The 72,089-nt window shown below is 39.0% G+C and overlaps 1 protein-coding gene across 11 annotated transcripts; it reads left to right on the top strand.

Annotated features, from left to right (window-relative positions):
- The first annotated feature begins 12,421 nt into the window (after window positions 1-12,421).
- On the top strand, window positions 12,422-71,324 carry ATP2B1 (ATPase plasma membrane Ca2+ transporting 1). 11 transcript variants are annotated; one of them, XM_041409722.1, is made up of 22 exons: window positions 12,422-12,650; window positions 38,579-38,990; window positions 43,729-43,926; window positions 44,741-44,995; window positions 45,076-45,201; window positions 45,578-45,721; window positions 48,061-48,099; window positions 48,443-48,604; window positions 49,949-50,163; window positions 51,366-51,608; window positions 53,962-54,203; window positions 56,908-57,145; window positions 58,015-58,194; window positions 58,281-58,368; window positions 58,767-58,873; window positions 60,409-60,600; window positions 60,801-61,014; window positions 61,145-61,356; window positions 63,200-63,307; window positions 65,100-65,282; window positions 65,515-65,700; window positions 69,874-71,324. In XM_041409722.1, exons 2-22 carry the CDS (start codon window positions 38,786-38,788, stop codon window positions 70,183-70,185), a joined length of 3,849 nt encoding a protein of 1,282 aa, XP_041265656.1. In that variant the 5' UTR covers window positions 12,422-12,650; window positions 38,579-38,785; the 3' UTR covers window positions 70,186-71,324. The 11 variants fall into 11 exon arrangements, with proteins under 11 accessions (XP_041265656.1, XP_041265655.1, XP_041265657.1 ...); XM_041409721.1 differs by lacking the exon at window positions 12,422-12,650 and adding an exon at window positions 12,673-12,893; XM_041409723.1 differs by lacking the exon at window positions 12,422-12,650 and adding an exon at window positions 12,702-12,798.
- Window positions 71,325-72,089: the final 765 nt, after the last annotated feature.

Raw genomic sequence — 72,089 nt, 5'->3', positions numbered from 1 at the left:
GGGGACAGTGTTGGAGAGACAGCCTTGGTGCTGTGCCATCACTGCTCAGCAGCAGCCAAAACACCTGTGTGTTATCAACACCCTTCCAGCACCAACACTCACCACAGCACCAGGAGACGGCCATGGAGAAAAGTAACATCCCATTCCATGCCATGCCATGCCATCCCATCCCATCCCAGCCTGACCCCATGCAACATTAAATCCTGTCCCCTCACACCCACTGATCAGCCAGACTGAGCGCAACTGAAACACTGTAGGCAAGGGTGGGAACACTTTTAATGCCTTAAAACACAGGAATGTTGCATAAAGAAAACAAACATATCAGGCCAAGAATACATAAGTACAGGTTAAAATTGCTGCATTTCACTAGTTGCAAGTTCTTAACATTTCCTGTGTTAAAGTGTTTCAGTAGTTCAGATATGCTTTCTGTATTTCTTTTTTCTCCTGAGTCCACCCATCAGACAAGATATTTAATTTGAAAACTCTAAAAGGATCCCCAGCAAGACCTATTAGAACTTTGGCAATTCAGACAAATTACTGAGTGAGTATGGATTTTGTTTTCCAAATTAGGAAGAAAATTATACAAGTTAAATGAACCAAAGACAATATATCACAAGACAAATAACTTGTGATGCACTATTTAAATCAAAAGTAGTATTTCACAGGTAAATAGTAACTATCCTAAACTGCATGGAATAAAAGCACAAAAATCTCATCAGTGACACTTCTTTTTTCCCCCCTTCTGTTTTAAATATATGATGAAAAGTGACAGAGCCATTGTTTGTGTAGTAATTATGATATGTGCTGGTTAGCTAAGCATGTAATAAAGAGGTTATGGTTTCCCAGCAAGCTGACAGAAATTTAGGTGTCTGAAAAATACATTGCAGATTTGTGGCTATGAGTTTTCATTTTATAGCTTCTTACTTTTTTTTTTACCCATGATAACTGAACATATGGAGATTAATTTAAGTGTGGGAGTGACATTGTAGATGCCTAATTAATTGCCCTAGAAAATAAAAAATGTTTCTGCCTTACCCATAGAGGCAATTTGCCTAAAGTAGTGCCTTACATTATCAAAATTTGGATGTAAAATGTAGTATTTGATACAAAAACTGGGCAAAATGGAGAAAAACTAAGTTAAGAGCCCATCCTAGCTATTAGCAAACATTTCAAGTTGGAGTAGGCAGACTGTGCTGACATGTATGTGTTCTGGTTATTGCTTGTTGGCTACTGAAGAACTACAAATATGAACAGGTACAAGTAAAATAGCAATGAATTTTTAAATAACCAAATGTTATGGTCAGATAGACATACAGGCAAGTTTTCCTTCTCAACTTTAGCAGAGGATGCTTTCAGGAGAGGTAAGGGTGAAACAGAGCTAAGGGTGGTTTGTTACCTTCATACAGCTCTGGTAGACATGGGATTTACACTTTCAAGATTTAGGTGTTCATGCTTTGCCAGTTCTTGCCTTATTCTTTCCCTAGCATTTCTTCCCCCATAGCATAAACATCCTGGCAGATAATTTTTAGTAAACAATTCCCTGAAAACTCTTTTCAGTGCAATGTTACCTACACTATATGTTTGTTGGTTTTTATTTTTCTGAAGAGGAGCTGATGGATGTTGTCATCACACTGTACAAGCCCCCTCTCCTAAGGGGAATACTGGAAAGATTTTCAAGCTGCTAGGGTAGAAATAGTTTTTTCATGGATAAAGCAGCTCTGACAACATACAAGGTGACAGTGTCTCTGAAAAACCTCAGAAATATGCAGTGGTCTCTGTCAGACAGGCTGTGATGCTGATGTGACACAGCACTCCAAACCCTTATACAAGTGGTGCTGATTACAGATTTGATGAGCAGACATGTCACTAGAGACAGGACACTTGGATGACTATGTAAGTCAGTAGAGAGAGATTACAACACTGAGTAGTAAACGACCACATAACTTATTTTATAAGAGAGGTACAATTAAAGGAAGACCACCATCCATAATTCAAAAACAGAAGCTTGAATTGTTGTCCTATAAATCAGCTCATCATTATCCTGCAGAGGCATAGCCCTCATATGTTTATATTGGCTATGAGAGACAACTTATATTTGATTCAAATCTTCAGAGACGTTATTTTTCCTTGTATGTTTTTCATTTCCAAAGGGCAAGGCCCAACAAATCAAATGTTTTGAACCTTGCAAACCTGTCATCAAACATCCAAATTCAGGAGAACACTTAAGTGGGCAATAAATAAAAGGATAAGAGAGTGCGATGGAAAAAGCAAATAGTTTCACAAAGAAATTGGCAGCAATTCAGTGGACTCAAAAAAAAAAAAAAAAAAGACTGTATCACAGAAACCTTCTGTGGGTAAAACAAATTGTTTAATTGCAAAGTTACACTATCATTAAATAGGGCATAGCAATTGTATCAAACTATATTAATAAAAATACAGCACGATTATTAACTTGTAAAATTAAATTTAATGATTTAACAATATACGAAACAAAGTGTAACAAAAAATAACAAATATCTCTTTGTAGATTAGATTTTATTGTTAAAAATAATGATTGTAAACTTTATTAAGGACATTTGAATTTTGTGAATTAGAGATAGATCTGAGATGAATGGTTTCCTTTCATTATATCTTCTCTTTGTCAAAGCAATATTAATACCATTGTTAGGATAAACATTAACTATGAAGAACAGCAAATATCAGAGGAGAAAATAATAAAATGTGGATATTTTTCCCCCAGCATTTATTTGGACTGTAAGAAGTTGACTCTGCCATGCTCATTCTGGTGAATATTGCTTTATTTATTTACCACCTAAACTGGTACTATCTGGCATTTAGAGAATTTGCTTTTCTAAAAGCTCTTTCACTGAGAATCCATTAGAAGACTCTTGCTTTTTTACCCACACTAAAAAGTAAACATATTTTCTTACCACTTTACACAAACAATATTTAGGCTCATCTCAATTCTCATGAAACTTTGGTATGTCTTCCAGAATTTTCACAAATATCACCTTTTACTCCTTCGTGCATTTGATTTTGACAACATAAAGCTCCTCCTTCATCAGGGATACCTGATTATATTTTAAATTTTTTTTTCCTTTGTAATTTGATTTATGCATAACAGATATCCTAGTATAAGAACACTGTAGAATAATAAAATGAAAGTACCAAATACTAAAAATTATTTCTCCTAAGACATTTAATATATGGCAAATATGATAACTATTCTTTAATTATTGGATTAATTAAACAAATTCTCCACTCATCGGCTAAATGTACACAATTTAGAAATAACAATAGAAAAGCAAGCCAAAAGTAGAAAACAGATAGTCATTATCACAAAGGAAGAAGCATTATATAACCTGCATGCAGAAGAAACCTCATGAGTCATGTTTAAAAACAAATCGTCATCATCATCCCCCAAAATTGTGTCACTACAGCCAAGTGAAAACATACCCTACCATACAGATTATGGTATACAAATGAAATATTTGTCTTAAACACTAATAAATTATAATTTAGATCTATTTGGACGTATCACGCCTCTTATTTAATTGATGGTTCAAAATACAAACTAAAGTAATTGGAACACAGGTGAATGCATTTTATATGATTAATTATTTGTTCTTTTTGTTCAGTTAGTTTTTAATTCCTGTAGACTGATAAAGTTCCTCTAAAGGCAGCCCTGAAAAATAGGAGATGGCTGGATTGTACCAGTCCACTGATGACTATCTAAGATACAATGACTCAGGAGCTGCTTGAGATCCATTACCTCTCTAATTTACCCTTACTCTTAAAAATTAATAAATGTCTTTCTAAATCTTTATACTCCAATAGATCAACATATTCAAAGTGCTAGCTGAGTAAGGGAGTGTGGAACCAGGACTTCATTATTTAATTTTCTTCCTTCCTCCCTCCTTCCTACCATTTCATTAAAGAGGTCAGCACTCAGAAAAGTTGTTCATCCTTTCCACCCAATGGGCCACAGGCAAAAAGTGGGAAAGATGGACAAAAAAATAAGTCAGACTTGCCTGGTGATTTCAATTTTTAAAGACACTTGCTGATCCTTGTAACCCTGATGAAAATGACATACACTATGAGGCTTCACGTCACCGTGCTTCTTTGATGTATTTCAGGCCTGCAATCATGTTGAAATATATTAAGAGAAAAACCCCAACAAACATTTCTTTTTCTTCTAAGGGTGGTATATAAGTGCACTTCTTTAAATTTTCAAAGGACAGGTTGCAGTTTTGGAAATTACTTTTAAATATTGCATATGGAAGATAATGTCTATACTGAGAGATACAGAACTCCCTGACACAACACAAGTAATATAATTTCTTGAGTTGCTTTAGGCAGTTTATGTCCTAAACCTGCAAAGGCACGCACAAGTTCAAGTAGTCTACATACCTGTTCTGTTTGGGGCTCGCAACAGAATGCCAAAAAAAAAAAAAAAAAAAAAAAAAAAAAAAAAAGCCCCATCTAATACAAGTATGACATATAAATTATTTCATTGGTTTTCTCACATACCTGTATTTACTTTTGTCAACCATAAACCCAAAAATATTATAATAATACATCCCAATGTGTAGAACACATTGCAGGGGAAAATAGAAATGTTGTAGCAAACTATTAAAAAACTCTACTCCTCAACCTCAAAACAAAAATTTTTGTGGGGAGGCAAAAAATGATGTGATTTTTATCTATCTCAGTCAACAATGAGAAACTCCACACTTTAAAAGTACTACAGCATGGGCTAAGAGTATTGTTATAGCTGAATTTCCTGGCATTATGGGTTTAAGAGAGGTGCTTTATCTTAGCTTTACTTGCCTGCCAATTTAATGTTTCATGGAGTTTTTTTATCTAATTTAGAAAAGAGGAATAGATCAGAGGAAAAGGGAAAAAAGCCAAACAATCCTTATCTATACAACACTATCTTTTTTCTGGCTACAGATGTCTGTAATTCTTGCTGATTTCATTTCTTAAGGTTAAATTCTATGGTTTACCATAAGAGTCCTGGTTCCTTTTTAAAAACAAACAAATAAACCAATAAAACAAAAATAAACAAACAAAAAACCCCAACAACATTTTGTATGGTTCCCATTTTAAAACTATCAGATCTCCTAACTTTTTTTCTAAAATGGTTATTTTTGCTTGTTGTCACAGCAAAACTCAAATAGATAGGGATATATGCATAGGGAAAGAAACAGTAATAAGGAAAGGAAAACTTTTGGCTTAGGTAGCAAGGTGGATTTTCTAATATTGATGGAATTTCTGGTGATTTTACTGTTTTCTTAAAATTTTTAAATTTTTGTTTTGCTAATTATAATACTGTTCTCGAGTTGTAGCTGCACATCTTTTTAAATTAGAGTTTCCTTCTAAAGCAAGATCTCTATATGTATATTTATGTTTTCATACTTATTTATACCTACCACATCTTTGAGAGGGATTCTTGAGCCTTTTCCAAGCACTTACATTTCCCTGTAATTTGACAGAGCATCACGAACTTCATCAGAACCACATAAAGGTGGGAGGCAGATAAACATATAGTGTTTACAAAGATCAAAGTTTTTGACATTTTCAAAACAGGTTGTGATAGTTCTGGCACTTTAACCCTGCAACTCCAACTTTATTCTTAAGAAAGTCCATGAACCACATCTGTGAATGGACCCACGTTAATTTTCTTCCTAGGACCAGCTGGTCTTGCAACACTATTAAAGGCCAGATGTCAAGGACATCTCATACAATTACTCCTAACTAGTTTCACAGAGCAGCTGTGGGCCCTTTCTGCTGTCCCGTTGGACCATTCTGAGTGCATGGCTTCATAAAAAAGGCACTGCCAGGGCTTGGGGGCTTGAACATGAAAGGCACTGAGAAGTGGTTGAACAGTGAATTAACAACAAGCTGAGTGAAGCAAAATAAAGAAACAAATTTAGGTATTACTCTAAAAATAGATCTAAAAGCCTTTCACATGTTTTAAAATACCTTTTAATAATCCGAGATATTTTTACAAAAATAGACATCAGCTTTAGTAATTACTAAGCATGTGCAGCTCTCACTGAATCCAGTCAGAACTGAAGGTAACAAAATTGTCAATGTTTGGACTGCTGTCACAAACAAAATATTTTTCTATCTTTTAATCCACTTCTCTTATAAAACAAACTGCCTTTACTTCTGTCTAACATGCTGTAGCCTGAAGATAACCCACAGCAGTACTGTTACTAGCAGTACCCATAACATGGTATATTCAAGCTCTGCTAGCGCAAGACAAGGCTGCCATGTTATCCTATTGACAAAAGGGAACTTAGAGGAAAACCCTATTGATCTTTTCTACTGCTACATAATAGAAATATAGTTTGTGTTATAAGAACTTAGTTAATTTTCCTCATTTTTATGAGTTGACAACCAACATTTTGAATTATTTTTAAAAGTTTGTTTCTAATTACCTTAATATACATGATTCTATTATTACCTGACAGTAGAAACAACACTCAAGTCAAGGCTTTCTTCTTTTGACTGCCCATAGTCTACATTTAAACACTGTAAACATTCTTGATTTCATATACACACAAATATAAACATTTTTGAAATACTTTTGCTATAATTTATTCTACTGTGGAGAGTGATTTGTTTTGAAGCTTTCATACTAGATATTTTATAGCCACATCTTTTCATAGATATCCAAATTTTGACCTTGATAATCTTCAGATCTGTATTTATAATCTGCAAAATATTATTCTTGAATAAGTCTTGCAAGGCTGAGCCCAGAGGTTTAAACTATTAAAAAATGCATGTGAAGTAGTCCATTAGTAATATTCTTCAAAAGCAATTTTAGGTAGGTGGGATAATTTCCTTAGTATCTTGAAAGCAGGCAAGATGATTTAGAGCTGTATGTGATCAACAAAGTAAACAAATAATTTATTTCTCTGTGTTCTGGTAGTCACTTATTATTTGAATGATTAATTCTTGACTAAAGTAGTACAAATAAGGTAGTGCATCTCTACTGAAAGAAACGCAGAATGGGAACTGTTTCCTCTAATGACTCTAAAATGCTTCGAACCATCTTGAAAAATTGCCAAGGGGCAGAAATGCTAATGTTTGCTGAAGGAACCTAAAACTTAACTGAACTATTTTCTTACCCAAAGGACTTAGAACTAGCATTGCTAAGAGAGCTTTTTTTTTTTTTTTCCTGAAGAAAATTTCCCAGCACTGATGAGATCAGGGAGGGTCTACATTTATTCTTTGTAAGACAAATTTTTGTGAGTCAGGAGTGTGACTCAGACTGGTCAGTGATGTTGATCATAGAGAGATAGTTTGGTTACTCCTTTTGCTTCTTATCTTGGGGAGAGGAAGGAAAAAAATAAGTTCTTTGTCACTTGATCACAGAGGAGAGGAACACAACATTACAATTTACAAGCAAGATATTCAGTCAGTCAGCATGAACTGGAATAGGTCACAAAAAGGAGTGAAATCAATGAAGCCTCACAAGCTATCATCAGCTGAAAAGAGGCTCTCAAAGATAAGGCCACAGCTTCATCAGACCAGTTAGAAGGCTTAAAAAGCATCATATCTACAAACACCCACAGTATCATCAACCTAATGAACGAATGGTTTTATTTCAGTCCAGAAGTGTACATACCACAAACCCCCAAAAGGACTTTTGTGGTTTGGTAGTATAATGGGCACTCCTATCATTTTGAGTCTTGGGGTGGTAGGTGAGCTGCAAGAGCTATGTGTGTCCACACCAAGGACAGGTACTGTGAGTTGATGCCTAAAAGCAATTCCTGGGAAATGAAAACAGTAGCTTATTTTTAACAAACCCTTTTAGTCAACTGGACAAAACTGCTTCCAGTTTCTGCAAGGACAGCCTTGCCTGAAACTTTGGCCATCCTTTAGGAATTAAAGAATGAATTTGCCATGGGGAAGAAAGTATCAACTCCAAATTGGAGAAGTACTACATAGGAAAAGACACTTCTGTGGAGGTAACTAGATGCTCACTGGATGCATTTTTAGGGAGACTCAGTTATTTAATGAATGCTAGCATACACCCATTCACCAATCATTTCTCACTTTCTCTTGGAGGCAGCCATGGTCATACTATGTCACCACCGTCCATACTTGGATCTAATGATTTATGTCTTATCATGAAAGTCTTCACAAATATTTGGGGTTTTCTTTCTTTTTCTGCTCTTTATAGATGTGTCAGTTATTGCTATCCCACCCAGCTCTATTTACCCTTTCTCTCTCATGCCTGCTAGAATTCCTTTATCTGATCGAATTCTCCATCAGTTCCAGGATTTATGCTTGGTTGTTTTGTTCTGTTCGTTTTGTGGTTTTGGGATTTTTGTTGGTTTTTGGTTGGTTTTGGTGGTTTTTTTGTTTTGTTTTGTTTGGTTTTTTGTTGTTGTTGTTGTTGTTTTTTTGTTTGTTTGTGGGGTTTTTTTGTTGGTTTGGTTGGTTTTTTTTGGTTTTTTTTGTTTTTTTGTGGGGTTTTTTTTTTGTTTTGGGTTGTTTTTTTTTGTTTTTTTTTTTTTTTTTTTTTTTTTTTTTTTTTAATTTACATGCAGGCATCCTGCCCTTGCTCAGGAAATACCTTTCCACTCTTTCACCTGCTTTGGGACTGTAATGTTGCTGAGCTGCAGAGGCACTTGAAAAGAACAGGTAAAGAAGAAACAGTTAACATATTAAGTCCAGTATATTTTTTGTGAGACACATATAACATATAAAATAACAATATTGTATATTGTTAATATACAATATACATGAAAACGGATTTGTGTAATAACTGTTACTCTTCACATTTCTTTGTTTATTCTTTTAATCTTTCACCCTCCTGATCCTGCAGTATCACAGTAAAACATAAAACTGAATGAAAAAAAAAAAAAACGCAAAAAACCCCAAAAACCAGATGATCCAAAATTGTTGAGAGGGAAATGGAATAGAGAAAATAAAATCAACTATTTGAAATTATCATATGTATTCTCGAAGGGAAGCACATAATGCACAAATCCTGAGTTCCCGAACAGCCAAGAGGAAGAATTTTGAGCTGATAAAAATGCAAATGTTTACAGATAGGCCTCTTTCCTAAGGGTGGGGTGGAGGATTTCAAGATGAAATGGAAATACTGTTTTGTTATGCAAGGTCATTGTTAGGCTGCATGGGTGAATGACAGAGCAATTTGGTCATCGTGCCACCTAAAGATGAGTGAGTGGTCTATTGTTTGCCTATCTAGGTGGCTGTTTAGGGTTTTAGGCAACAGATTGATCTTTTAGGGTGGAGGATACTGGAACAATCACAAGATATAACCTCCAGGGCCTGTCAGGAACAAGCTCAGCCCATCAGCCAGGAGCATGGAAAACAGGGATCTTCTCCATGGTGGACTGCAGAGACTGGTTAAACAGTAGCACTGAACAAAGAATATCAACTGGGAAACGTGTGCCTGGTACAGAAACTTTTGGTTCTGCAAAACCCCTGGAAGCTTAAGACACTCATATGTCCTTGCTCACACAAATATTCCCCTAATTTCTCATGCTTCGTCTGCACTCTCCACTTCCATCCAATCTAATAAACTGACTGAGTTTGAACAGTGGTAGAAAAACAGTCAAGAAAGCAGTTTCAATAAAGTTAAGATCTATACACAAACTACGAAAATATTGTTTTTTCTCTTCTCAGATGAAGCCCATAATGAGATTTTGCCAAAAGTCCCCTAGTTAATACAGGATGGTGATGTGGGAATTTAGATCTTGGTCACCTTAATAATTTCTGACCGAATATTGTAATGATCCAAATACTCTAATTCTTACTCTTATGTTAAAAGTCTCATACAAGTAGATTAGATACAGGCAATCTACTTATATTTGCTGTGACACATTTTCTGTGTCTATTAAAATGTTTGATGCTTGTGTTGTTAGCATGTTGGTCATGGAATGGGCTGAAGTACTGGCACTGATTCATCAAATCTGGTCTTTCCAAATGGCCTGCAAACCGCTTCTGAATTTTCCTGAAATGATACTGTTTCTCCAAAAGTTAAATGAAAGGTCTCCAGAAATATTCCTTTCTGCTTCTTGGTTTTGCTTGCTTTATACTGTTGGTGACCTATATTATTGGGAATGTTTTCTGTTAGTCAATTATATGTCCTAATCTTCAGAAACAGCAGGAGAACCTCTTTTTCACAAAAAGAAAATAAAATTTAAAAAATCATGGAGCATGTTGGATACTGAGGATTAATTTGGAAAATTTTTAAATCCTCAGGGAAAAGATTATGTGGAGATATGAGAAATTTCTCCTTATTTTCAGTCAATGTGTTGCATGTTTTTATGCTATCCCTGTGTATCAATGAAAAGGAACATTAAGTGACTATTGTGTGCCTTGAAAAATGTATCCACTTGAGAATTCTGTCATAAAAGATAATGATTATATGTACCCCTCCCACCTTTGTTTCCTTCCTGTGAATAAAATAGGACATTATTCCCATTTCATAGAAAAAGTACTGAAGCACAACCTACCTACCTTCCCTCAAGACAAATGGAAGAGGTACAGACATGCACCCAAACTGCAGTGCTTTAAACACATCATCTCCTTCTTAGCTGTACCAAAGCTAATTTTATCTGCCTGAGAGCCAGGAGATATGACAGAACTGTGCAGAACACATCTGCCAGTCTTATAAAGCTGTATTGAGAAATGTAATTTCCAAGTGCCTGGGGAAGGAAGCCTCACTGAGCTACAGCCATAAGTGCAGAGGAGGGTGCTGAACTGCAAACAGAATGCAAGAGAATTTGTTTTATGTATGTTCAGATAGTTTTATATTCTCCTTCTGGGATAAAATGCAAGAAATCTCCTCAACAGAACAGTCTGAAGGATTGCTTACCTCATTATTTTGATTTTTCAATTGACCTCTAGATATGGAGAGGTAAGGTAGTATTTTTAGCAACATTCAAAATGGGCAGGAGCCATTTACTGCTCACAATCCCTTTTGATTGCTTCTCTTGTGCAAGGAGAAAAATGTAACAGACATTCAGGTAAAAAAGAAAGAGACAATGAACCTCAGGCAAGCCATAATAATAGCGTAGTTAGGATGATTTATTTATTTGCCAGTCCTTGTGGGCTGCTTTGTGCTGACTTCATCCTGTTGCTTTAACCCTCTAGGTTCTGCATCATCTCGGGTCTGCGACTGTAGAGCTGCATAAGCTTCTCCATTCATTTCCTTTGCAGCACTAGGATTTGAACGATAATGAAGGTGAAGCAGGGTATTTATGGCAGGCTCAAAGAACCTGACAGCCTGGGATGCAGCTGGCCAGTCACTCGACCGAGATGTCCAACAGATGAGAGTGGAGGATGTCAAAACACATCTCAGACCCCCACACAAATGGGCTATAGAATGACATAGTTTATGGATGGGTATTTTTCGTTGGGGGGGAGGGGGCAGTGGGAGGTCTACTGCATTGGAAGAGAACTGAAATCAGGGTTTTCATTTCCAGTGTAATTCCCAGTCCTGTAATTCCCAGTCACCTCCAGCGTCTCTCCGGACAGCTCACTCGGGCTCAAACCTTGATAACCCCATTTATTTTCCTTTCTCCAATCAAAGAGCCTTCGGCTGGAGACTGGGAAGAGCGGAACACCTGCGGCCCCTGCACGTTCCCCGTTCTCCTGAGGGAGCTGCCAGGGTTCCCCGAGAGGCAGACACGCCTGACGGGAGGCTGGTTCCGGAGCTCCCTAATCCCCACGGGCGGCAGCGAGCGACACGCTGGTTCCTGCCTCTCCGGACCCGCCAGCGGCCCCACGCAACAGGGACCTCCTGCTGCAGCGCAGCCCGGCAGACAGAACGGAGCCTCGCCCAGGCTCCGCCGTTGCTCCCCGCGCCCGCTGCTCAGGAGCCGCCAACGCGGCTCCCACCGGCTGCTCTCGGGAGGGGGAGGCCGTGGGGCGACACCACCCCTGCCCCGGCGGGCACGGCACGGCACGGCACGGCACGGCACGGCACGGCACGGCGCCCCCGCGCCTCCTGGGGCAGGGGAGGACCGCGCCCCGAGCGCCCGGCGGTCCCTTAGGGCGCCTCCCCCGACGGCACCGCCCCCGCCCCCGGGACGGCTCCGGCACCGGGCACGGCCCCCACCCACCGGGGCAACAGACGCGCCCCGGTCCGGACGGTGGCCGCCCCTCCCTCGTGGGACCGCGGCCTCTCCCGCCGCCGGGGGATCCCCGCCCCTTCGAGGCGGCCCGCGTCCCCGCTGGCGGCGGCTCGCGACCCACGGGCGGAGGGACGCGACACCACGGCCCGCCTCGCCCCGCCCCCGCCCCGCCCCGCGGGAACCGCTCGTGGCAAAGTCACCGACCCCCGAAGCCCGCCGGGCTCCATCAAACGCCGCGGCCCCGCCCGCCGACGTCATGGAAACAAGCGCGTCAGCCTCCCGCCCGCCAGTGGCGGCGGCGGCGGCCGGCGGGCAGCGGCGCGGGGCTCCGCCTCCGCGGGCGCCGTGCCTACCGGGGCCCCGCCTCCACCTCCCCCATTGAAGACTCCGCACGTCGAGACCCCCCTTCCTCGGCCGACAGAGGGGCCCCGTCACGTGGCCCGCGCTCCGCAGGCGGCGAGGGAGGCGGCGGGGACCGGCGGCCGCGGCGCCGGGAGAGGAGGGGGCGGCGGGCGCGGGCAAGTGAGTGACCGCGGCGGGCGGGCGGAGGCGGGAGGCGGGCGGATCGCTGCGCTCCGCTCCGCCCCGCCCCGCCCCGCCCGGTGGCGCCCGGCTCCTGTAGCGGTTGCTCTGCGGCGCAGGGGCTCGGCGGCGCGCTCGGCGCTGCCCGGTGCGTGCGGGGGAAAGGAGGCGGGCGGGCCCCGGGGAGCGGCGGCGGCGACGGTGGGAGCGCCCGCGAGGAGGGCGAATCGCTGATTCCTGCCGGTGAGGCGACGGGGGCGGGGCGGGCGGTCCGCGCCCCCCCTCCCTCCCTCCCTCCTTCTCCTCCCCCGGCTCTCCCCGCGCCGGTGCCCCCTCCCTCCCTCCTTCCCTCCCCAATTCCGTCGCCGCTTCACCCCCCCGCCCCCTCTCCCGCCCTCCTCGCGCGGCCGCAGGGCGGGGGCGGCGCGGCGGGGCCGGCCGGCCGTGGGCAGGGCGGGGAGCGCGGGGACCTTGTGCGCTCGGCGAGCGAACGAGCGGGCGGCGTCAGGTTTACGGGCGCCTCGTCCTGGCCCCCGACCGGCAGCTGTGTCGGCCCCACGGCGCGGAGGTAAGCGCGGCGGCGGCTCGGGGCGGCTCTCCTCCCGGCTGGCCGACAGACCGGGCAACAGCGCGGCGGCAGGTGCAGCGTTGCTCCGCTCGCGCCGCGGGGCTGCGAGCCGTGGCCGGGCTCGCTCGGGGGGGCGGCGCGGCCGGAGGGGCTGCGCGCCGCTCTTCTGGGCTTTCGCCGGTTCTCCGCAGGTAACCGGAGCGTGCACCTGGCCGCCTCCGTGCAGCCGGGGCACGGCGTGACCTTGAGGGCAGCGGATGCGGGGCTGAGCCGCCGCGGGAGCGCACAGCCACATCGGCGGGGACCCCGACGTGGCGGCTGGACTCGGCCGGCACGCCACGGCCCTGCAAACTCCTGGCGGGCGGGCGCGCTCACGTCGTGGATTAAGGTGGTGCTCAGCCCCCGCCGCCCGCCGGGTTAAGTAGCCGGGATTAGCCCGCTGCGGCAGCACGACACCGACATCCCGGGCACTTCGCCGCCCCGCGGGGGCTGGGAGCCCGGCACCCGCGCAGCCTCGCCCGCCGGCCGTGCCCCCAGGGCGGTGTTTTTGACCGCGGCTGAGTCGTACGCAGCTTTCCGTCGGAGCGGACGGGCTGGTTTGATTTATCGATGCCTAGCCGGCCTGCTCATCGACCGGCGCGGACGAGGAAGGGATGCGGCGCTACTTCGGGGGCCGGGAGAGCGAAGCCCTGGCGGGCGTTTCGCCGCGGGTGAGCCCGTCCCCGCGCGGGGCCGCTCCGCGGTGGGAAGCGCCTCTAACGGCGGTGTCATCCTCGTCCCGGCGGTGCGTGTAACCTTTGGCTGTTGCACCACGTGAGTTTGGGAGCGGGCTGGAACCTCCGCCGGGGATGGCTGGCCGGTGCCGAGCGCGGGAGGCAGCGCTCGCAGTGGGGAGGAGTGGGGTGGGCGTCCGCGCCGCCGTCTGCCCTGGCTTCCTGCCGAGCCCCTCGGTCAGTCGGTAAAGGCTGAAGTCGGAAGGACTTACGATTTCGAGAGGAAGATCTCATGAAAAGCGGTCTGTTGTCCCCGGGAGCGTTTCCTTTAGAGCGGCCGTGCGAGTGTTGTTCGCCAGGGGCAGGAAGGGTCTCAGCCTGAGCCCGGGGAAGCGTTTAGCCGCGGAGAGCTGTGGCTGAGTCAGTCCCAGGGTTCGCAGCCTGAGGGCCAGTGTATTAGTTCAGCTGTAATAGGCGGTTATGTGGTGCTGTGCGTGATCCACACTCCACAAAAATCTTTTTTACGTTTGACTTTATAAACTGTAGAGGCTGGTGATGAGAACAGGAACAAAATTTCGGGGGCTTTTTTTTTTCCTTGTCATTTCAAGATCCACATTACAGAAATCGTTAAATACTTGTTATGTGTGGCGTTTGTACATTTATAACTTTAGTTGCTGAGGCTTTCTTCTCAAGGTCTGTTCAGAAGGAGCTGGTGACACTAGTTATGCTGTGCCTGAAGCCCTCATTCTGAGAATGTTTGCTTGAGAGGTGACTGGCTAGGTGATTATTCAAATCATGTCCCTTCTTAGAAGTCAAGTTCCAAGCCCACTGTACTTGTGAAATATCTTCATCATTAGTGGCTGGCGATCTTGACTTTCTGGGGAATGAAGTGAGCGTGCCTTTGGAAAACTACCTCCTATAGGAAAGCTACTGCATCTCTAAAACATTCCTCGGTCCCAATGAATTTGGGTTAAAATAATGTGTTTTGGTACTTGGAAAGGTGTTGGTTAGATAGCTTTCCAATTCCTTGGTTCATGATACTGTGTGTTCAGAAGGTGGTAGTGTAGCTATAGCCAGGGCCATTTTTTTTTCAGCTGTTTGTTGGCACTTTTCAAGGATTTCTTCCAAACACCACAAATTGTGAATTCCAATAGAAGTAAACTTGTGTATCTTTAAACTGTTGGCTCTTCTGGCAGGAATAGCTTCCAATGTACTAGGGCTTTAATACTTATGGCATAATGAATGGAAACTCTTGGTGTCAGTGGAAAAAGTGGTCACTGAATTCAGCGAGGAAAAAAAACTCACACACTTCAATGTGAAATTTTCGGTCTGGAAGAGCATCACTGTGTGGTTCGGTTTATTGCTGCTCCTACTGATGATTATGGTAACCGACCCAGGCTGAGTTAGCTGAAGGAAGCGTGAGTGCTGTGCTGTGTACAGATACTTGCAGGTTTTCCCAATCAATGTTCCTATGTCAGTGCTAAATTGCAACATTATTACTTCTCTCCACCCAAAGAAAAACGCATGGAAAACTATGTGGATCATTCAAATGATACAAGTCAAAACTAATTTTAAAGATAATTGTAAGCACACATACTGTTACTTTTGCGTATGAAGCAAATGATTTTGGAAATTTAAAGCAGAAAACAAGACTTCTGTCACATTAGCATTGAGTAAACTGTATCGGTTTCTTACACAAAGTTGCATTACAGGCAGTGGTACAAGGAAAGGATCCCCATTCGTAATATGTAATACATATTCTGCTAATAATCCAGGGGTAATCCTGCAAATTGAAATCCACTGTAGTCTAAAGGAAGAGTCTCATTTAGAAAGTCACTATTTTGTGGACCACAAAATATGGAGAACTTCTGTCAGCTGTTAAAATTGCAAACATCTAAACTGTTTTGTAGAAAGCTTCCAAGGAAATTCAGAGGCTTGAACGTGTTCTGTAGCAAAGGCACAAAGGTCTAGTAATTACTTTTGTTATCTTTATTTTTAGCTGTTTGAATTTCTTAGGAAAGAAGAATGTGATAAATGGGAGGTAATCATGAGATGATACTAAGAAGGAAGAGACATAGGCTGGATCTGCTAAAGCCACCTCAAAAACAGATGCTTTGGAAGAATTAACTTCACCAACATTTAAGATTTTAAAACTGGGAACTTACTATTAACTGGCAAGTTCAAAATGAATGTGGCAAAACAATCAATAATGTGCCATAGCAAGAAAGTCTCCCTTGACATGAGGGTGGACAAGATAACCTAAAGTATCTTCTAACTCGAATTTCTTCCATTAAGGTAGACTAAATATTAATGGCATTCTTTACCACTGAAATGTGACCTCACTAATGTCTTTCAGTGTTTGAACTCTTTATTTTTATTTATGTTTTCTTGTGTTTTTAAAGAGAAAATAATACTAGTACAAAAAGGGATTCACATTTTATTTAAAGGTGAAGTCAGATTTCAGTTAGCCAAATTTAATGCAGAATAGCAAACAGCTGTGATGAGTCCTGGGCATTTAAAAGTAAATATCTTTTGAAAAATAAAGAAGACTGCTTGAATCTATAAAAGATCTCTATTATAGAAATGCATGCTTACTTTATTACAAAAGGATCAATAACATTGCAGTAATAGTCTTTAATTTGTATTCTCTAGTATTCTCTACTCATCTTAAGTAGTAATAATGACAATAATAATAAGACTTGTTAAAAGTTGCAAGTCAGCAGATAAGGATCTTTCTCTATAGAGTATTTTAATTAAAAACCAGATAAAATCTAGGAGTTGCAGAATTGTCTAAAAAGCTAGGATTAGCTCTGCCTACTGGTTTTCTAGAGTGTGTGCAACGGTCTCAAGCAGGTTTTTCGGCTTTTTTATACAAACCTGTTAAATTTCCTCTGAAGACATTTTTATTTCTTGCAAAGTTTAACAGATCGAAGAACAAGGAAGGCAGGAAAGATGAGGTGATACTGTTGCTGGTTTGAGAAAGGAAAGTGACCCTATCATACTTTATGTAGAGGATGGGTATTTCTCACAAGCATTAAGATTTGCTAATTTGTTCAAAATAGCTTGCCTTTATAATGATTAGATTCCTCTACTTCTCAATACCTAATGTTAGGTACTGTATCTAAGTTCTCCTAACTTAGGCTTCAGCTAGCTGAAAAAACTGTGTTCATTAATTGAACAGCACAGTGATAAAAAAATTAAGATTTTTTTTTTGTTCATGAAACATCTCTTAATGCATGTGAAAAATAAAAATGCGTTCAGCAGCTTCACACAGAAGGTGTAAGCAATGATAATGAGCAGTACAGAAGGAGGATTTCCAGGAGGTGACATGTACAATGAAATCAACAGGCAAAATATGAAACTAACACATCTTGGAACAGTTGCACCTACTCAGACAGAATGTAATTTCTACACAGACACATGGTATTGTCCAGTTTGTCTTTTATTTTTAAATTATGTGGCTTTCAAATACAGTTAATTAAAGTGAATTTCTAGTTTTTGTGACAGATTTCACTTGATATGAGCAGTATCTCTGAAGGAGCTGTCTGTTCAAGGTATTGGTATTCCAGTAAACGTTATGAAAATTATTTCTGCTGCCATTTATAAATCTTACTCTAACTGACAGATGACAGCAGGAGGTGTTATTAGATTAATTTTGGTGAATTGCAAAGTAGGTATGAGGCTTTCTCCATTGGTATTTCAGAGGTCTTGTGGGAGAAGAAATCTAAGGAAAATGTAGGAGGCATTTAAAAAAGAAATCAGAAATAGCTTTGAAAATAAATATAACTTATTTTTTTGTCCAGTAAGAGATAATATGTAATTGCTGTTACACAGCAGACAAATAACATCTGCCTTGCCTTTGAAGGGGAATTGACTGAGAAAGAGAATATATTTCTCCTTTCTGGTGTTTGCAACTGCACTGTGCAGCTGAAGACTGTATAGATCCGTTTTGCGGATGACATTTGATAAACTGGTGCTGGCCATTAAGTCTGGCTGGTTCTGCTACTTACAGCATGAGTCTCAGCACTAGGGGTAGGTAGCCTGGCTTCTTGCTGGCTATAATGTGATGCTGCTTTGTAGATGAGAGTTAGGTAATTTTCTGCATGGCTTTCCTATTTATTTTATGAAGTGGACTTCAGTGGTTTTCATGTCTCATTTTTCATCATATTGTGTATGAGCTGGATGTTGCCTTAATTCTCAGTGAGCACAAGAAACACCATGTTCTTAAAACACACTTCTGGGAGCCTATCACTTGTAATCTGCTACCCTTACTTGTGCCCTTATATTCACAGAAAGATAAGGTAGCAGCTGGGAAAACAACACTATTGGTTTCTCACCACTTGGTGTACAGTGTCTGGTCCTGTACAGAGGAGGGCCAGGATGCACCATGCTCTGCACAGTTGATAGCAACAAACCCCAGCTCAAGGCAGGAAAGATGATTCAGCTCACTCTGCTTTAAGCAACTATCTAACTTCTGGGACATGCCCCAAGGGTTATAGTGGTGTGCTCTTTTCCTGCTTACATCGTCATTAAGACTTAAACTTTCATATGAATTTCAAGATTTTGGATCAAAGAAGAACTTAGTCACTTTTGCATTACATACACCAGTGAAAGAAACACAAGTGCTCTTCAGTGGAGGGTTACAGATGTGCCCTTATGTAGAAATCACATAACTTTTTCTGCACTTGTTATTTGATCAGTGACTGGTGGCTTGTCTGCATGGCTCTTCCAGGATTGCCCGTGTCTCTGCAAATACAAGGATGTGTTGCTTGTGGTGTGTATTTTGGCTTCTGTCTAGATTTTAAATAAAACAACTGGTGACTCCATATGGGGATAGAAGGAAGAGTCACTAGCTGTGTTTGGTGGAGTTTTTTCACTGTAGAAAGAAATAACCATAGTGCTATGGTCTTCATTGAAATAAGGAACTTAGGCCACTAGCAATAAAGAAGTCTTCTAGCTACAGCACACTTTTTAAAAAGAAAGTTGTAGAATGCTCTAAAAAGTTGAAGGTGGTCACTGTGACTCTCCAAAAGCTTGGAAAACATTTGGTTTTGTATGGTAGGTGTTTCAAGAGATAGGAGTCTTTCAAGTCGCCATCAAAAGATGTGTTAGTCACTTCTATTAATATGTTTGATGCTTTTTTTAATATTCCAACATTTTGTCAGACTTTTGTGATGGCCTTCTGAACCTGTTGGTTTATCAGCATAATCCAAGAGGCTAGGAACAGAGAGAGCACAATTTGTAATTGCCTATTTGGCTTGTCACTGTGAGTGCAAAGTTTCACTGGCTGACTGAGGTGACCTCATGGCTACTTTCATTTCCATCTTGGCCTAACTGCAATAATTCCCCCCTCTTTTGTGCCATCTCTGCCACTTTGAGTCTACTCAGTGCACCACTAGATGGTTTGTTACACAATCTTTGTGCACAAATTCGTCTCTCCAAAGTGAGAAGTAAAGCTCACGTGAGGAAAGCAACACGAATCTTTGGATTGATGGTTGGGAATGTTCCTCCTTATGCAGTAGTCATGTGAAACCATTCCCTGGGGAGTATGAACCTGTTCACATGGGAGAACTTGAACTTGTTGCTTTGATGGGAGAGAGGTTTGAGTGCCAGTTTTCAACTAATGGCATTCCATAAATGTATATTTGGGTTTAAACACAGGAACTATATGCCTAGGTGGTTTCTGATACTACAGTGGAGTAAAAGAAATTTTGCTTGTGTTGAGCATGCAGACTTGCTTTCTGATGTTTTTACATAGAGACGACTGAGTAGATAATAATGATAAATAGGTAGAAAAGGTGGCAGGTATGGTTAGCCCTTAAACTGTTTAAGAAACAGTGGTATTCTGTAATCTCTTCTGATTGTTTAGATCTAGTAGATAGATCAGGATCTCAGTATGCATATTGAACAGGAGTTTTCACTTCCATCCAGTTGCTACTGCTATCAGTATTGATATTGCACTTCAAATTGCTTTGTATTGTTTGGATCTGCCAATTTTTCTTCATTTGGGAATGAAGCTGGTGCAGAACTTCATGAAGCCTATGGAATGTAGTACAAATCAATACTTAAATTAGAGCAGTGTCTACCAGCCTCACTCAGTTGAGGTTGTATGAAACATGAAATGATTTAAACCGGCTGTCAGGGGTCTGTTCCAGATGGCTTTCAAATATGCATAGTTGAGACTGACAGCTGGAGAGGGTAAGGAAGGTGCTTTACCACTGCTAGCACAACTGCTTTACTTCTGCTTTATTAATAACACAAATCATTACAGTTTGTGTTCACCTACTTCTGCTCTACAATCCAAGTAGTTAACATTGACAGTGATTTTTCTTCTTCTGCAATGAGCTTGCTTTGCATAGTGGAACATCTTGACATCTTCACAAAGTCTGCTTTCAGATGCGTTTTGCTAATAGGTAGATCTTGTTGTGGTGACTGCAGTTCTAAGGATTCATTCCTGAACTAGAGTTATATTTCTCAAGTGAGTTAAAAGAGATTTGGGAATAAAGGACTAAATTTTCTGGGATTTGAGAAAGGCATGGTCTCTTTCTCTGGATTTGTGTATGTGTGCTGTTTACTGGTAATGGCGGCACTTACAGTGGAGTTATCCTTCATGCAGAGTTACTCACTCTGCAATGCATACCAGGTTATGGGAACCTTTTGAAAGAACTTTGGTACAAACACACATCCAAAATTAGGTGCCAGCATATAACACGCTAAGTCTTGCTTGTGAGTGAGTGATTTGTGTATGGCTCTCTTTTTTTCTTGTTGATCCTGGTGTTGTCGGGCACTGGACAGCAGATCCCCAAACCATATTAGCAAAATGGTTTAGAAAAAGTTGTCTTGGTTGTGAGAAGTCTGACACCCTAAAGCTGTGTTGTGTTACCTTCTAACACTGAAAATTGGTTTACCAGATGAAAAAATACAAGGGATATATGCTTGAAGGGAGCATTTAATATTTTTTGGGAAGATAGTTGACCATTCTTGACAGATGAACCTCTCATTCCAAAACTGCAACGCTGAATTTGCATACGCTCAAAGCTTTATATTTACCTTCTATTGATAGTCAAATCTAAGGCTACAGAAATTGTTATGGAGAATAAGGTTGTATGTATAACCCTGGGCAAAATCCTTTGAACTGGACAAAGTTAATACATGTTACTTTGAGGCAGCCATTGTAAAACAGTTCAATTTCAAGCTCCTGATAGGGAGCTGCCCAAGGCCCCTCCTGAGCATTACTGAGCTGACAAAGTGAAAACATTTCTGATGGGCTTTCCCCTTCACTGTCGCAGTTGGCAGTAGCTGAAAATGGTGACATGGTTGTAGGGCTACTGCATGGCCTACATTCCTGGAGTGAGGGTGAACAGGAGAGCTGAGGCTGGCTGGCACCTGTACCCTACCATGGGGACGAGGATGCCTGTAGGAAAGGTCTTGGCCACCCTGCAGGACAGGGAGCCTGAGCCAGCTGCAGGGCTCTCCTGTGCTGGCAAGGACTGGCCCACACTGGGCAGCACGAGCAAGAGTGTGACCAGTGGGCTTTGCCTTCAGCTGTTCTTGTGAGGCCACATCCAAAAATGGTACCTTCCTTTGCACCTCTCCTGACAGTCGATGAGGGGCTGTCCTGTGGTGTGTGGAGAGAATCAGAGTGAGGTGGCTTTGCTTGACCTGGAAGAGGGAAGGCTAAAGAGGGACCCTGGTGATGGTCTGTAGTGGGGCCTTGCAGGAAAGGTACATCTAGGCTCATCTTCTTCCCAGGATGAGCTTGGGGGTGTGGAGAAGAGCTTCCATGATTGACTTGAGCTGGTGAGGCCTGTGCTGGCTGGAAGGGCAGTCCCTGTCACTGTGTGACCTTCAGGAGGGGCCGCAGGTGTTGCTGCTGTCTTGCTTGTCACCGGTTCCCATCGAGGGCTGTCCCCTGACCTTGAGGTCAGGTGAGCGGCGGTGCTGGCGCAGGGCTGTACCTTCTGGCAGTAGCACAGGCTTGGGTATTCCTAAAGTAACTGTGAAGCCACATCCTTCCTCTTGCTCTGACATGGTAGTGCAGCTGCTTGATATGCGAGTTCAGCCCAGCCAACTGTGCTTAACTTTGGCAGAGCAATCCTGGCCACTTACATAAGCGTCTTAAAAAACTGAAAGTAGTCACTCTGGGCCGCTTCTGTTGTGAAGCGACGCAAGCGCATCTAAGATGAGATGCATGTGACTATTTTAGATCATGTCCTAGGTGGCTAAATATAATATTTTGGTGTATATATTTTAATTTATCCATTGCCTGTTTACAAAAAGCACCCGAAGTGCCTACCTTAGAGGTAGGTGTTCCTGTCTGGTCAGGTGAATCTTGCATATGATGGAAGGAATGTAAAGTTTTAACCCATGAAATGCACACAGGCTTCAGAACTTGAGAAAGACCCTTCAGGTGGTGAAAACAGGTGGTGGGGAAGAGCACAATTTCAACACTGTCTTCTAGAAAAGCTCTTGCATGTACTGCATGCTATTACCAATTATTGAAGTACTAAATCATGGGGAGTGATTAATGCTAGAATCAGTAGTTGTTCAGCTGTGTCCTAAATGGAAGGGTTTCAGGTTAAAAACTGAGATAACAAGTCTCTGTAGATCCTTAAAGGCAGCTGTAGTAATTCTAAAGTATAAAATTCTGTGGAATTTGCTGTAGAAACTTCACCAAGGGGAACAATGCTCACGTTTCTAGGGGTTTTCAGCCCTTTCCCCCACACCCTACTTACTTTATATAAACAGATCAAGTGTCTTAACTTGCTCATTAGAACCCTAATGTCAGCCTCTCAAATGTGAAGTGTGTTACAAACATAGTTAGTTGGGAGCTTAGCAAGGCTCTAGTTGCCGGATGAATTAGAATTTGTTGATATTTCCTGTGAGTGTGGTTTCATATTTGCTTCACTCAAACAGGTTCAGTGTAGTTCTCTGCCGTGTTTTGAGTTGGCACTGGCATTGGATTATCTGTGTGGCAAGTCTGGTTAGATAACCATTCTGCCTGAAAAGAAAAATAATTTTTACTATCTGTATAAGACTCCTTGTACCTGCAGGAACTTCACTGTTGTCACAAGAGACTGCAATAACTTCCCCTTACTTGGGGAAGTAAGGGATGGTCAGAGTGGTTGGTATGCATCCTGACACTTGGTCATCAGCATGTTTGTGATGGAAGAAGCGTGGCTTTCCTTGCTGTGGTTGCTCTGCATATTGAGCAGAGCAACGTATTGAGCAGCCTAGCTGGAGTCCTGGGAACCACCCAGGCACAGCACACAAATAGAGAACACTGCAGGAGCTCTGAGTTTCAACAGCAAAGCTGTGAGGTGGCTTTGTTGCATGATAGGGGTAAAACTTTTTAGTCAGCTATAAAATATCATGCAAGCTCTGTAAGATGGGAACCAGATCAGCCCACTCTGACTTACTAATTTAGTGAATCTGCCATGTGAAAATGAAGCTGAGAAGTGAATACCACTTTCTTGTAGATGGGGAGAAGAAACAGCCATCTGATTTGCTGAAGGGTGGTTCTTCTATTTTTAAAACCTGAAACAAGTGAAGGCTAAATTATGTAGCTGCAGGCACATTCTTCTTCAGTAGGTAGTAATCAAAATCTAATGATTAAAGCTGTCAAAGCTTTTTAAAGTTCATGTGAAGTTTAAGATGATGGAAATTTATCTTTTCTTTGGGAGGAGGAGTGTTTTGCTGCTTTTCTAGAGGAAACTTTAAGACAAAGGCATTCATTTATTGCACTTGTATGACTTTCTCATATACAGACTTCTAAATAGTGAAACTTAGAAATAGCCACCCCAAAAATTATTTGATGAATGATTAAGATTGGAAAGAATTTTATATGAGCTTAGCCTTGTACCAACAAGTTAAGAAATGCAAACTTTATTTACAAAAAAAAAAAAAACAAAAAAAAAACCCCAGTCAATTTTGTAGACTAAAAAACGTGGGTGTCTGTGGAGTTTTTGGCAGGAAGGTATGTTGTCTCATGTTGGCCTGTAGTTTTGGGTTCACCTCCATGAGAGGATGGCAACAAGCTATCAGTCAGTCTGCTCAAAGCCTATTTCTCTTTCCAAAACTGTTTCCACACCCGCTGCTGTGTCAACACTGTTCAGTCATAATTGTCAACTCCAAAGCAGGCTGATCAATGGAAATGCTAAAAAAAGCAGCAGGGCTCTTGCCTCACAGGCTGTGTAAAACCAGATTTGCCAGGAGGTGTGTGCCTCTGTGAATATCAGCAGAAAGACTCGCTGTTTGTTACCTTCTAGTCCAACACTGCTATGTGCCTTCAGGGCTCCTTTGCTTGAGGTTGTCTTGAACTCTGAGTTTTTCACCTTGTCTTCCAAGTGAAGTTGTTTTCTAAGAAATGGACAACCAAACGGGTTTAGTTTTTCAGAAACTGAGAAACAGTGGAATCCATAGGAATAAAAACTTGAATTGTATCTATATTATGGTTTTGGTTGTTGAGTTTTTTGGTTGGTTTTTAAAAATTGTTTTAAATGCATTTGAAGCATCAGACCTTATGGTACTCACTAGTACTGTTAGAATTGCTCCTGCCATTCATCAGGTATGAGACTTCTAAGATGTGACAGCTGGTTGAGGATCAGAAGTGAAATACCAACTCTGCTCCCCATTGACATACATGTCTATGAAAGACTGAGGAAGTTCTTGGCATGCTTTAAACTAAGTGCATTAGATTTGCAGGCACAGCTCTTTTAGTGCTTTCTTACAAGGTATCTTTTTCACAGCTGATAAGTAAAATGATGTCTGTACTCCCTCTGCTGGCTCTGCAAAAGTAGCTTTCATGAGCTTAAATAGCTGAGTAGCACCTCTTACAAATATGCCTGTGTGTAATTCTGAGTTAAGAACAGTTTAATGGCTAGAAGAGGGATTTTCCTGAAAAATGGGTCAACAAATAGTTGCTGAAAGCCAATCAGGTGTCTCAGATGCTATCTCCTGCTATAATGGTAAACACTGGTGTTGTATATACCTTTGTAATTGTAGTCTGATCTGTTTTTGTGTATCAACAATTGGATGGGGCTATCCATTAAAATACTTATATATCTAGTTATTCATCTAAGCTCCTCTTTTATAGGTATTGTGTTCTATATGTACATGAAGAGCTATGATTAACAGCCTCACATGAGGAAAGGAAATTTATCTACTTCCATAAATTCGAGTGCCATATACCTTTATTTGTTTATTCTGTGACTGCTTGTTTCTTTCTATGTGAAGAGATATTCAATATAAAAATGCTCAGCCAGAATGGAAGAAGTTTGAGCTTGAACGAAGTCTTGGTGTATATAGATGTTACGAACATAATCAAAACAATAGCACTTGGTAGTCAATAGACATCTTTACATGCCAATGTAGTTAATTCTGTTATCTTGTTTTCTGATACTATTCTTTTATAGCACTGCTCTGGTTATCTTTAGTTTGTTGAAATCAGTGACAGTTTAACAGTTTCAGAGAACCAAAAGGGTAATCCACCCTAATATACTCGTCAGTAACCAGATAAGTGGAATAATAACCCAAACTGCCTTTTTACCATTTGCCAGTTTAAAAAATCTCTGAACAAGAACCTTTGAGCCTTGTGACATGGAGTCTGGCTTCTGGTTGTGAAGTCTGAGGAGATTTTCTGGACTTTTGACCCTGCAAGATGCATTTCCAGTCTTTTGTCCAGTCACTTTACTTGTATAATTCATAACTGTCAAATATTCCGGGACAGTAAAAAAATTGAGCAAACTCAATTAAGAATTCAGTGCAGCCACTGTAGTTCCTCCTGTTGAATTTCTCTTTGGGTGTACGCATGGCTGTCTGCAGATGTCTTCAGGCATTGCTGTACTGAGAAGGGGCTTTTTGGCTGCAAAAATCCAGACAGTTGTCCAGTCCTTCACACTGAGGTTAGAACAAGTCATCTTCTCACAGCAGGTGTGTTCCTCCTACCAAATATGCTCTTCTTCCCCCTGCTATGGTGGATTAACTTCTTGAATTTTATCCCCATGACTTGGCTTATGATTCAGAGTTTTACTGCCAAAGTTCCATTTTAATAATCATGTAAATGGACAAGTAAACCAAAAATTGTGGACCTCCATAATATAGGCCATTAAATTTAGCTTGGCAATGTCTGCCTTCAACCCTGGTCTTGTCAAACAAGAACAATGGAGGATTCTCCATGCACAGGAAAGTGCATCAATTTTTTTAGGAACATCTAATAGTACATTTCAGACTCTCCAAATTAAGGAGTCAGAGAATCCTGATCTTAAAATATCTTAAAATAATAAAACAGCTTGGTTTAGGCTTCCTATGGGCAATTTTGCCATTATGTTTAAATACTTGAAAATATTTGCTCTGTGAAAAATACTTTGTGACAGCTGATGGCTTATTTTAATAATAATTGCTCAACAACAAGGTAAAGTTTTAGTAACTACCTACTTTTTCAATTTTAAGGAAGAAAGCTGTCTTGAAAGCTGTTTAGCTTAATTATGTGCCTGAAGCATCACACGTCAAACTAGATTGTGACTTTGACAGACAGCCGTGTAACTGCCTAAAATTGTTTGTTCTTTTACACTTAGTTTGATTCTGGATTCTGACTGTATACTCTTTGATCACATTGCTGACTTCCTTTATTAGATAACTGTTCAAACATCAATAAAATTAGTTATTCCACCACCCTCCCAAACAAAACCCCAAACAAACCAACCTTTACCCTAATTTCATGCTGTAGTGGTTAGAGCAGAAGATTTCAAAGGCAATGGATACATATACAAAAATCTGACTCCTGTAGCAGGGGTATGACACTCGAAGTAGCAACTTGCTGATAGTAACCTAGAGCAAGCTACTGGATACTGGTAACAAGTCTGAGTGCAACATGCAAAACTACATATAAAGGTTCAGCATAATGCATGGCTTTTGTCTGAAGGTGAGCTGGGAACATTTTTTATGAGCTGTGCTGCTATGTCTGAATAAACATGAAGGAGATTTAGGAGTCCATTGGTATAAATTTGGAAAACAAATGTTGTAAAATCAAACAAAAAAATTAATAGGTTAGAGACCGTGGTAGAACTGGGCTGTCAATCTGTTTGTCGTGGTGCACAGATTTGAATTTGTGTGTAACTTAAATAATCCAAATTCATAACAACTTTGAAATGAAGTGTATGATTGGTTTTCACTGTGTAGGACTTTTCATTAAGTTTCACTTCATTTTCCTTACCTCAGGTCTGAAAGTGTGAATAACAAGTCTGCTGCTTGTTACTAGCAGATTACATACTTGCACCTGTTTTTTTCTAAGTCTTGTCTATATCAGGTAGGAATTTTTTTTTAAAGGCTACTAAAATAATGCTTAATTATAGAGGTTTTCAGATGGCTTCTTTCTATATTTCCCTTGATGAACTAATTAAAATAAATCATCTTTAATGGGACTGAAAAGCAGGTTTTTGGAGAACAGTCCTAGCACAGCTGCTTCCTAGTAGTCTGCTTTCTCTTCTCCAAATGCTACATGTCCTTCATGCTTAAGGGTCTATTGAAAGTGCTGAGAAACCAGCTGATGGCATCCTTTGAGGAAAACAGGGATACAGGAGTTTGCTTAGGAAAGTGGAGCAATAGGACCAGAGAAGGAATCTCCTAAAATTACCTTCAGAAAAACTGTGGGAGTTTGGGTAATTTGTGCTATATTTTGCTTCATGGTGCTGTGTCACTTTTTGTCTGTTTCATGATACGTGATCTTCTCGGTCACTTCACTGAGTATCACTAGCCTCAGCTAGAGGAAGCTCTTGTCTTCTTTACTCTGCTGTACCTGCATGCTACATGAGAGAAATTTGTGAGTTGCAGGGTTTAGATTAAAAATATAGTTGGCTTCTGACTTAACAAGGTCTGTGAGCCCCTACAAAGCTGTATAGTGAAAGAATCTCATGCTGAGCCGAGGTGTGATACAGTCAGACGTGCAATGGTGCTGGTCCTTTGAGGAAGTCTGTTGGAAGCCATGAGCTGAACATACAAATCTTGGTTATTTAAAGAGTTTGTGCAATCAGCAGTTAGGCACAATTTCAGCAGGATGCTTGAAGTTTGTCACTTGAGTGCAGAAGCTGGTACTGCCTTTTCCAATTCCCTTTCTTCAGAGATTCTGTATGCTTTTGGTATCACTAGAAACAACATGATTGCTGAACTGCACACTGTTACAATGTGCCACTGTAAAACAAACACTTGTGGGAAGTAGCTTTCTGTAGAAGGAACAAAATAGGTCTGACTTTGCTGAGGCAGAATGATGATCTGTAATCTTCATAGGTGGACTGTCTCTTGGCCCTGAGGGTCAGCTGCTGCTGAATTATGAGCATTTAGCTGTGCTAAATGCATTAGCCTTTCAATTCAGATACCATCCTTTGGAAGGACAGATATTACGCTTGTTAAACTAGCAATTGCTACTGAGGATTCAGAGCTGCCTTATCAGAAGACTGATACCTTGCTGTACATGCCAGAGGTGGTTATGCTGCAGGCATCTGAGTGCCTGCTGGTTTGCCACTTCAGTTCTGCTGGCCTTGAGCTTTGATAGGGCAGGGGAGTGATGTAAATCTGGTAGCTGTTCCTCAGCACAGAGTAGGTTCAGCTGGTTCTGATGAAGTTCTTCAAGGCATGACCTTTCTTTACCTAGGGGAGCTGTGCCAGAGCTACATTAGACACCTAGCTCACCTCATAATTTGAATGATTGCTGATTAGACTGGAAGCAGAGCTGTCTGCAAAGTGCATTAGGATCCACTGATGCTGGTGAAAGACTCAAGGTCTTTGGCTTACGGGAACTGGAGAAGAGATTTCCTTTATTGTGTGGCATAGGACTTGTAAATATGATCTTGAAGCATGGTATTATTTTTATGTTTCCCGAGTTGCTTTCTTTTTTCTAATTAATTAATCAACCACTGATGTCTTTGTAATCTCCGAAACCTAAAGAGTTATACACAATGAAGTACTTCATGACAGAAGACTTCAGAAATGAAGTTGTGATTATTAATTGCACATTGTCAGTTTGTATAGCAATTTTATATAGCCTACTGGAACTGAGAAATAAATTGAATTTACTAAATCTGCTTGAGCCATTGTCTGGCAGTCGTGTGAATTTGCTGTTCAGTCCAAACAAACTGTGTCTGCCCTTCACTGAAAAGTTATGTACCGTGCTGCTTGTTTAGTAGCAAGTCAGTTGACTTGTGTCCAGGGTTTGCTCAACCCACTGCAACTTGAAATAACAGAGGGAAGAGGATCCTTCCCTTGAAGGGAGTTTTAATGTTATCTTAAAGGTGGCAGCCATATAGTTCTGTGATAAAGATGCTTCTAGCATTAGCTGTGTGTCTTGTCCCTTAAGCTAGCATATCCACATTACTTGTATGACTTCTACAAATAAATCAGCCCCTCCTGGTGTCTTGTGGGAAAACTTGTTCAGACCGTAGAAATGCTGCTATTTAAATTTTTCCACTGATGTGGGGGAGATCATTTTTGCATGACAGCTTTCTGCACCACACAGCTACAAGTAGCTCACTCACATGGGTGTAGAACCATGAAATGCATGACTACCATCACAGCTCGTGGGAGTGTGGAGGGTTGGAACCACAGTATGGTGCTTTCTTGCTCCTTGGATCCTGGAGGGGGGCACATTTCATGGCTAGGAAAAGAATTATTTGTTTTTAAAGATCGTAGAAGTACATGGAGAAAGCAAAAAAAAAAAAAAAAAAAGGTACTAGTAAAGGAAGAAGTGCCAAAACCGTTTGGAGTGCTGTACATCCCATGAGAGATGGACTTAGAACAGGACCCAAAATGACATTCCTTCCCTCAGAGGCTGAGGTGCTGTAAAGAAGAGTAGAGAAGCACACGAGAAGTGTGTGTTCTGGACCTGAGGCTGCCTGTGTGCCTGCTGCAGCAGCAGGGCTCCCATACTCTGTTACTTCATTAATGCAGTTGGCAGAGTCCATGGCTTTTCCCAGTGCAAAGGGATAAGGGTGCCAGGTGTAAGTTGCAGTGTTGTTAGTGTCAAATAATGAGAGCTGCTTCAGGACCTCTGTGAGTGGGAGTGTTACACCATGTCACTGTTGAACAGCCATTCCTTTGGTCACCTGAGGATGTGACAGACTTGCTGCTTTGTTAAGAGTTATAAAGTGCTGTGGTGGGAATCTCAGCTTTGTGCATTCTGTCTGCTAACACTGCTTATATATTCCCTGTCTGTGTTAAAGAAACAAACTCCTGAGAGAAGTATTTATTGTCTTATATTGGATGGTGGACATGGGATTGTCATGTGTGTACTGATCACAGAGAGTTAATTTGCCATCATTCTACAGACAGCTATATTGCAGTAATGGTTCAATGTGTGTAAAACAATCCCAGACCAGCAACCAACCCTGCATAAATGAGAAACTTTGCAGTAGCTAGAAGTGTGTGACAATGCAGGGAGCATGACAACCTTGCCTTTAAGTGGGTGTCAGACATCAGAGAGATTGAAAAGTATTATCACTAGTTTTGAAACTGGAGATGTCCCTGAAGGATAAAGCACTATGTAGCCTTCAAAATCATAAAACATGTCACATAATACCATGAGGTGTAGTCTACTGAACATGCTTCTTACATTGTACCAGAAAGAGGAGCCCAGTAGAATGGATTGGTGAGTTAAGCTCTCAATATCAAAGAGATGTAAAGGGATGACCAGTATAATCTTAATAAAGAATTCTGCATGAGATTTCACTCTTGTGTTTCTGCAAAGCCATAGACTGGATTCTCAAATTTAAATATTGAGGTAAAAAAACCCTTACTTCTTACAAAAGAAAACACAAACCAAAAGGGACCCCTGAACCTCTTGACATAACTAGCAAGAGCAGCAAACTTGTGAAGTATTTCTTGAAGTGCTGCTCAAGTGTGGACTAGTTATGATATTTGAACTTTAAAATCCTCTGTCTCCTTAGGAAGAGAAGATGGCAAACATAATTGCAGTTTTTGAATGGGATTTTCTCGGAATGGCTCTTTTAGCCAGTTTATTTGGTGTATTTCTGGCAGGCAGGAATTAATGACATTCAAGCTAGCATAGCTTTTAAATTATAGGTTTCTGAAGAAGTAAGGCTCTTTAAAGGTTTGAAGATAAGGGTATACTGTGGTCTGGTATTTCCAAAAGGCTTGTGAAAAATCTGGATTTGAAGGTTTTCAAACTGCCTTGTTACAGGCCAAGAGGGAAGCTTCTTAAACTTTGACCACAAGAGGACAAAACATATATCCAATTTAGCATCATAGTGTGGGCTTATTGAGATGGGTGACCAAACCTGAGGTTTTTGTTTTATTTTTCTTACATTCCAGACACTTGCTTGGTTGGAATGATGATTTTGAGGATCATAAATGGATCCTTTACCACATTAATATCACAATTTGTATGTTACCTACATATTTGTATATGAGCATATAGACTGTTTTGTGGTACTGTTTGTGCTTAGCAGTAAGCTAGTCCAAAGTAGCAAGAAAAGCCTTAAAACATTGCCTAAGTTAATTTTATTGCTCTAATAGAAAGGAATTGGTTCTGTATAGTGTCTTTATGGAAGTAATTTGGCTCAATCTCATAGGCATAAATATTTCCTAGTAGTTTTAAGACTAACTTTAAATATATTTTGAAGTTCTCTGAATAGAAAAAAAAATCAGGTAAGAATGGACTTTTGCCTGAAGGCTCATAAATCTAAAAAGCTTTTTGCATCTCTTTGAGGTCATGAAGCATAATCACAGTCAAAAGCCCACTGCTCTGCATAAATGCATACTAGCATAAAAGAATATTTTCTGAAAGAAAAAATGGGAAATGTTCAAATCGGGATGAAATGGTAAATATAAGTTCTGTGAAAAAAAGCTGAAAAAATTTCTCAAGACAAGTCCTGTAGGAATAACTGATGAAGTCAGCTGCTGGTTTGCTGACATTATCAGAAGTGACCAGCTGGATGCATTGCACTGAACTCTAAACACAACAAGTAGCTGAAATTCAGGAATCCAACTCCATCTCTGTTGGATGAAATATGGTACCATCTCACTTTTCCTTTACTTGAAACTTAGTTGCATACAGTGATATCATATTTAACATTTAACACACCTGTCAGGATTTGTGACCAGAACACATTTTGCACTATGGGAATGCCAGTAAACTCTGTTGTAGTCTTATGATGCATAATTTTAGTGAGTTGGTTGCCATGCTACCACCCTATCTCTTTTTGGAAAAGTTCAGCTTTGTCTTGTCATTTTTGTCAATATGATTTTGACAAATGTTGATGGGAAAAGTGTGGTAAGTTGTTAATGAACCTAGTAATGTGAATATTTATTAATGGATGACTTTACTACATTAAAAAAAAAAAAAACAAACCACTTTTAGGTTTATATATTTAGCTATTAATATGACAGATCTGTTAAAAGAACTTAGTTTACAGCATAATTATCCTAAACTGTGCAGGATTAAGAGACTTGAAATTCTCAGTCATCTTATTTAGAACTCTGTAGATCTGAAGGAAAGGAAAATATTGCTGGGCTTTGGGCAAACTTTTTTTCTTGCATTTTAAATACCAGCAGGTTTACCTTCAGCCATCAGCTGCCTTAGTCCAAATTTTGGCAGCTTCATTTACCTCAAGTTAGATGAGGAAGCTGACACACACAGTAAATGCATTTTAGTGTTTGAGCACACTCAAAATGATTCTGGATGAGACAGAGTACCATCTAGAGGTTAATTTTTTTTTTTTTTCCACTGGGATTATAATCCTAGAGTAACCTTTTATTGCAAACAGTCCTCTTGAATGTAGCCTTTAGTTTTTAGTGTCATCACAGAGCAGAAAGCAGATGAGTTTAGGAAAAAGAAGTACAGAGAAGGAAGCTTCAGGGCCAGTGGGTAGAGAAGACAGAAGCTGCCTGAGTGTTGGTCAGAGCTGTGGACTGCAGAAAAGTGTTTTAAGTGGTTACAAACTTGACACTTTTGCATGGTTTTGTCTTAAGTGTTTGTCATCTTGTGGCCAAGCCAGCAATGTGATACGAAATAGGTGACTATGAAACCCTAGTACTTCAAACACACAGAACACTTGTTGCTTTCTTTAATGATGATCACATTGGTTTTGTCTTCTGGGACTTTCCGGTGTGTCTCAAAGTCTGATGTTCCTTGAAAGTGGTCATAGGTTTTTCTGAAGCCCTTATTGTTGCATTAGTCTGTTTATTTTTGGATAAGTAATATCTATTTGGTTACCTCAGAAAGCTAATGATTACTTTAAACACTTGATAAAATAGTTTCCTACTCAGACTATTCTATACAGCACTTTCTGGTCTTGTTTCTTAATCCAGGTGTCACTTCAGCTGGAGCTGAGTTGTTTAGTGAGTGGGGAGAGGCCGTGGCTTGGACAAGGCAGGGCAATACAGGCCTGTGCAGATGGTTGATGGCATAACAAAATGTCTGCTTGCTTGCTGGGCTCCTGGCAGAGGCTGCGGACCAAGCTGCTTTGTAAGAGAAGCTTATGTCCTTTGTGCCATAATAACTCACCTTCAAGGCTTGTAGAATTTTTCCTTGCTACTACCAAAACAGGAGGAAAATTATGCAGAACCTGTGTGTGAGCACTGCTAATTTGTACTACTACCAAACTGACTTCAGACCACTGAAGTCCTAATTTGTTTCCTATAATTTCAATAAGAAATTAATTCGGGGTCTTAAAGGAAAGAAACCACCAATGGATTAAACGGTTTCTACAAGTGTCAATCACAGTAGACAGCAGAAATCCCTTAGATTAAGTGCCATAAATCACAGAATCACAGAATAATTTGGGTTGGAAAGGACCTGTAAATGTCATCTTGTCTAACCTCCCTGCAGTGAGCAGGAACAATACCAGTGTTTAGATCCAATGCAGAATCTAGGCCAGTTTTTATTTCAGATAGGTAAGTACATCTGCTTCCCAGGAGATTAGGCTTCAGAATTAAATCAGATTTCTCTTTGAAAACTCAGCAAAAGTCTTGACCTTTGATGAATTTACTGTTTATAGCACATGAACTGTAATAACTGAAACTTGTCATTGCAACGCTGTTGGGCATAGGCTGGAGATGGTATGCTAAAAACTTTGTTCGTGACCTTTGCCTCTTAGTTCTTCAGTCCACCTGTACATGTCTCTTCATAAACCAGGCTGTGTTTGCTCTAAAACAATAGCATGGCACTGAAGTTATTAACTCCTGTTTGTTCAGTTAGGCACATTTTAACTTACAGAATAGTGACTTGTAAATGCATACTGTTCTGTATTTATATTTTGCCTCATTGTAATAATATTCCATTATAATAATATTGCAGACAATTTCCCTTCTTTCTTCCCCCCACCGCTGCAATGTTATGTGATGAATTGAAGCTGTGGATCACACCCAAACTGAAGTATGCAAAAGCATATTATATGTTTTCAATATCTTTGAAGATGTAGGCAGGTTAAAAGGCATGACAACTGAAACATATGGGGATGGTTTTTATCACAACAGCTTCTTGATATGCAGATCTGTCTGGTATTCATTGAACTAATTAGATTAAACAAAGGCTTTCCTGAGATAATCACTTTGCAAGCCCTTTCCTATATTACAGGGCCCAGTTTTAGTTGTTGCTGAAGGTCAAATGCTATCAGCTAATGCTCAGTGTCTGAATGCATACTGTTCAAGCAGATGTATAAATTAAATTGAATGACACAAGATTTATAATTGCTGAAGCTTTGACTCTTGAGGTATGAGTGTGCTTAAGTGTTTTAATATGAAGAAAATTGTGTTTCCTTGTAGGTTAGTGAAGCAAGTATTAAATGTAAATGTAATCATAGGAAAAGCTTGGATAAGGGTCTAAGGTAGGCCAGGTCCTGTGCGTCTGGGCAATACTAATTGTGCCACCAGAGCAACACTTCAAAAAACATGTTGCAGCTTCTAATTTGGTCAGTGCAGAATGTTCTGGTAGCACTAAATAGATAAGTAATCTATAGTCTCTTCATGCTTTGGTGGGCATCTTTACATGTAGACTTCTGCTTAGAGCTTTTCCTTTCTCCAGTCCAACTGCAGAAGCTTATGATGTTGAACTTCCAACACGGGCAGAGTTGTCTAACCTTTGTTTAATGGGTTATGGGTTTGAATTAGTGTCTGTCTGGTAAAAAAACACAGTCCCTTAGCAATAAATAGTAATTTGGTTTGGGTAAGGAAGTTATTCCTCATAAGCAGCTACAATGATATGATATGTCAGTGAAGTTACTACAACCAAAGAGCAGCAAGGTATTCTCAGAGATATTTATATAAGTTTCTGAATCCTGTGTATGAGAGTATGTGCTGCTACTGGAATTTGCCTCTGCAGTTCAAGTTTTTTAGTCACTTTTGTGTGACAGAGAATATCTTTTAAAGTTATTCCTAGTCTCAGTGATATAAAGGGATAAACCAAGTGTTGGTGATAAAGTATTATCCAAAAGTTGATGTGTCTAATGAAAGGTAGACATCTTAATAATTTTGTATGCAGCTTGTTTAAGCTGGGCACTAACACAAAACTTCAACTGAATTAAACTTTAAATAGGCTGAAAATTCAGCATTGGTGTATAAATGAGTTTTAGCATGATAACTGTTTCCTGAATTTAAAATTTGAGATATTAACAGATTGGAAGTTTGAGGTGAGTCGCTTTAAACTATAGTGCTTCAGAGCTCATGCTATTCAGTTATTTCAAATGACTGATACAATAACAGAACTGAAACACAGGTCAAAACAAATAAAATATTTAATTAGTTGAGAAGATAAATACTATTAGATGATCTTTTAGTTTTAAAATGCGCTTCTTTTTATGCTACTAAGTTTCAGTCGTAATAGTTTCAATATGCATCACCACTAATGTTACAAAAGTGGACCCTTGGAACTTGCTGTAACAGGAACTGATTGAATGTTGCAAGATTTTACATCAAAACTGCATTAAGGATATTTCTTAAAGAAAGTTTATTTGCTGATTCCTACAGAAAAATCTGTGTTAGACTAAGTCCATCCTGTGCCTGTGTGACAAGCAGCTATTGTGCTCTCTGTTGAAATGTCTGGTAAAAATGGACTACTGAAGCAGATGCTGGTCTGATTTTGTGTAAAAATTAATAATGCTTAGTCAAATTTTTATGATCTGGAGCAACACTGCACTTGTTCAATATTCAGAATTTGAAGTCTTCACACTGTTCCTTTCAATTTTCCGTAGTTCTTTGCTAACATGGATGTACCAAATAATTTGTGTGACTACTAGAGCTGATCTGTATAACTGCACTGTTTTTGTAGTGAATGAATGCTTATTGAATTTGCCTGTGAACCCTAAGGGTCCATTGGTATGTTAAGACAGCATTTAGAGCATAGGAGGACTCCCTTCAGTATAAACTTATTAATTACTAATCTGGATTATTACTTACTAGTAAAAATTTATATAGATGCATGGAAGAAGTTGGAACTGGAGTGCAAAGCACACTGAGTTGTGACTAAGCAGAATGACTGCTCTTCAATTTAGTTGCATATGAAAGCAAGTTTGGCCCACTCTATGCATATATGTGGAGAGAGAAAGCCCTAAAACTTTTTGATGACAAGTGAACAGTGACTCGAGCTGTAGCTTTTCCTATCCTTTTCTCTTGGATTTCGGTGTATTTCGGCATCAAGTACAGGGCTCCTGCTAGAGGCTTGAACAGAGCTTTGCTTAATTAAAATTAAATCAAGTTTGATGTAATTGGTTGTGGGGCCTTCTGCTTGGTCTATTTTTGCCTAATTAGCAGCTGCAGCATCTTCTCCATAGCTATACAAACTCATTTGCCTGATCTGCTTCTTGTTATACTGTCATAGCTTATGATCAGATGCCAGCTGATAAATCCTCCTAGGCTACCAGCTGGACAACAACATCTAGCTTTTGGGTATTAGATAACAATGTGGCATGTCTTTTAAAGAAAACTCTTTCATACACGGTTTGCATGAAATTCTTTACTTGCAGGATACTCTAACAGAACTCATTAGAGTCTTAATCAAAACTTTATCTTAGCATGCAGGTTAACACTATCATCATGGACTCTTCAACTGTTGCAACATTTTCTTGCAAGTAACAGAGAAAACAATGAAGATTTAAAATTAATTTTTAAATTAAAAGCTTTTTTGATGTCATAGAATATTGGAAGTTTTAAGCATGCGAATATTGATTGCTTTATGCTTTTTGTCACTCTCTGGAGAACAGCCATGGACAGTGGTTTTCTCAGAATCTCCTGTGACAGGAAGAGAAGAGCAGTTGCAGTTGTAGAAGTGGTAGTTCTGCCAGAGATGGACCTGTCACTTGTGGTTAGGTGACATCAGTTCAGGGGTTTACAGTGTCAGTGGCTGCTGTCAGGGCAAAAAAAGTACTGTGGCATGGTACTTTAAATGGTAGATTTAGTATAGCTGCAACTGATTGTTTCCAGAGCAGAAATCTGAGTCTTTCCTGGAACCAAGACCCAAATTTCTGGTAATTGGATACTTATACCTTTACTTCAACATAGACTCAGCAGTTCAGCCAAACAGTCCTCTAACCTGGCAGGGAAGTAGCTAGAAATCTTTTGTTTGCTGATGCTTTGCCTTCATATTTTTGCCTTTGCTAAGCATATGACACCTGAGGGTCTTGTTGACCTGAAAGTGTCCAAGTTATTGTTCACCTGATCCTGGCAGTCATGTTTTGTGGGGGAATATGTTGTTACACGTGCTTATTGCACTTCATTATGCCAATAAAGCTGATTTACGTGATCAGAAGTCTGGTTTTGGCACACAGCAAATCTTCACACAGGCATGAGGAGTTTGTACACTGTTGTGTAGCCTCATGTGTATGTGCAAGATATGTCAGCTGAGCATGGATTAGGAGTAGAATTAGCTATAGAGTTCTGTGGCTAGATGATAATTTCTCAGCTACAATACATTGATCATCAGATGGAAGAACTGCTCTCAGTCTGCTCATCCCTTGTGCAGAAAGGTGGTATTGTGCAATTTAATTCTTCAAAGAATTAAATGGAGACACTCTGCAAGGCTTGAGCTGTGATGAAGTGGGCTAGAGCAGGGTTAAAACTGTATGGACGTGAAAAATTCATTAAGAGCTAGGTCTACCTGAAGATATAATCTAATTTAGAATACAAAAGTATTTCATGTGTAGGCTAGCTTAGTGTTGAAGTTTTTTTCTTGAGGTTTGCACAAATGAATTAATGGGAACACAAAAATAAAATTGCTCTTCCCAAACTCTGAGGTGAGGGCATCATTGGAAAGTGGGAATTTTTAACCTGAGCATGTTCTTTCCCCATGTGACATCACTTGTGGATGCTACAAGCTCCATTTCCCTGGAAACAGATTTAATTTTAGGTATTTTTAAAGGTTGCTGCTTGATGATGAACCATATGGACATTTGAAGGAAAATGCTAGTGTTAAAGGCAACAGTTGTTACAAAGTTAATGATTTAAGGAAATCCAATAATACAAGGTTGTTTTGGGGTGGGAAACATCCATTTTCTTCCGCTCTTGCCTGCGGAACGCAAACTGAAAATATTATAGGAAATTAAAAAAGAAATTTGTTCTGTAACCTTAGTAGAAAGAGTAGGGATTGTCTTACAATGCATTCCAGTATAGATGTTATGTAACTGAATGTGTATTTATTCTCTCCCTAGACTGTACATGCCTTTTGGCTTCGGGGAACAGAACGCACCATGGGACACCCTCAAAGATATCTCTCCAGATGGGCTCTCTTGCTTGGGTGATGTGTCTGCTCTCCTGACTGTCTTCATACCCAAAGGATTTATTTTCCTTTTGGAAATATTTTAAGTTGAAATTTTGTTCCTTGCTGGATACTGTCTACGCTAAAGACTGCATGCATCATGGGTGACATGGCAAACAACTCGGTTGCGTATAGCAGCGTAAAAAACGCTGTAAAAGAAGCTAATCATGGAGATTTTGGAGTTACTCTTGCAGAACTCCGTTCTCTTATGGAACTTCGAGCTGCAGATGCACTGCATAAAATACAGGAATGCTATGGTGATGTACATGGCATCTGTACAAAGTTGAAAACTTCACCAAATGAAGGTAAGTAAATTTTAACACTTATTGGGGAAACTCCATTTATGAAAAGCCTTAGTCAGCAAACTGCTTTTTTAATAGAACAAAATTTGTAAAAGCATTTTAGTGACCATAACAAAATATTGCTTCTTGGTCTTTTAAGAGAGAAGTATTCCATGGTAATAAGTAAGCAAGAGGTTTTTTTCAGTTGGTCTAGCTGCATGTGAGATTTTGTATTAATGAAGCTGTACTTGGAACAGAGTTCATTGATGTAGACATCCACATATGAAACAGCAGTGTTCAACTCACTGTGAAAGCATCAGTTTTCTGAGTAGTTCATATGACCTTTTTCACAGTTCAGATCATGCTGTTGTAGAGCCCAGGGTTTTAATATTCTAATGCAGGGCTTATTAATGCTTCTGTGTGGCTACCTAGTTCTTGGATTTGCTAATGCAGCAATTTTTAAAACTGATTACATGTTTGTGTACGTTGGATTCTTAATAGCAGGATCTAGTTTTTAAATCTGCAGTATTTCTGTAGATCTCATTTGAGCTATGCAAAATAACTATCAATATAACTTGAAGCATTGACGTTTACTCTTAGTGGAAGGTTTGCAAAGTGATTACACAATCTTACTCCTTAGAAATAAGCATCTCTGATGGAGTCTTTGTTTGACTAAGTGGCATTCTGTAAAATGTGGCTACACCGTGCTTTTGCTATCTAGATTATTACTCCAAGATAGACTGTATAAATGTGAAGAAATAAGTAAATAAATTTATTAAGTCTCCTTCTCGAGAACCCTGCAGAAGTTCTCCTTAAGACCTGGCTTTTTCTTACTGCTTTCTTCCAATAAAGTACTGCAGTATCTACATACTGTAGTACTTGCAGTAAACTGTACTTAAATAAAAATATGTAAAAACATTAACAGAAACTTACTGTGAAGTCCTGCTGTTGAGAGCAATTGAGAATTACCAAAATCAAGATTTTGGCAAATTGTAGTGTCTCTGCATTTAAGGACTCACACAGATTTTAACCAATGTGGTGTCATGTCGGTAGCAGCAAAGCACCTCCTGTCTTAAACCTGGAGAGCCGTTGCTTTCTGTTCTTCAGAAATGCTATGGAAAGATTTGTCTTCTTGGACCAAGAACAGCCTACTAATGCCGTAAGGTACCTCTGGGTACATCTGCATTTAGCATGTTTTGGCTTGATCTGCTTTTGAAGCCAGATTTCCAGACTCCTGAAATTATCAGTAGATGAATCGTGTTCCTCTTACCAAACTGAAAGTAGCCAGCTGACATGGCTGAACTACCAGTGAATGGGAGTAGACCAATTTCAGGATGAAGAAGTTTGTAAATCACAAGGAGTACAAACTTCTGTCCCTTGGCAGTTGTAAAGCACAGTGCACGTGTGTGAAGCACGGTGGTGTATAAGCAGCGTAAAGCATCTCAGGAGCAATAGGCTCTTGTTACCCTGTTGACCTGTTGCATGGTATGGAAAGGCAGTTTCTTTTCTCCGTGAAAAGGGAGATAGTTTTCTACAACTGGGAATTGAACCGAGAGTTGAATTCTGTTGTACAGTGATCTGCAAAGCTAAAGGTCCATTCTTAGTGCAAGCTAGGTGGACATACAATTTTACATAGCCACAGTGCACTAAGCACCAAACACCTCATATACTGCAGGATTTATGTTGTCTCTTAATGTAACAAACATGCAGATTACTAAACATGTCATGTGTCTGTGTACTAAAACTCAAGGGTTGGATGCCCTTTCCTGCAGACTGATTGTGCTGTACTGAGGGCTGTGTGATCAAGGCCTTTCACTTTCAAAAGGATTTGACATTTAGATGTACACTAAAATCAGTTACATACAGTCACTGACCTAATAAAAGGGCACTATCCTTTTTTAAGTGTGAGAGAAGCTTATAAACACACCAAAGACTCAACTGTTGAACATGTTAACAGGCTCTGAAAAGGTTAATTGAGTTAGAACAGCATCCAACAGAGGTGTCATTTTGACTCTAAACCACAACATGAAGTTTTAGAGAATCAGCCTCTCTGTCAGGTAACCTGCTATAAACTTTCTGGAGGTAGTACTGGAGAGCTCTTGTAAAGGTAGAACTAGGTCTCTGCTTTTGTCAGATTCTAACCGTAAGTATAGAAAGGGAGACAATACTAACGGAGAAAAGTCTAGGGAAGATCTTGCAGAAAACTGTTATGCATTATGCTAATACTAGCTCTCTAAAACCTCGTGTGTATTCCTGCAGGGCCCTAGGACACTTTTTCCTAATCATGTTGCCTTTATGACATGACACTCTTACCACTATGTAATTACCAGGGGCTTCACAGGAACAGTACAGGTAGTTCTGACATGGTGCACAGTGGATGAGTTCAGCTTGTTCCATTTCTTGCTGTGAAGTTGTTGACAATGTAAGACAACATCTATTTTCAGGCAAAATTTGGATCAGACTTATCTGATTTGAAATGAGAAATGGGAACAATCCTTTACCAGTATTACTTTAAAAAAGGACACTGAGCAGACTTTACTGCTTACTTGTATGCAAATATGCAAAAATAATGTTTGACATATCTTTAGTAGAAAAAGTCTGTCTAATATTCTGAACAGATATAGATATTTCTAATAAAATTTGAATATGAAGCATTAACTAGTCCCTTGTCTAACATTTTTCAAACTTAACCACAATTAATATAAACTACCCTAGTTAAGATACATAATTAAGAATATAATGGCAGTAGTTTTGATCTCAGGACTGTAGATTGTGAACTGTGAAATTGCCAGCTGTCTGGTAAATGTAGCAAGTTCAGTAATGGTGCATGGTGTATTATAGTGCATATGGTTTATAAATGTATATAAATGGGTTTTATATTTGCTAGGTTTATTTACCAATCTTCACTAAGTGGTTCTGATAGTAGCTTGACTTTATATAGTCTCATTTTGAAGCACTTTTCGTTTTCAAAGACCTTTGTTGTACACTTCTGATGTTCTGCACTGTAGTACCCTGGAAAGGGAGGAAGAAAGTGATATTGCTAATATTATGTAAATAAATTTCCAAACTCTGCCATGTTAAAGGAATAGAGAAGTAGTATCTTTTGCAAAATAGCAATATGGCCCAGCCTTTTGGAATGACCACGCTGTCCTGAGTTTCTGTAGATCCTGTAATGTATAGCTTGATTTTGAAAATAGTCTTGCAGTGCTCTTTGAGTTGCGAGTGAAAGTAAGCACCTTAAAGCTTGAACTGCAAGAAGTGTAAGGTTATGGCTAATGAGTACAATTTCTCCTTTCTATTAAACCTTCATAGACGTGAATTCAAGGTGAATTGAAGACTGTTAGAATAGATGTAATATATCATATACACAGAGTATGTTTAATTAATTTCTCTTTTGAAGAGATCTGCATATAGTTTGCTTTTCAGTTAAGCGATTCCATAGCAGTTGTTAGCATTTAAAATTGAGCTTTGCAGTTCAGTAACCTTTTCAAAGTGTCATGAAATAGGTGATGATTCTCAAAAATGTCTGTTAGATGTGTTAAATACCCCCATTATTATGAAAGCCAGCTGCAGTGGCTACTGTTCTTATTTATTACCTAGCATGTTTGCAATGCCTTTATCACTAAGCAGTTGGGTTGGCTACTAAAAAAAATTGCTACTAAAAAAATTATTGTCTTTAAGGTGGTGCTAATCATAACCTTGAGGTCAATATGATTGAAGTACCCAGACCTTTGCTCTGAACATGCCTTGAAGTTTGGCAATTTTGATTTGAAAAATGAGCTTAATTCTGAATGGTGGATTAGTCAGCTGGAAATTTTTAGAGGAGTTGCCGGGAGATGTGCTCACGGAAGACCTTGAGTGCATGACCTTGCCCTGAAAATACTTGGTATTCCTTTATTTTTAAGATCTTGGCAAGCTCTTGAAACATGCTGTAGCCTTTCATGTAGACCCCTCACTCCTGTCTGCTAGTGTCCCTTAAGGATGGTACCAGAATTGAGACAGAGGAGGACTTAAATGTGGCTATATGAAAGAAGATAGGTACAAAACTGAGGTGACAGACCCGGCATAGTGCTGAACATGGGCTCTCTCTGTGTGGGAGATAGAAAGGGAAGCTTCAGAAGAGCAAATAACTACCACCACTCCAGGTGGAAACGGCATCATAAAATGGTTGCATCTTTGCACGTGATGCCTGAAGAGAGCTTCAACCATTTTTATTAGTATTGTATGTAATAATTATTATTGAAATATCATAATGATAATAGTTACATTTTAAATTATAATAAGCATCTCATTATAAATGTTACATTACTTTTAGGATCCTAGGATGTTGTGTCTGAATACAGAATCCCTACACTGGGAACCAGAGCTGCCTTCACGGGCTGTGGTCTTGCTAAAGCTTTATGGTGCTACTCAGTCTCAATAGTAGTAATTCTACTAATGATCTTGTCTTGCAAACTTGTTTACTTTGAACTAAGGTATGTGTGTTATTATTACTCTGTTCCTATGTCATATTAAGTGACATATTAAGCAGGTAGACCATCAACTTTATTTTTGCAAGGTGAGAATTGTAAAACATAGCTGGCTTCCTATAGTGACTCTGATTTAAGGTTATTACTTCTGTAATTATGTTTGAGATGTGGCTTTTTTTGGTTTTGTTACTGAAATATGGAGTGGGACTTGATTCCATGAGTGGGAAACTTCAGTCACTTCTAATGTGAGGGTGAAATGTGTGTGTCACTAACTTTATCTTATTGTTAAATAGGTTTAAGTGGAAATCCAGCAGATATAGAAAGGAGAGAAGCAGTTTTTGGGAAGAACTTTATACCTCCTAAAAAGCCAAAAACATTTCTTCAGTTAGTATGGGAAGCACTACAGGACGTTACACTAATTATATTAGAAATTGCAGCCGTAGTATCCTTGGGCCTTTCTTTTTACCAGCCTCCAGGAGGAAATGAATCATGTAAGTAAACTTCTTCAAAAGTAGGTATCTACTATTATTATACTACTGACTTTCCTGGTTCAACATGCCTATACTGTAAATCTGATGGGAGACAGTAAGTCAGTGGAAAAGCAGCTTATTGTTCCTTATTGAGAGCACATTACTAAAACTCTACCTTGCCTTAAAAGGGCAACATGCGATTTCCTTGGTCATGATCTGGTATTATTCTGACCAAAGGTAAATTGCAAGCAGCGGGAACAGGACTTACTTGAAATCCAGTCTCTGTGCTAGTGGGTTTTTTTTTTTAGCTTTGCCTCAAATATTTAAGCAATTTATAATTTGCAGTCATGGTATTTCTTTGGGGAGTCAGCAAGTCTTTAAATTTTCCTTGATTTGTGCTATGACACTGGTAACTTATAATTTAAGAAATGAAGCTATATTTTTACTTCTAAACAGAAAATAAAGGAATTGGGACTTCTTAACTGAATTTTTTTTATCTCGTTTGTTAAGACAAATGTGAAGTGGGATATGTTGACAAAGCAGAATGTTGTTTACTAGTCTGACGTTCTTATGCCATCATTTAACAAAATAAGGACAGGAAACTTTATCAACTTCTCTTGTGTTCAGATAAGCAGTGTGGTTTAACTTCCTCAAGTTGCTCTAGCTTTCAGGTTCTTTAGCTTCTTTGTGTGTTACCCTTATGGAAATAAAGGTGAAATTGCAAAGAAAAATAGCATGGAAAATGTTTAGCAGCTATAAGTTTTTTGTTTGCCAAAACTTTCTTTGCTGAAATATCTTTGTGAACTTTCTTAAATCTGAAACCTGTTTTCTGCAGTATGTGGATCAGTAAATGTTGGTGAAGAAGAGGAGGAATCTGAAGCAGGTTGGATTGAAGGAGCAGCAATCCTCCTATCTGTAGTTTGTGTGGTATTAGTAACAGCTTTCAATGACTGGAGTAAAGAGAAACAATTTCGGGGATTGCAGAGCCGTATTGAACAAGAACAGAAATTCACAGTCATCAGAGGTGGCCAAGTCATCCAAATACCAGTAGCTGACATAATTGTTGGAGATATTGCACAAGTGAAATATGGTAAACATATTTTTAAAGTTGAACTTTCTTTTATTTTTAAAAAAGGAACTGCAGTCAACAAACCCAGTGATCTCTCGTAGGTGACCTTTTACCGGCTGATGGTGTACTCATTCAGGGAAATGACCTCAAAATTGATGAGAGCTCGCTGACTGGGGAATCTGATCATGTTAAGAAATCTCTGGACAGAGATCCTATGCTGCTGTCAGGTGTGTAGCATTTGACAATTTTTGAATAAAGTAATTTGTTTCTGCAGTAAAGGTTATTTAAAATGTTGTGGTTAAAACTAGCGCATTGGTTTTTTATCTAGGTTGTCTCCTGGAACTATCCCAAACCAGTCCAAAAAGTACTGAACTTTGTTGGAGTGATCAGACCTATAAAACTGACAAATGTTTTGTGTAGTTGCTAATGGGTTTACTTTCCAGATAGCTTTGGCAGCTAAAGCTTTAGGGGAGCACAGTGGTACATATACACGGCTCAGAGTTTTGTCAAAGTCAAGTTTAAAAGCTTATTTCCTCAAAGTACTTATGTTCCCTGCCATGTAACTGCTCACATCTCAGTGGAAATCCTGATTCAATCTTTCAGGTACACATGTGATGGAAGGCTCTGGAAGAATGGTGGTTACTGCTGTAGGTGTGAACTCTCAGACTGGAATAATTTTTACCTTACTTGGGGCTGGAGGAGATGAAGAGGAGAAGGAGAAGGAAAAAGAAAAGAAGGAAAAGAAAAGTAGGCATATTAATCTTAAATACCTTGGTGGGGGAGTTGGAGAGGGGATGGTGGTGAACTTTTGAATATTACTGGATAAAAGCATGTTCCAGTCATCCAAAGCCAGAAAGCTTTTTTAAAAACTCATACCTTCTGTAGGTTTCACAGGAAAAACAACTTAGGTCCAGTGACCTGAGAGTGCACCACTACTACTAACTCTCGTCACATGGAATTTAGTTAAACTTCGGATCCCATTGATCAGTCAGAGTTTGGAAATTTGCAATTGCTAACCAGCCATGCATACCATGTATAAATGGTTAAACTCTCAGCTTGTGTAACTTCAAGGCACATTGATGTCTAATAGCAAGTACTTGTTTATGGAAAACAAGTTATTATGAAGTTCAACCTAATAAGTATCTAGTGGTACTTTTAAGTGATCTTTTTGTCAGAGGGATACAAGACACTAATGGAAAATTCACACAGAAATGTGTTTAAGATTCTCAAGAGACTTTCAAACTCTAGGCAATTGCTAAAATGTGTGCTCTGTGCAGGAATTGAGATTGAAGTTTTTTTGTCTTGTCCTAACCCACAATTCTGACCCTTCTTAAAACTTGAAAAAAACTAGTGAGTTTCTTTAAAAGTTAGAAAAAATGTTAGAAGAAGCATTGAAAGTTCTAAGTTAGTTTCAAGCTCAAGCATGTGAAACTATGTGAAAAGAAAAACAGTGAAAAGAAAAAGCTGACCTGCAGCACTTGCAGTCATTAGTGTGAAAGTTGCCATCCTGTGCCTTCCCCTTACAGAGGAAGGAGAAGGAAACAAATAACAGTACCAGCTGCTGCAGGAGATACGGAGTGGATTATAGCTTTTATTAATATTCTGCCAGTGTTTATTATCGTAGAAGCAGAAGTCTCTTTGACAAGTCGTATTTTGGTGTATCCTAGGACCCAAACACTACTGGGGTTTTTTTGTATCCCAAGATAGATAGGTTCCTGTTTTCCTTAAGTTAGGTGCCTAATAAGATTCTCCTTGATAAAACTCAGGTTAAACTAAATTAACTTCTCTGTGAATGTTAAGGAGATTAAAGGGACTATATTTAGCTGGCTGTGTATGGCACGATTCAGAGTGAAAGCAAATGTATGTACAAGGAGTTACAAGTAACTCAAATGTAGAACTTTGCTCTTGAAAGAGGAAGAGGGGAACTGGGGAGAACAAATACAAAATCAGGAGACAATGATGAGTTCTTAAAAAGTCTGAGGTGGCATCTTCTGGAGAAAGTGAACATGCTTTTTTTTTTTTTTTTTTTTTTTTTTTTTTTTTTTTTCTGTTCAGCTGTTGTGAGAATGCTGGGAGAAATCTTACGTATAGAAATCAGACTGTGTCTACAGTAATGGTGTAGTGGAGATATTAAATGTCATGCCAGACAGGCTGCTTGATAATTTGATTTTCTTCTACTTGAGTACTCTTGAAAATTTTGGTCTACATAACCTAAGGACAAAGACGTGGTGAATTACCAGTAATACTGAAAATGTTTGGGTTTTGTTCTAAGTTGCTCAATTTTGTGCTTTCATTTCAGTTTATCACAAACAGTAATTATAACCCTTGCTTTCTCTACTCAGAAATAAAGTTTGTCACTTTCAAGCCCCCAAAAACAACACACGATGTGTTAGTCTTCCAATCTTTAATATTTCAGTTGTTCAATTCTTTCATTATTTCACTGTCCTTTATGATCTCTTGTTGAGCCCCATTTCTGAACACAGGTAGGAGTAATATTTTATTATGCACTTGAGCTATTCTCACCATGATGTATGGTATATTGCCTACAGATTTGTGCTTGTGTTTGTGTAAATAGTAATCCAGTGCTGTACCTCCATTAAGCTTTGCTATGGATTTATTAATATTTTATACCACAGTAGTTTCTGTAATGTTGTACAAAACACTGATTCTCAAAGTGAGACCTTGGCGGTTTATTTACAGAGGTAGTCAGATACTGGTGGCAAGTGTTGGAAGACTACAGCAAGATAGAGGCTTCCAAAATCACTGAATTGTCACAAATATCTTTCCTAGAAAAGCATGTCAGGAAGTCTTTTGTAAAGCTTTCTTCACAAGCCGTGTCAGTATCAGTAATTTGTGCAAACTCAACCATGGTAGATTAACACTGCAGCAGTCTTGTATGGGAAAAGTAAAGTCCAAAAAGTGCCATGAGCTGTTTCTGTGAGCTGACTTACATGTTTTACTTTTTTTTTTTTTTAAATGCAGTTTCCTGTTTTAGCAGAGTAATGTAGGTATTGTATAAAAACATAAATAAAATAATGAATTCTGCACAGCCAGCTTAAAACACAACTTGTTTCCCTCTCTGGCAGGTAAAAAGCAAGATGGAGCTGTTGAAAACCGTAACAAAGGTAAATGCAGGTTCTCTAATTCTTTCTTGCAAGTCTCTTCCCTAAGAGTATAGATGAATACAGACTTCCCTATAAAAATGCATATTGAATTTTTATATCCAAAGTGCTTATGGTAAAGATGGCATAATTGAATCTGCCCAAAACAGATGCTTCACTGAACCTGGTATTCTATCACCAATACAAAATACACTTATTTGAACATTCATGTGAAGTGTTGCCTCTCTGGATACAAGATCATTCTCTGTGCTATTGTATTTAGTGGGGCTGTATATTAAGCTTTTTAGGTATCTTTGATTTGGAAGACTCACCAATGACTAAACTTTTTTTTGATCTTAACTTCTAGCTAAAGCTCAGGATGGAGCAGCCATGGAAATGCAACCACTGAAGAGTGAGGATGGTGGAGATGGAGATGAGAAAGACAAGAAGAAAGCAAATTTGCCAAAGAAGGAAAAGTCAGTTCTCCAAGGCAAACTCACAAAGCTCGCAGTTCAGATTGGCAAAGCAGGTACAATGTCTCAGTACTCTCCTCATGATGATGTCATGTTAAAAAAAGTTGGAACATGCATAGTTTGGGAAGAGATAAAATAATCAAACCACTCAAGGCTGGCTACTTAAGTGCAAAATTTTAATGCATGTAAGTATGCTGCTGTGCCTGAGTATGCTGATGGCCTCTCAGGCTCTGTCATGTGGATATCTTTTATTTTCCCCTAATTTACATAGAGTCAGGCTTTCAAGTGCCAGCTTCTAGGAGGGAAAATTCCAACTTCATAAAATTGGACAACTGTTACGAAAGATCTTTTTAGGTTAGATACAGCATTTAGCAATGTACCAAGAGAACTGTAACTTGAGTGAAGCCTGGAAAATGTGGTACAGTCAACGAGGTTATCTCTAGTACTTTCAGAGGCTTAGAGTTTTCCACTTAACATATGCCTTGCTGATACATAATATTTTTATTGACTTCCTACTTTTCTATCAGCTAATACTCAGCTGCCTTGTCAAAATCTTTGGTAGACTGTTGCTTCTTGAAAGTAGGCTAAAACAATAGTGAAGTTCAGTATAAAATTTAGGCTATATTATCTGGTGTATAGTGGTTTAATTCAAATATTTCAGGATTTATTTTTGTCCATGTAGAATTGTTGAAAGGTTTGGGCTGGAAGGAATTTCAGGAAGACTTGTAGCCCAGCCCACAGCTCAAGAAGGGCTGACTTTAGCATTTGTATCATTACACAGTTACAGTCTGAAATGGAGCAATGAAACTTGTAGCTGTAACGCTTTGCAGTTGTGTATAGTGGTATTAATTTTTCAGTGAGATTAACAAATATGTGTACTGTAAACTACTGTCCTGGTCAAAGATTTTTTTTCATCTCTTCCAAGAGGTGTTGTTTTCCTTTATGTACCTTTTGACCTATTGTAGTTCCCCACACAGCCTTAATACTCATCTACTTCATGCATGGATTTTCCTGTCCTCCTGCTTTGAGACCACACTTGAAGCACTACTGAATCAGTCAGCATAAAATTGGTGAAGGCCTCCTGAATTTTCTCACTTTTGGTTCTGCTTAGTCAATTGACTTTACATATTGGTCTGTCCTGTTACTAATTAGCTCCATGCTTTTCAATTAAATTGGAGAAAAAAAGATTTCTAAGCACTTCTAGGTGAAATGCATGACGAAATACTTGCATTGGAAACTGGAACATGTCTGAGAACTGCCTCCATGTTTTGACTTGCCTCTTTGAAACCTTAGTCTTAATCTAGCTTGTATAAGGGCAGAAGTATTTGCATGTATCTACAGTCTGTATTGCCAAATGTTTGAGATAATTTCTTAAAACTGTTTATTCTCTTTTTAACAAGGTTTGTTGATGTCTGCAATCACAGTCATTATCCTTGTGTTGTATTTTGTAATTGATACCTTCTGGGTTCAGAAGAGACCTTGGCTTGCTGAATGTACCCCAATTTATATTCAGTATTTTGTGAAGTTCTTCATTATTGGAGTTACTGTCTTGGTGGTGGCAGTACCAGAAGGTCTTCCACTTGCAGTCACTATATCTCTGGCTTACTCTGTTAAGGTAAGTAGGTAGAGGGCAAGTAGATTTTTTTTTTTTTTTTTTTTAAGGTAGGTGGGCATATTCATCAGCTGTTAAATACAGAGTTATGCTGCATCACAGATATATATGTGTGTTAGACTGGGAAGAAGCTTTTCTTGTTTTCTGAACTGCATAAGAATTCTACTGCAGTACTTTTCTTCATCTTTGAATGAATACACACTGACAAGGACAGTGAGCATTGCCAGCCTGTTGTCACAAGCTAAAGATGAATGGGTTCATCTTTACCATTGTAACATTTGCTTACAAAAACCAGATGTTTTAGAATTTGTAAATAACAAACTTTTCTGTAAATCTGAACTTCTACCTAGCTGATATGTTAAACAATTGCTATGAAAGCTTCTAGATTGATTTTTTTTTTTGAACACTGAATAGTGTAAAGCATTTTGCTTTCTGCTTACTATACAGCATGTTTTTTAACTTAAGCTGTGTTCTTAATTTTCTTACTGCATCCACATGCTGAGACTGATTATTTGTCTAAAATCTAATTGTAAAGGTAATGGGTGCTTAAGCTGTATTCTAAATTCGTAATTTACAGCACTTACTAGTAGTGACCTTATTGTATAATTTGAAATTCGTCTTCTGCTTAGAGGTGAAAACACTTCACAAGCCTGTCAAGGAAAGAATTTTAAACTGTATTTAATCTATGTAACTCCTGTAACCCTCACTATTTTAGTTGAAACATTAGGTTCCCACCTTGATTATAAGTCTGAACCCAGTTTTTTTGAAATTTGTATTATCTGATCTTCTGACAGATCTAATAAGCTGCATTAGACTTGTAAGCAGAAACACTTTTTAACATTACATTACATTTACCACATTGTGTCTGGTAAAGCTCAAACCTTACCTCTTCTCAATTTCTAAATATTGTTATGAACTGTTTTCTCCTAACAGTCTGAATAGTATCAATAGTCAGTGTGACATGTAGATACAGGAGATTGACATGTATTATGTATCTTGTTCAAAATGAAGTTTACTGTGACATAATGGACTTAAGGAAGTCTATACAGAAAGTGGCAGCTGCACGTTCTTCCTCTGAAATATGCCAGATGAATGAATGACTGAGTGTTTTCTGAAAGTGCTGTGTAAGACTGGATCCCATAAATGAGAATTTCTGAAGTGAAGTAATGGTCATGGATTGCTGTTAACTGCTTTTATTTCCTTAGAAAATGATGAAAGATAATAACTTGGTGAGACATCTGGATGCATGTGAAACTATGGGCAATGCCACAGCTATTTGCTCAGATAAAACGGGAACATTGACTATGAACAGAATGACCGTGGTCCAAGCCTACATCAATGAAAAACATTATAAAAAAATTCCAGAACCAGAAGCTATTCCAGAGAAAACTATGGCTTATCTTGTGACAGGAATTTCTGTTAATTGTGCTTATACTTCCAAAATACTGGTAAGTGGATTTCTTCATTCCAATCAAGATAACTGAGTAACTTCCTTAAAAGATGCAAATTGTCTGATGGCCACAGGCAATTTCAGTGTAAATGGTATTTCCTACCTGCTGTAAATTGCTCAACCATTCATTTGAAACTCAATCAAAAAAAAAAAAAAAAAGCTTATTTCAGTTAGAACAGGTAATTTAAAGACAAAATCTCAAGATAATTTCCTTTCAAGTTCAAAGCTAATTTTTGTATAAGTGGGGCTGTTTATGACACTTGAAGGGTGTCTTGCCTGGATTTAAGCACTACTTAAAAATAAACATTAAACAGTTTAAATTTAAGAGTAGAACATTAAATAATATATAATGGAAAAATGTAACTACAGGTAAGGATTTTAATGGCTTTTTATTCCAGATACTACTGTATAAGTTTGTAAGCTTTAGAATTGTAACATATTTGCCAAAATCTTGTTTGAAACTTGCAAAAGGTTTTGAAATGAAAGACTAATGAACTGCTACAAATTTTACATAGTGGATTATTTAACATTTTGTGTTCATTATTTTCTAAAACTCTAAAAATAGCTTCCTTGCTGTAGTTATTCCAACATGTTGTATAACTTATATTCTTCAGGCAGTAAAAATAATACGTAGGATTTAGTAAATGAATTAGCATTTCAAGATTTTGAAGAAGCCTCCACTATGGATACTTTGTACACAAATAGCAGTGAAAACTCAGTTCAGATGCTACTTATCAGCCAATAAAAATGGTATGTCTGCAAGAATTTCCACAATTGGAGTACTTGAGGCAGCAGGTGAAGTTTGACAGCACTGATTTCTCTGAAACAAGATGGGAATTCTAGAATGAGTTACAGCATGTGAGGAGTTTCACAGTCTGTTTTCTAAAGCTCTTTCTATACCAAGAACAAGGTAGCTGTATGTAAGCTGACCAAGTCCTTTATTGCTACCATTTTAACTGAATTATGTCCACTGCAGTAGAGTTAGGCTGCTTTACAAAATCAGAGAGGCTGAAAGTAACCTCTTGAGAGAACCTCCAATGAATCTACTCCTCCTGGTCAAAGCAGAGTCAGCCAGAGCTCATTGCTCAGGGCACTCACTCAGGATCTCTTTAAGGATCTCAAAGGATGGAGACTTTGCAAGCTTTTGGGCAGCTTGATCAAGTATTTTATTACCCACAGAGTAAAAGGTATTTCCTGATCTTAAAATGGAGTTTCAAAATCCTCAGTCTGTATCCATTGCCTGTTGTCCTTTCACTGGGCACCACTAGGAAGGTCTGGCTAGACAGTCCTTACCATCGTTCCAACCAAGTGCCTTATTCAGGCATTCAATACACACCAAAAATTTTCTCTCCCAGAGTGTTGTTTTCTCCTGACTGAATAGTCTCAGCCCTTCCAGCTCATCCTCGTATGTCAGGTGCTTGAGTCTCTGTATTATTTTTGTGTGCCATGGATGCACTCACTCCTGGATGTTGATATCTCTCATACTGGGCACCCAGAACTGGATGTCTTAAACTGCACATTTTCAGAGTGTGAGTATTCAGTACAGCCAAATTCAAAATCTTGCAGCTCTGAACAATGAAAATGGACCACTGATTTATGATTAATGTATTTCAGTTCTAGCCACCTGAGACATGTCAGATGAAGAAAGTGCTTTTCCATATTTTGCTGCAAAAAATACTGTAGTGTTTTGAGTATATAAACTCAAATATTTTGAGAGAAATACTTCTTTGTTGATAGGACTAGTATGTGCATATCCCACATTGTTGAGATAAGAAACTTTTTTCTGGTATTAAAGGATTGGAAACTTGTTTCTGAACTCTTTCAAGTTAAATAGGCCATGGCCTGGAAAACAGAACTTGTAGTGAGACTTAAGAAGCTTAAAGACTTAGTTTGTTCAGAAGAAGGCTAACAGGTGATGTGGTCATAGTCTTTATTACAGGAGAGGATACTTTAATTTAGCAGAAATAATGCCATTTAGCTTGCTGAAGTCAGTATATGTGAACTTATCTGTACTTTTAAAATCCTAAACAATTGTTCATGGTCTACACTCAATTGATCAGATAAATATTTAAAGTAATGGAAAATGTCTTTTAGAAAGGTCATGTTGGGATTGATACAAACTTAATGGGTTATTTCTGAAGGATTGAAAGATCCTAAATAGGTACAGAAGTTACTTTTAAAAAGCAGCAGTATGACTTTGGATTATGACTCATAGGAATTTATGAAGTAATTACTGAAAAAGAAAACCTCCCCATCCCAGAACTAAGCTTGTCCTTCCTTGTGTTCTAAGTGCTGTGCTTCAGTGTTTTATCAGTTAACCTAATCAGTGATGGCTCTTGTTCTTCTTGCAGCCTCCTGAAAAGGAAGGTGGCCTACCGCGTCATGTTGGAAATAAAACTGAATGTGCCTTGCTGGGATTGCTCTTGGATTTAAAACGTGATTATCAGGATGTAAGAAATGAGATACCAGAAGAGGATTTGTACAAAGTGTACACCTTCAACTCTGTTAGAAAATCGATGAGTACTGTGTTGAAAAACTCTGATGGCAGTTTCCGGATATTCAGTAAAGGTGCCTCTGAGATAGTTCTTAAAAAGTAAGAACAACTACTACTATGATTCAGCACTTAACTTTTGCTAAATGTTGTGATAGGTGGAGATACTGGCATGCTAAACAGCATTGTTTGTTGTTTAGCATGACAGACATGGTCTGTGGAATACTTGTCAATCTAATCACAGGTAGTTCTATACCCAATACCCTTGCAGTCCTACACCCTTGTGACTGCAGCTTCACAGCTTGTCTCTTTCAGTTGTTGGACTTTCTACAGTAAGATGGGCCATTAGCACTTTAGTTGCTTTACTTCAAACACCCCAGCCCTACCCCTCAAAACAAAAGAAAAAAGAAAGAGATGGTCTCATGCTTTAGTTAAACTATTTTACTTTTAGGTGTGGTTGATCAAAATGCTCACCTATCTTACAGTAAAGTCCCATCAGTTGATATGCCTAAATTCCAGGAAGGGCTTGTACCTTTGAAAAGTGATTATTTTTAGCATATTACTGTTTAGACTGTGCATCTTTCTGTTGAAGTCGATCATTTTAACAGGAGGTTGAACTTGAAAGTTCGAGCAGCTTGAGGGGTTTTAATGTGACAAAGCAATTGCTTCCTTATCCATCTGCCCACCTAGAAAGGATTTATTAGGATGAGATTAGACTTAGTGAGCGATTAGGTACCACTGGGACAAACCTTTATAGGTGTGAAGTTAGCTGTGGTAACTCCTAACTAGGTAGAAGAGACTCAAATATGTAGGCATCTTGTTCACTAGAAACAGCAGCTGGTAGCCATGCCTGTTTTGGTTCTGATGTCAAACTGTTTCTAGTCTGGGTAGCGCATAGATTATATTCATCAGTCAAATTTAGTTTTTTTGCTTGTTAATAGCTTCCCAAATCGTTACCTAGGAAGTTACTAATGTACTAAAGAAAAAACATGAGCTCTTCCTTCTCCTCAGCTTTTGTGCTGAGAACAAAATGTCAGTCTTTAAAGGACTCTTGTTATGAAACTTGAAATTTTTTTGCATAGCTACATTTTAAGGCAAACCTTATCAATTAATAGATGTGCCTATGTTCACATTACTTCCACCTTCTGAGGTATTTTTTAACTTATAATGCTGGACAACTGAACTGTAGAAGTTACTAGAACTCAGTCATCCCAGACTCATGTAGTCCACTTGACTTAGTAACTGAAATAACAAAATAGATAATAAGGGCATTTGACAAAGAAGAAGAAAACCTAGACTGATTTGGATATTATAGGAATAGTGTCCAAATAGGAAACTGCTTCAGAGTATGCACTGAATAGGACAAAGATTTAGCCATCATAATCTGCTTCCTGTGCAGTACCTGTAATCTGGTTTGTCAGTTGTGCTGCTCCTTCTCTATTGTAACATATATAACTTCACTTATACTAAAACTTAAACACGAACATTTATAAGATACAAATGAGTCACAAGTAATGCAGAAACATTTGCAGGTAGAGCATTTTCTTTTTTCTTTCCTTATCACTAAGTCACATCTTTGAAGTGAGTTCCAGTGTGGTTTTGCATAGAATTTATTTATGTGTATTTAGTCATTTTGGAATGTTTAAATTTGTCACCAACCTTATGACTGCATCTAACACTAGATATCCTTAATGATTGCTGACATTTTAACAGATAAGTAAAAAAATCATATAGACTTCAAATTTCAGTTATTATATGAATGTCCCTCTAAGGGACTGCTTCATTTTAATTTTTTCGTATGAGGTGAAAACTTTTAGGGAATTCCCTGAATCCTTGGACTATACACTTAACTGTAACACTTGTCATCTTTGCAGCTCTGCAAGGTCTGAATTTGATATTTAATGGAAGTATTGAATTATTTTTTTTCTGGTGCTGTAGTAGTACTAATTTGTAAAACTAATGGATAATAGTGTTACTTTATGGCAAAACTTTGTAAAGAACACATGAGCAAGATTTAATTTCTTGTTCAAAATCATTGGTAGTGTTGTATTCATGGCATCAATATTAATAAAGTATATATGCTCTCTCTCTGTGAAAGCAGTGGCATCTTTGGCATGAAGAAACACAATTAGGAGAGCACGTATTGAAATGCTAGAGTGCATAGTGGTGAATCTAGTCTCCTATACAAACATTTTAATCAGTTTGCATATTTGTTTTTCATTTAATATTTCACATTGCCTCACCTACCAGATGCTCTCTGAATTCTCTGCCCTAAATTGGGGAAGGGGAAGGGCTGTGAACTTTTTTGTTCTTAAGGGTAGCAGTACCTAAGTTTGCTGATAGTGCTTTAGGTTTAATGCTTGCAGCTGTTCAAGCAGCTCATGCGTGTTCTGAAAGTGCGCTTACTTCTGAAACTGTATTGCTGGTAACAAGGTGGGATTATTTTGCTGAGCTTGAAACTGGATTGCCTGACTCAAACAGTGCAGACGCCAGTCTGATTACATACAATGGAGAAATGGATACCTCTGGGAGGTAGCTGATGTTTGTATGTGAAAGTGGTCAGGCATTACTTTCATCCTAGGATGATTGGCTCAGTTTAACTTTCTACAGAAAGTATGTTTTGCAGCTGAAGAAAGTGCATTTGAAGAAGATTACCATAGATATACCCCTACTGGAGTATTGTGCCCGTGTGTTTGAGCCTAGCCAAACACAGCTTATAGAAACTTGCAGGAGCTGACTGATAAGCTAAAGAGTGAGTTGAACTTCTGGTTAAAAATTGATTAACGCTTTAAACCTTTCTTTTCAGGTGCTTCAAAATACTGAGTGCTAATGGAGAACCAAAGGTATTTAGACCTAGGGACCGAGATGATATTGTGAAAACTGTAATTGAGCCAATGGCTTCTGAAGGTCTCAGAACCATCTGCCTGGCATTCAGAGACTTCCCAGCAGGGGAGCCTGAGCCAGAGTGGGACAATGAAAATGATATCATTACTGGGCTGACATGCATCGCTGTTGTTGGGATAGAAGATCCTGTGAGACCTGAGGTAGGGTCACCAGCTGAGCTGCAGTGATTCTGTTACATGGGATTCGTGCTTTTCATCATGCAGAGTACTAGGAACTGAACTGCTGTTGTATGCCTTAAGCATAGTTAATAAATGAAAATCTAATTTCTTGAAGGGAAAGTTAATGGAGCTGTAAAAGCAGATTAAAACTACTTAATGTCACTTATGCTGTGTTACTGAAGCTCTGTACAAACTAATAACTTAAGGTACTTACTGTGCGGGATCTCAGTAAATGAAACAATTTGTTATTGTTTTACCACTTGGATAGGGCTTTTGATTTGGATAAGATTAGCCATTGAGCTTGTTACCAGCTTCTCATGGGAAATGATGGAGAGAGCTGAGCTTGTCACCTGAGAACTGAGGGCAAGAAGTATGGCTTGTGGTTGAGGTGTAATGTTTTTCAATAGTGAAAGCTTTTATGCTGCATGCATGTGTGAAATTGGGGCTGCACTATTGTCACTTCACAGTAAAAGTTATTGTTGAAGTAGTGGGGTATGAGCTGTAGTTTATTTCACATAATCATAAATAAAATGCAAGTAGTCAGTACAGCCTAATATGTTATGAGGATTTTTGTGGTCTTTTCAATACTGCAGTATTTGAAAAATTGCAGGAGGGAGGGGAACAGACATAGCAGTGGCACAAGTCTCTTGCCAGAATTGTAATTTGTGTGGTTTTTAGGAAAAGAACTGTGGTATGCTACTTAATTTTTTTTTTAATGTTCCATAACTACAGTCTTCATTTTAAAATAACAGTTATCCTGTACTGAGCCATAAACATTCCTTTCACTCACATGTCTAGATTTATTAAACTAAACAGTCTCTGAGCCTGTGGGGTTTTTTTCTTGCTTACAGGTACCTGATGCAATAAAAAAGTGTCAACGTGCAGGCATAACTGTACGTATGGTCACTGGTGATAACATTAACACTGCTCGTGCTATTGCATTGAAATGTGGAATTCTGAATCCTGGTGAAGACTTCCTGTGTTTAGAGGGCAAAGACTTTAACAGGAGAATACGCAATGAAAAAGGAGAGGTAAGCATGCTGACTCTCACCAAGTAGATCAACAGATAGTCTAAGTCTCATACATGTGTAAAATTTGACCCATGCTCTTTCTGCAGATTGAGCAAGAGCGAATAGATAAAATTTGGCCAAAGCTTCGTGTTCTTGCAAGATCTTCTCCCACTGACAAACACACTCTAGTTAAAGGTGGGTAAAAATACTCTGAGCTTCTAAGTAAAGCTAGATTTTTTTTTCCCCCCTGTGCTTCTAGGAGAAAAACAAATAGCACTTGAACAATGGGAAATGTCTGTGAAGTTGTTTCCAACTGATTTTTTTCTTTTATGCTTGAGAGATGGACCAAATGAGAACTATTTTGGTGACTGTTCTTTTTGTTTGTTTGGGTTGGTTTTTTTTTGGTTTTGTGTTTTTGGTTTTTTGGGTTTTTTGTTTTTGTTTTGTTTTGTTTTGTTTTTTTTTTTTTTTTTGGTTGTTGTTTGTTTTTTTTGTTTTATGACTGATAAAGACAAAAACTGGGTTTCTCTTTCAGACTAAGTCTTTTCTGTGTTAATTTAGAACTGTAACACTTGTATGTCATTTTATTTTAGGTATAATTGACAGCACTGTCTTTGATCAGAGGCAAGTTGTAGCAGTAACTGGTGATGGTACCAATGATGGTCCAGCTTTGAAGAAGGCAGATGTTGGATTTGCTATGGTAGGAGTTTTTTTTTTTTTTTTACATCCTCAGTATTTTATCAATGATTTATCCACTCACTTCAGATTAAAGATCCTTGTTTCATGGACACAAACAGGGAGACCAACTGGCAGTCTCTTTCATTATGATGTTCAAAATGGCTTTGGAGGCCATATCTTGTACATCTGAAGTACAATTGAAGCCAACAGCATTTTATGATAGTGTAGGATCTGCATTTGTCTGGATGATTTGTTAGATTACATGGCTTTCTCAGCTACCCTTTCACATGGCTGCCAAACAGTGTCTTGGCTTTTAAGTGCTTATACTGAATAGACTCATGCTTTGAGTATGTGGGCTTCAGCTTTCTTTCAAGACACAGAGCAAGACAGATTCCTCAAGCTTCCTTTTGCCACAGGATTCCTCCTCAGTCTTAAAGACTGATAGACTTTGGTCATGGCAGCTCACTGTAGTCTTAAAGCAATTGAAAGGAAAGAAAAAATGAAGACCACACTCTCCTATACCATATGCAGAAAAAGAAACACTGACTCAGATTCTACTCGTGAGACAAAAGATGGGAAAGAGATTTTATATCATTCTTAAGGAGCTTTTTTCAAAAACTTAACTTAAAAATTTGACAGCTACATATGAAATGTTCTCTGGACTGTACCAGTCTTGTTGTAACAAGTATCTTTGTATAGCTGCTGTAGTTGCCACTGTCAGGGGCAGATTTGTTTGTCTGTTTTGAGTGTTTCCTGCAGTTGCTGTCTGTGTTCATCTACGTAAGGAACTATCTTCTCTAACTGTTTACCTAAATAGCACTTAAAATATACCATTTGATTTCTAAAGGTACTTTTTAAGGTGTACACATAGCTGTGCAGGTGACTCATTTCCTTGACAAAATAATATATAAAGAATAGGGATCATTAAATTTGCTATTGAGTTAGTGGATTTGGAATGCCAAAAGAAAAATTGAGATTTTTTTGAAGTAGTTGTCTTCAGGCATCATTACACAGAACACAGCTGTTTGGGTACTGTAGGAGACTAGAGGTGCTTAAATTTTAAGAATGTCATGTTGCTTTGCAATGCATATGCAGTGACATTGCATCGTCTACTGTTCAATGCTAATGGCTTTCTGCAAAAGGTTTTTGGTAGTGTTTATCGTCCTACTGTGTTGCAAGCACATTGCCTGCTGCTGGAATCCATACAACAAAATAATTAGGGCAGAGTTTAAACTGTAGCACTGCACCATCTGGTGGCCTTCAGCTTGAACAGGGTTCAGTAACATTTCTTTGGGAGAACTTAATCTGTCTTTACTGTCAGCTCTCAAATTTATAGTAAGGTCCAAATTTATATTAAGGTCTTTATTTTAAAGAGATCATTACTTTGTTTTCATTTTCCCAAGACTTTCAAGTAGAACTTGTTTCAATCGGCTTTATATACTTACATTAAAGGAGTCCTTCAGATCCAAATGAATGCTGACCAAAGACATAAGAGCTTTTGTCATAAAAAGTCAGTGCATCCTATTATATTTCATAATGTTTTTCTTTTTCTATCAGGGTATTGCTGGAACAGACGTAGCTAAAGAAGCTTCTGATATTATCCTTACAGACGACAACTTCACCAGTATTGTTAAAGCAGTTATGTGGGGACGAAATGTCTATGACAGCATCTCCAAATTTCTTCAGTTCCAACTTACTGTCAATGTAGTAGCAGTAATTGTTGCTTTTACAGGAGCATGCATAACACAAGTACGTACCAGTGGGGAATTGTTTCAGATAATAAAGGTTGGAAGAGTCATGATTGATTAATTCTTGAGTTCAAACTTTCACTTAAACAGTAGTCCAAGATCATAATGCTCTTCAGAACATGTTGATATTGTATAATAGATGCCTTTAACAGCTGTAATTTCTGCACTTCTATTGAAGTGTTTGTGTATCTATTTTTGTAGGATTCTCCACTTAAAGCTGTGCAGATGCTGTGGGTAAATCTCATAATGGACACATTAGCTTCTCTTGCCCTGGCAACAGAACCACCCACCGAAGCTCTTCTGCTGCGGAAGCCTTATGGTAGAAACAAACCTTTGATTTCTCGTACAATGATGAAGAACATTTTGGGTCATGCGTTCTACCAGCTTGTAGTGGTCTTCACGCTCCTGTTTGCTGGTAAGAATACTGAGGCTTTACAAAGTTATTCTGAATGTTGTAGAGAGGTGGTTTTTTAAAACTAATTTTTTGCTGTAGTGTGTGTGTAAAGACACTAATCAAGCTGTTCATAAATATCTTTTATATACAGGTGAGAAAATTTTTGATATAGATAGTGGAAGAAATGCACCTCTGCATGCTCCTCCTTCAGAGCATTATACTATAGTATTTAATACATTTGTGATGATGCAGCTTTTTAATGAAATCAATGCCCGAAAGATTCATGGTGAAAGAAATGTTTTTGAAGGAATCTTTAACAACGCTATCTTCTGTTCTATTGTGCTGGGGACATTCGTTGTGCAGGTAAGCAGATTCTTGGAGGGTACTGCACTGATGTACTTGCTTACCATGGAAATGCCAATCAGCTAGTGCCAGAGATCTAATTTCTGCAATATGGAAAACCTTCAGGGTCAAGCACACAATAAGTAAGTTGTAAGTGCAGCTTGATGGAGTTTTCAAACCTCTTTGAAGGTGGCAATGCTGGAATGCTGTATTTGTGTAAAAGTATTTGTAGTTACCTTTTGAATTTTCAACTTCTTCAATTTTATCTTAGTATTTTAATCTATTGGCAAAATATGAAGTTATATGTGTCATCTGTTCATTCACGCATTGCCCCTAAATCTTATAACATCTACCTGTATATCTGAATGAGAATCCATTTAAACAATTATAGAAAAAGAATGACTTCTTTTATTTTCTTAATGAGATTAGGGCATGAATAAGCATTAGAAAATTAAGTATCAGTTTGTACCTTACTGGTGCAGGAGCCAGTGGTACCTACTGGTATATATTGTAGAGGTGCTGTTTTAAGTGAAAAAACCCTGATGTCTAGGGTCCTTCTGTTCCAGCACATAGGGGAACTCATAAAAGCTAGTTAGTTAACTCAGTGCATGTTAACAAAGGAAATGATCTTCAGTTGATTGGGTTCACATACTGGTGTTGAGAAACACCAAATTAAAACTGAATCTACAGAAAATAGTTTACAAGAACTATTTTCACCCTCTAAATAGCCTTCACTTTAATTAGTCAGAAGAACAAATCAGTGTACTACTTAATTTCAGTACACATTTTCATTTTGGGTTAATTTGGGATATATAACCTACATATTAAATTTCTCCTTAGACTTGATAATTCATGAAGTTGATCAGTTCAAGCACTGGAAATGTGTGCCCTGCTGCTTCACATTAAGTCAGGGACCTTACTCTCTTAGGTTTAGATTTTTATAGATGACACTTCTTCAGAAACTGCTCTTATTTTTGGGGTTATGAATGCAGCAGATTGACTGTTGTTGTGCAACCAAGCCAAACATCTAGAAATTACTTCTGACTGCCACTGTGTTTGTTCCCTTTATAAATTTGGCAGACTGAATGCCTTCCCAATTCCTGATTTGTTATATCAGTGTTTTATTCAGAGTTAATAACAGAAGATACTCTTTGCTTTTTCAGCTGTCAGGTGTCCTACTTAATGGTCAATGGACACTGTCTCCTTTTCATTCCTGCCCTGCTGCTTTGAATTGTTGATTCTCCAGGGCAGATTTCCATGCATATAATTCCTATGCAGAGGGATAGCTTGCTCATTAGGGCCCATACAGCTTGTTGTAATAGCTAAGGCAGTAGGAGCTCATTTAATTTAGCTTTTGAGATCCCTACCCCCTTCCCCCAAGATTTACTACATGTGATGATTTAAAGTCTGATATTTAACACTGACAGGATACGTAGTAATATCCTGTAGAATTACTTCTGAGATTTTTCATGTCTTATGGATCTATGAATTCCATTATTGTAAGTTTATGAATCTTGGACCTAGTTCCAAGATGGGTGTTCAAAGCAAAAGTAATCACTGTACATTTGTAGCATCAAATACATGCTGCAATTGTGAAATGAAGGGAAAAAACTTCAAGCAAAATTGAGGAGTCAGCAAGTTTTCATGAGTGTGACATTTGAAGAATGAATGGGTAGTTCTTGAAATGCTGAAAAGTGGAAGAATATGGCATAGGTTTGGAAATTTGTTCAAACTGCTGAGACAATGAAAGGAAGATGGGAAATCCCATGTTCTCTTGCAAAGCAGTCTGTTGTGATCTTTAAGCATTAGGGAATTTTCTAGTAACAGGTCACTGATACATGTTTAATTGTGTTTTTCTCCACAGATCATTATTGTGCAGTTTGGTGGAAAGCCTTTCAGTTGCTCAGAACTCTCAGTTGAACAGTGGCTGTGGTCCATTTTCCTGGGCATGGGCACACTACTTTGGGGCCAGGTAAACTAGGATTTTTCAAAATGCCAAATATCTACTTGCAACAGTATACTTTAAATGGAAAAAACAAACACACTGTCTTTAGCATTCAGATCTTTCAAGTGGACTATATGAATATATGAAGACTAACAGTAAATATTAATTACAGTTGACTTGTTCAATAAATATAGAATATTCCTTCCTCAGAGTGGGTCAGTTATTAACGTTTCATAACTAGATCCTGTGGCTGGTTTGTTTAGCAGTTTTAGCTAGAAGCAGCTGTAGTTACCTTTGCAATATGAAATTGTATCTTCAGCCAGATATGAGTACCAGAAAATGTGGTAAGAATACAACATGCAATGAACGTGATAATGTTAAAATATATTTAACTTGGTGCTTAAAGGTTTTCTTGAAAAATCAGAATTGCAAAATTTGACAGTATTTTCTTGATTTAAAAACCTGGAGTAGCAAGAAATGCAGCAAAACTCAAACTGCCTTTCTCTTTAATCTTTATTTAGTCTTCCCACTTAGTAAGCCATTACATTTGGACTTTTATTTCCTTTCCCCTCCCCCCAGAGTGTCATTACTATTGCATGCACAACTGCTTGTAAGCAGCAAGCTTATTTACATGAAACCTTATAGCTACAGAGTTTTCTATTATTTAATGACATAGTTGTCTAAACTTTTCATACCACATGAAGAGTTTTCCATTACAGTTTCTTTCCTTCCACTAAGTAAAAGACACTTCATGTTTCACCATAAAATTGGTAGGATGAATTTTAGTTGTAAATACATGTATAGACATGTTTTCTAAAAGGGACTAAGCTTTTTAACAAGGTTCTCTAGAAAATTAATTATTTAAAAAAATCAAATAGAATCACTCTGAGGTGACTCCTAGAAGAGAATCAAGATGGCTTGAAATACCTTTGACCCAAAGTATCTTGCAAGGGCAAAGCTTCCCTACTGCCATTCATGCTGCTCTAGCATCTCATTAAAGTCAAAGAGCTTTAATTTTCTGAGAATAATAGAAACTGAAGTGTGAGCTGAGAGCATTCACAGTAGCAGTTTCAGCATAAAGGGCTGTTTATCTTGCTTTTGGAGCAGACTTTTTTCCTCTGCAGCTGCAGAAATGGTCTTCTAGGTTTGTGATGATCAAGGAAAGCAGTCTTGGAATTGATCTGAACGTGCTAGATATAATGTACCAAAAGATGACTCCCCTTAACCACACTTAGCTTTTGTTTAAGATATATAAATTGCTATACACCAAGTAACAAAGTAACAGCCTGAGATACATAAAATTTCAGAAACATCACTTGCCTTGGGAATGGATTGATATCTCCCAGGTCACAAATGAATGAATGAATGTCTCTTCTGTGTTTCTGAATTAATTGTGGTTACTTTAGGTGATGGAGGTCCCACTTGAGGTGACACGTCATGCTGATCAAACTGATGAAACTATAAGCTCTAGATACAAGTACAATCTACAGAATTAATGGCTTTTGTAGCTTCAGTACTGCTCATCCTGGCATTGTCAAGTAATGTTAATGTGGAATTCTTTGTCCCTGGCAAGGCTGTTTTGTAGTCCAAGTTTAATTTCGCACCTTGGTTGAGGTAGTAAGTATATTCACAGCTTTGCATCTATTCAGCTGGGGTGATTGTTTTACACTGATGCACTCATCCTGTCTATGTAATTTAGTTTTTCAACTTTGCTAATTGTATGCAGGATATCTGTTAAGCCTTAAGACTGGTATTACTCATTTTTTTGTTGTTGTTAAACAAAGAATAGTCCTGATGTATGTATTTCATCCACTGTTAGTTGATTTCAACAATTCCAACCAGCCGACTGAAATTCCTTAAAGAAGCGGGTCATGGAACACAAAAGGAAGAAATTCCTGAAGAAGAACTAGCAGAAGATGTAGAGGAGATTGATCATGCTGAGAGGGAATTGCGTCGTGGTCAGATCTTGTGGTTTAGGGGCCTAAACAGGATACAAACTCAGGTATGGTCTTGAAAAAGGTAGGATGCAATGGGTGTTATGAGGGAAATTTCTCCATTTTTGACTAAGGTGGCTGTTCTAACTGGTGTGACTGAGACTGTCAAAAGGGGGTATGGATGGATGTGTAATCCCTCAGGGTCCTCTGTTCTCTTCAGCTTTAAATGCAACTCTTGCCTGTTTATCTGCTCTGTTTTTAAAAAGTGCCTTTTTTTTCTTTACTTTTTGTGTGTTATAGATGGGATGGTCCTTTCTCTTGTTCTCTCTCTCTCTTGCTGAGCAAGCTGTCACAATCTCTGATTCCTTGCAGATGGATGTAGTGAATGCTTTCCAGAGTGGAAGTACCATTCAGGGGGCTCTAAGGCGGCAACCCTCCATCGCCAGCCAGCACCATGATGTAACAAATATTTCTACCCCTACACATGTAGTGTTTTCCTCTACTACTGCTTCTACTACTGTGGGGTGTGAGTGTGTGTTCCTAAAGTGCATGAAATTAACATTTCCTAATTCACGTACCTAACGTTTCTCATTTTCTCCTTAGTACTTAAAATCATCGTTCAGGCTTTTATAGAGCTCTTCCACAAAGTGGAGTCCTCAAGACTTTTTTTTCTTAGAGGGCTGAGAACAGGTGGAACAGTTTCAACAAAACACTTTAATGCGAAAGCTGTGAGCCTGCACATCCTGTGCCTTCATCCATTCGTGTACAGAGGGATTTTTAAGATAAAGAGGGAAAACTGTTGTAAATTTTCGAGTATATGCCTCTTAGGGCGACATGCATTGAATAAGTGAATTAACTGTATGATCATGGACCCAAGTGAACAAAAATAGATCTCCTGCACTGTAGCACAAGCATTACTTAAGTAAGCAAGCTGATTTGGATCAAATGGTGTGTTGAAGATATCAATGTAGTTAGAACATGGAGCACTAAATGCATTTTCTTTGTAGCCTGTAAGGAACTTTATGAATCTCTGCTTTCATTGGACCTTATTTACTGAATAACAACTTTTTCAACATCAGGATTTAGGTGGCGAAACAAGGCTTCTAAAATGCATACAAGTCAGAAGAAATATGAATTAGCTAATACAAAAAGGAAAAAAAAAATTAAGCATTAAATGGCAAACCTTTCATTCAAGTCTGAAGGGTTCTTTTTCCTCTCTAGGTTCTTCTGGGAGCAGTTCATAAGCCATCAGTGACAGCGAAATTTGTCTCACCTCAATTCTACCATCTCTATCTTGTGCTCTAAGTGGCATTTCAGTTTCAGCCTTCCTCTCTGTAGAGGCTGGAGATTTATTTACTCTTGGATGTAGGCCTAAACTCTGGAGCCAGAAGATGCATAGTAGTTGTAGTTGAATGCTCATAGCCAATATCTTTGTTCAGAGCTTTCCATCTTAATACGTGTTTAACTTTCTTCTCTAACTTCCTAGAGACGGGTTAAATAATTGGTTTTTTAAAATAACTCTGAGAGGGCTTCTTCTCCCCCTTCCCCCCCCTGCTTAAACTTTCAGATTACCAGACGGATGAAGACCCTTAATTTCAGGAGCTGTCTTAAGTGAAATGGTGAAATCTTCAGACTTTTTTTTTTAAAGTTATTTTTTTTTTATTATTTTTGGGCTTGGCCAGAATTCATGTTTGAGCTTACACAAGTATTTACCTCTGTATTTGTTCTTCAGTGGCGAGACAGGTATTTCCCTACCTTGCAGTAGTACTGAGAGGCTCGGCTCACAAATTTGCATGCCTCAAGATCACAAAATGAAAAGTAGATTTAACACTTAAGGATGCACAGGATTGCATCTCCTAGTTAAAATGCTAATTAGTAACCTGTATCCCTAACTACACTCCAGAACATTAATTAGACATTCAGAATTCTCTAGAGAGCAATGTCATTCCATGCTGCTATTTGAGCAGAATCTACTGGGCACTGCAGCATCTCATTGCATCAAATGACCAATGCAGATACAGAGCTACCATAGCAGAGAACTAGTTTTTTATCCTCACTATTACAGCCTTCTGCTACACCCTCCAGAAGAGCAGCTTTTTGAGAACTAATATAGATTAATGGGAAGCAGATGTGTTATTGTCTCTTTTTTGGAGCTGCTTGTTGGAAAATAGTTCCTATAAAGTAAGGTTGCAACTCTTAAGCAGCTATCTGGATAGGAGGATTTGGAGTGCCAACTGCATTCCTTGCTATTCTGGTACTAATATGAGGAGGGCCTGATGACAGTATGAATTACACTTAACAAATTGTCCTGTTTGCACCTCACTTACATGATTTATTTATAGTTATCCCTCTAGTTTAATTATCTTGAGTGGTTGAAAATAGAGCCTTCAAAACACTGGATTTTCCCTTTTGAAAATGCTGAAAGTTTGATTTCTGCCTTTGTGGCTGGAGTCTTGAGGGTCCTGGCCTTGCTGTAGTGTCTAGTCCACTTGTGTAGTATGCGTTCTGCATGGGCACCAAGCCTTTATTGTGGGTATGCACATATTCTATGATAATTACAGCTGTCCTCTTAAGCCAGAATTGTTTTTCATTGCTGCTAATGTTCTAAATTCTCATCTGTAAGCAATGAACAAACAGTCCCATGAGACATTCATATTTCATTTTGCCACATAAATGGCACAGTGGGATGCAACATGCCGTATAAAGTCATTGCAAACTTTCAGTCTGGTATTGTCATTGCCAATTTTCTTGGTCGTGCCAATCCAGTTTAGGCAGCTGGCTGGACTTATTTAAACCTCGTATAATGTGTCAACTCCCTGCCAGTATGCTCAATTCTTTTCATGCAATGAACAGTGAAGTACTAGCTGCTGTTGTAATCTTTTCTCCAGTACATTCACTCTCTTTTCTCTCCTCCCCTTACTGGTAGTTATATCCTCCGCCCAATCGTTGCCCCATCCCTGTTTCCCCTTATTCCCTGTGCCTTCTTCCCTTGCCTCCATGGTTAATTTGGCTCAGCATGTACCTGTAGTATAAAAATGGGGACATGATCACTTTGCAGTAAAATTCTTTGTGCAAGTGGTCTGAGGGTGCAGAGGTGGGGAAATGATGCTACTTCTAGAACACAATTGAGACATGAGACTTTATCATGTGCAGTGGTTCTATTTAACCAATTTGATTTAACACATTGCTTTTGGGGAGCTCTTCTCTGTTTACAGTGAACTTCCCTGGTGTATCTTAGCTGTTTTGAAGTCTCTGCTCTTGATCTGCTTGACCTTCCAGCTTAATTCCTTCACCTGGAAGTCACTTTATTTTTTCTGTTGAGGAACTCTGGAAGCACTAGTCACGATGTATTTCTCAGCTTGAAGCAAGTCATCTTGGATGCGCTAAAAAAAGCTTTAAATTTGACTTGCTGTTTGTAACAGCAAGTTCTTGTTTACTACGGAGTTGCTCTGCTGCTTAGTATTTAACACTATTTCACACTGCTTTGCTGGAGACTTGCTCAGGGTAGGGATGTTGAGAATTGAATAAGGAGTCAACAGGAGGGGGAAAGTGTCTCGGGAAAAGTGTTGGATAAATGAGTGAATCACTTCTGCCTCACCTTACTTGTTTTATCAGTTCAAGAATGGATCCTCAATTTCTCTGGTTGATCAGGGAACCACGAGGCATGGGAGAAGGGGGTGTGGGCAGCTGGTTTCATCCTTCAAATAATAGTCAGGAAAGCTTAAATTCAAGTCAGCCTGGACGTGCACAATTTGCAAAATAAAGCTGTACTTTGTTTTGTATCTATTTTAACTATGAAAGGTTTATTTATGAATTCTGTTAGCTTAGCTTTCTGATTAAAAAAATATTAAACAACAAAAAAACACGAAACAGTCCTCAGCCTGGGAACTGTGTCCATGAATTCAGTGTGAATCGAAGACTCGTGCAAAGGCTGATCATCCTGCTTTTCTCATACTTGGCGCTACCTAAGTAGTGTCTTCAAAGATACAGCCTGTCCTGGCTACTGTACTGTACAATACAGTATTCAATTTCCTACTTCTGGTCTTAAGTTTCCAAAGCACTGTTCACTAAGGAGCTTTCTCTAGAGTGGAAAATGGCTATATACTCGAATATTTACAGCTGTTACAGCGGTATCCTTTTTTGCATGACTTCGTAAATGTTTGTTCATTGTGACATTGGCTTACACTTGCTTGGCTTTTTCATAGTCAGTTGACATCCTAATTCCTAGCATGAGAATTAGTGACCCTTTTATCCCCTAACTTATTTTCAGCCTATCCCCTCCTTCCCTCCCTCCAATCTCACCCAAATATTCAATAAAACACTCACTGAGATTTATTTAATTTTTGAGTAAATAAATATTTGTTGGCCTCACTTTTGAAAAATGCTTAGCCCATGTTAAATAATTAAACAACTCTAGTGCCATGTCTGAATTTTAGGGCCCTTCAGCTTTGCGGTACTTTCACAATTTTTATTCCTACTGTGTAGACTGGCAGTGCTCTACTGAAATGCTCTTCATTTTTTACAGTTTATTGCAAGTTCCACTGCATCATACAAATTTGATTCACTCATGTCTAGCTGTTTGTGGATTCAAACTCATAAGAACCATGCCATTATCAGTAAATATGCAGCATTTTAACAATACTTTTTCTTTGTTTACAGATCCGAGTGGTGAATGCATTTCGTAGCTCCTTGTACGAGGGGCTAGAGAAACCTGAGACACGAAGTTCAATTCACAATTTTATGACGCATCCTGAGTTTAGAATAGAAGACTCCGAGCCTCATATTCCCCTTATTGATGATACTGATGCTGAAGATGATGCTCCAACAAAACGCAACTCTAGTCCCCCTCCCTCTCCCAATAGAAATAACAATGCGGTTGACAGTGGAATTCACCTTACAACAGACAAGAACAAGTCTGCTACCTCTTCATCCCCAGGGAGCCCACTACATAGTTTGGAAACATCACTCTGATTGTAAGCTGAAAGTTAACACACTAGCTGCATTGTAAAGAAATTGAAACTGGGTCTCTTCACACATTATGATGGACAAGATGATATTCTTGTCTTGGACTTCAACAGAAGAAACACTTGTACGAATGTAGATTTATTTTTTTAAAAAAAAGCTTTCTGCCAGACTGGAGGGTGCTTTTCTGGGGGTGGGAGTAATAATGAACTCTGACAGATAAACAGTAACTCAGCATAAGTGACCTGTGGATCATCTGTTGTACTAAGAATGGTCCTGAAGAGTGTGTTAGCAGAGCTTTAGTTTATCATGATCCTTTTCTGAGGGGAAAGCTGGGAAGGGCAAGGAGGCCCTGGATCATTGAATTGATACTTTAATTTCTGCTGTTGGCTGTTAATAATTTGGATTATTTATGTTTATAAATGATACAGATCTGTTTACAAGGTTTGTAGATACTTTTTTGTTCCTGTTCATAGATGGGAAGCTTCCTTATAAATGATGCAGAGAAGACGAAAAACAAAACAAAAAAAAACCAAAAAAACTAGTCCTTCAAATACTGCTGTATTTTCAGGAAAAGGGTGTTTCTATTGAAACTGTACTAAATTTTGCCTGCAATTTACCTTGTTAAATATTGTAGATAAATTGCTACTACTAATAGCCAAATAGATAACACTAATGCTTTGTAAAAACATGAGCAGTGGTGTTCTAATGAAGTTATGGCCTCTGTCCTAATTAGTTTCTTAAATACATTTACTACTTAATGGTTTTGAAACAACTGTTTAATTTTTAAAAATTTTGAGAAACTTAATGAATAACTTTTGTTCAGAACTTAGTAGGATTGTTTAATGCAGGACATCAATACGTGATGGAACTTGCTTGAAATATTTCTGTTATCTCGGGCAAAATGGATTAAATCAAAATACATCAGAATCTTAGTCCTTTGTTTTTGTCTAATCATGTTAGTTTAGTGCTGTCTTGGTGAACTGTGAGTGGAACTGTGATTTTTTTCTAATCTATAGAATCCTTCATGCAGCATGAGGGCTGTTGGCATTTTGAAAGGTTGTTAGTGGGTAGCATACATGTTCTCCTTTTTGTTTTTGAAACTTGTTTGTAAACATGAATAAATCTGCCCTTTTGTTAAAATAAAATTGCAGCAATGGTTTCTTACAGAATTTTTTTTCTCAGTTCCTTCACTGGAAATACAGAAGGTACTCTTTTGTGTTACTGGTTATCTTAAAACTGCAATTTCAAGATGGTAACAGCCCCACTCCAAATAGCTCTTTGGGTAAATGGAATATCATGATGGCTGCCTCCAGAATGAATGTAAGTTTAGGTACTCAAAAGTCTTCGCTGACCCAAAAGGATACACTCCTGGGGAATTAATAGGTCTGCCTGAAATTCCGAGACTTACTGTGAGTACCGTGTAATAAATGTATCTCTGACTGCTTAAGTGAGGGAGACTGAGAACTGACATAAAGCACAGGTGAAATGCACCAGAACTGATCGACTAGAGATTGACTGAAGAAGTCATGCTCTGCCTCTGCTGTATTGTTCAGACAGCGAAGGATGATGAAACAGTACTTGCTCTGGCACTTCCTCATGTTTTCTTGGTCCAATACTACTTAAAAGAGCAACAGAAGACATGAGTTGTAAGATTTTCTTTTTCCAGCTCTGTATTCTTAAAAATAGCAAACTGGATTTTTTTGTCAAATAATCCAGAATTATGGACATTTTTTAAAGTGGTCCCTTCAAAGGACTGCAAGAATTAAGTTGGTAATGAGGAAGGAGATAATAGTGGAGCTAACTGCAGAAATGAGCAGGTTGGGAAGCTCAAGCACATCTTTCCCCTGTGGTGGGGGTGCATGCATGCTTGGGATTGTCCTTTAGTGGATATTGTTCAACCTGTGGCACTG

Source organism: Onychostruthus taczanowskii, unplaced genomic scaffold, assembly GCF_017590055.1.
Source record: "Onychostruthus taczanowskii isolate IOZ18803 unplaced genomic scaffold, ASM1759005v1 scaffold31, whole genome shotgun sequence".
Lineage (NCBI taxonomy): Eukaryota > Metazoa > Chordata > Aves > Passeriformes > Passeridae > Onychostruthus > Onychostruthus taczanowskii.
This window is presented reverse-complemented; position numbering and strand designations above follow the sequence as displayed.

What these genes read in the sequence shown, in the direction of transcription:
- ATP2B1 (XM_041409722.1), top strand. Translation starts at nt 38,786, where the DNA reads ATGGGTGACATGGCAAACAACTCGGTTGCGTATAGCAGCGTAAAAAAC. An exon ending in CTTATACTTCCAAAATACTG is followed by an intron (nt 51,609 to 53,961) that starts GTAAGTGGATTT and finishes TTCTTCTTGCAG; the next exon opens with CCTCCTGAAAAGGAAGGTGG. An exon ending in TACGCAATGAAAAAGGAGAG is followed by an intron (nt 58,195 to 58,280) that starts GTAAGCATGCTG and finishes CTCTTTCTGCAG; the next exon opens with ATTGAGCAAGAGCGAATAGA.